General features: G+C 42.7%; 3 protein-coding genes and 1 pseudogene across 10 annotated transcripts; all 4 read right to left on the bottom strand.

Moving 5' to 3' along the window:
• Positions 1-6058: 6058 nt before the first annotated feature.
• Positions 6059-9206, bottom strand: LOC143640813 (palmitoyltransferase ZDHHC19-like). The gene is made up of 6 exons (XM_077108389.1): positions 9076-9206; positions 8606-8727; positions 7920-8059; positions 6989-7161; positions 6454-6535; positions 6059-6190 (listed from the first exon to the last, which is right to left on the bottom strand). Exons 1-6 carry the CDS (start codon positions 9204-9206, stop codon positions 6059-6061), a joined length of 780 nt encoding a protein of 259 aa, XP_076964504.1.
• A 9660-nt stretch (positions 9207-18866) lies between these two features.
• On the bottom strand, positions 18867-43470 carry LOC143408293 (serine/threonine-protein kinase PAK 2-like). Of its 8 annotated transcripts, none has more exons than XM_076867861.1 (10): positions 40355-40408; positions 37959-38124; positions 37688-37751; positions 28187-28232; positions 27853-27965; positions 26399-26516; positions 23683-23782; positions 21755-21951; positions 19379-19516; positions 18867-18957 (listed from the first exon to the last, which is right to left on the bottom strand). In XM_076867861.1, the coding sequence occupies exons 5-10, from the start codon at positions 27960-27962 to the stop codon at positions 18871-18873; spliced, it is 750 nt and encodes a 249-aa protein (XP_076723976.1). In that variant the 5' UTR covers positions 27963-27965; positions 28187-28232; positions 37688-37751; positions 37959-38124; positions 40355-40408; the 3' UTR covers positions 18867-18870. The 8 variants fall into 8 exon arrangements, with proteins under 8 accessions (XP_076723976.1, XP_076723975.1, XP_076723977.1 ...); XM_076867860.1 differs by lacking the exon at positions 40355-40408 and adding an exon at positions 39714-39775; XM_076867862.1 differs by lacking the exons at positions 28187-28232; positions 40355-40408 and adding an exon at positions 39714-39775.
• Positions 43471-48936: 5466 nt separating this feature from the next.
• On the bottom strand, positions 48937-49143 carry LOC143640811 (guanine nucleotide-binding protein G(I)/G(S)/G(O) subunit gamma-5 pseudogene; annotated as a pseudogene).
• A 14771-nt stretch (positions 49144-63914) lies between these two features.
• On the bottom strand, positions 63915-67062 carry LOC143407827 (palmitoyltransferase ZDHHC19-like). The gene is made up of 6 exons (XM_077108388.1): positions 66932-67062; positions 66462-66583; positions 65776-65915; positions 64845-65017; positions 64310-64391; positions 63915-64046 (listed from the first exon to the last, which is right to left on the bottom strand). Exons 1-6 carry the CDS (start codon positions 67060-67062, stop codon positions 63915-63917), a joined length of 780 nt encoding a protein of 259 aa, XP_076964503.1.
• Positions 67063-71163: the final 4101 nt, after the last annotated feature.

Below are 71163 nucleotides of genomic sequence, written 5' to 3'. Positions count from 1 at the left end.
TGCACACACAGGTTCACAGGCACTAAAACCTGGGCACAGGGACTCCTCCCCTCCTTCTCTGCCATGTGCCCATGAACTTGGGCTTCCCAGACAGAGGAAGTGAGCAGGAATAAGATTTGAGAAAAGCCTTAAGCCCCAAAGGGACTTGAGACCAGGGAGACAGATATTGGGCAGGGAAAGGGGATGAGAAGAGTTGGAGTTCAAGCCAGGGCAGGCGGATGGGGCTGGGCCGGGGATTCCCAGGAGAGGTGTAGGAGGAAAGGAAGAGGGAAGAGCAGCCTTGTGGTGGGACTTTGTAGTCTGGAGACTTGGAAACACATCCTGCATCATAGGTCACCCACCTCCTAAAGTTGGTCAGAAAGGATAAGGGGCTGGGCGAACAAACCCCCGAGGATGAGCTCATACCAAACATGTGCATACTCTCTCTCTCTCTCTCTCACACACACACACACACACACCCTAGGGGACATGCATCTGACCCCTTGGGTGACATCCTTTTGCCTCCACCTTTGTCACACAAGATGGTTTCACCCAGATACAAGTATGGAAAGAAGCAGTATAGTTTGTCTGTCCTGATGCTTCATGTGGCAAGATGATATGGGGTCCTTGATACAAATTCAGAGAGCCCCACAACCACTAATAGTACTCTGGAAATTCTGACATGGTCGGGTCGCCCAACTAGTGGAGAAAATAACCATAAATCATTCCAGCTGCATTCATTGCTTGCCTGCTGTGCACTAGATGAAACACCTCACCTCCTCCTCCAACAACCTACTACAAAGGTGATATTATTCCCAGTCCCAAGATCACACTCTGGAGACTAACAGACACACGGTTTGATGTGCCCCCTGCCCAACACTCTGGGGCCTGCAGACTCAAAAGACCTGAGTCTACCCCAGGGACAGGACCAGAACCAGCACCTGATGCACCCCAGGAGGAAGGGACCAGGGTGGGACACAGTTGCAGGAGAGATGCAGGATGAATGCCCCCACCCTCCCACATCTGGGGAGGAGGCGGCCAGGAGGGGGCTCCAGACTGACTCAGGCTGGCTCACCTCCAACTAGAGGGCTGGGCCAGACTTGGTTTTCAAATTCCTGGGCAGCAGGCACCCCCTGTAGTCAGACAGGGATGCTGCAGGGCAGGGCTTGTTCCATCCCTAGTGCTAGCTGGGGGTTTTCTCTCCTCTCATCTCCAGCCCTTGCCAGGAAGCCAGCCAGGTCAGTCACTGTGACTATTACTGTTGCCACATTTTAAAGATGAGAGAAATGACAAGTGACTTGCTCAAGGTCAATGAGCTAGACAATGTTGGTTCCCTAGCTTGGGTCTCCAGAGAGCAAGGATCTTTCCCTTCCAAGAGGGCTTTGTTCCAACCCCTCAGAGCCTCCCTACATCCCCAGGAAACACCGCTTCTCTAAACCAGGAACAAACAGACAGAGCAGCCATAGGAAGAAGTAAAAACTATTTACAAATGTACAACAGGAATGGAAGTCTTAGCACTCCCAATAGGGGAGTGATTGAGGGCTCAGCTACGAGAGGTCTCCACATGGAGGCTCAGAAGATGAAGTTCAGATGTCCTGGTATCCAGCAGTGTGAATGGGTGAGTGAGAGGCTCGTGGATGGGAGGCCAAGCCTTCTCTGTGGGCTTTTTGCTGCGGCATCGGGCTGATGGAAATCTAAACACATAAGTCAATACATGGGTGTTCTTTCTAGCCCCTACCCTGCAGTTCACAGTCATGGCTCTGGGCCCCAGGAGGCAGGACAAAGGAGAGGGTTGGTACCCCAAGTAATGCAAGGGCCCTTGGGGGGCACCATGGGTTATCTACCCTACTGCACTCCTAATGCTCCACTTCATATATTTCACATGGGATTTCAAGTATAAATTTCCATTAAAAAAAAAAAAAAAAAGAGCCAGGCACAGTGGCACATGACGATAATTCTAGTGGCCTGGGAGGCTGAGGCAGGAGGATCACAAGTTCAAAGCCAGCCTCAGCAAAAGTGAGGCACTAAGTAACTTAGTGAGAACCTGTCTCTAAATAAAATACAAAATAGGGCTGGGGATTTGGCTCAGGGGTCGAGTGCCCTGAGTTCAATTCCCTGTCCCCCCTCCCCCCCAAAAAGAATCTCCTTTAAAACATAAATGACTAGTCTCAGTCCTCATTAATAACTGAGGAAACTGAGGCCTAGAAAGGTAAGGGACTGGCCAAGGCCAACTAGCAAATTAGTGGTGCAGTCTTTTCTCTTTGTCTATTGAGCAACACCTGGGAGTGCTCTGAAACCTGGAACCCGCACACTCAGGTTCATATTTCCGTTCCTTAAGCTCCATGTGCTTCAGCTTCAGGGCCAGCCCAACCTCAGGAGCCTCCCCCAACACATGTGTGACCCACAGACATCCCTCTCCCAATGCAAACCCACTATTCCTCACCTCCTGTAAAGCTGCAGCCTCGCCACTCCCTGGGGGGCCCTGCCCATGTGATGGAGATGTGGGCCCAGGGAGCTCTGTGGGACGGTGTTGACGGGAATATTGTGGTGAGAACCGTGTGTGCACTGGGTCCCCTTGCTCAGGGTCCCACTCCGTGCCTTCCTCCTGCTGCATCCAAGTAGCTGTAGACATGTACCTGGGGCGTGATAGACCAAATGCAGGGAGTCATACCCACCTTGGCCTGGTCCCCCTGACCACCCTCACCCTCAGCTTGGAAAGCACAGAGCCCAGGGTTCCCAGCCAGGAGTCTCATCCCAGCTGCATTTCCCCTCTACCCCATTTCTTAGGGCAAGAACCTAGAAGGGCAATGAATGGGGACGTTCCCAGAGGCTCCCAGAGTGCCCTGGAGTAAACCCCAAAGGAAAGGACAATGGGTGACAGGGCCTGGGAGCTGTGGTCAGGGACCAAGGAAGAAGACCCAGCTTTATCTCACCCCACTCCCACCAGCCCCAGAGGTCCACCACTTGAGCCTTCAGTTTACCAACTCACTTGGGTCCCACTGGCATACAAATGGTCAAATACCAGTTGTTGGCACAGCCCTGGTCGAAGGGGTTGTTGTTCCGGAGGGATTTGCCCTGGAGGGAGATGGGGATGGGAAGAGGAGCTCAGAATCAGCAGGACTGGGCAAGGCCATCTCCCAGTGACTCTTCCTAAGTCAGTCAGCTAAGCCAGGGCTCAGCCCAGGCCTGGAGCAAGATTCTAAGGGCAGGGGAGCCCAAGAGTGACCCAGGGCCTCCTGCCTTCCTAGGCTCCTAGGAAGAGTGACCTCCCTCGACCCACTTGTGAGCAGCTCTCCCCAGACAATGCTGACACTGCACTCCTTTCTCCTGCCTTCTCAGGGCTCCTCATCATGTTGTGCCTCCCTGTGCAAGATCCTTGTTCTGTCTCCATTGGCCACACCTGTCCTCTTACCTCATCCTTCCACATACCCCCCTTTTTTAAAAAATATTTTTTAGTTGTTGATAGACCTTATTATTTTTTTAATTTGAATGGGGTGCTGAGGATCAAACTCAGTGCCTCACACATGCTAGGCAAGTTCTCTGCCACTGAGCTACAACCCCAGCCCCTTTCAGATACCTTTTAAACTCTTCCTTGTGCTGCTCAATTGCTCCAAAGACAATGTCACCACCCCACTCCCATTTCATTTCCCCACCTCTCATTTTTTCTAAAATTATGCCTTAATTGAATTTCACTATCTGGGAGGACAGGGGCAGTGGGGAGGCCCAATCATAGTTTCCTAGTCAAAAATCACATGGCCCAGGAAAATCTGGGCTGAAGGCCTTCAGTACACAAAGCAGTAAAGGTCAAGGCAAGGCAGGGCTGATGAATAAGGGCCAAGCACAGAGTCTCAGGTGGGAGGAGGACCAGATATGGCAGTGGTGGGCTGGTGACTAAAAGGATGGGAGGTGATGAGCAGGTAGGCTCCTCTGTCTGTTCACTGTCTCGGGGTCTGCAGCGTCCCCTCCCCCACTGATGCTGCCCACCAGTCTTACTGAAAGAGCCTTTAGTCAAGAGATTGCCATACTAAAGGAATGCCAGGGCAGAGATGCCCACCCCTGTCATTCCTATTCAACACTAAAAAGAAAAAGCAATAAAGATACACAGATTGGAAAGAAGGTAATGAAACTGTTCTTCACAGATGACAATTTTCTATGTAGAATGTACAACAGCCACAAAATGCTGAGGGAGAACTCAGTGGTTGAGCACCCCTGATTCAATCCCTAGTCCTAGAAAAACAACACTAAGGACTCCTGCTCTTGGGAAAATGCTATGAAGAAAATGGAATGACAAGTCACAGATTGCAAGAAGAGATTTGCAAAACCTAGATCTGAATCTGATGTAGAAAACTCTTAAAACTCAATAAGAAAACAACCGTTTTTTCAAATGGGCAAAAGATTGGAGTAAACGCTTTTTGGGGGAGTGGGTACCACGGATTGAATATAGGGGCACTCAACCACTGAGCCACATCCCCAGTCCAATTTTTTTGTATTTTATTAGAGACAGGGTCTCACAGAGTTGCTTAGTGCCTCGCTTTGCTGAGGCTGGCTTTGAACTCGGAATCCTCCTGTCTCAGCCTCCCAAGCTGCTGGGATTACAGGTGTGCGCCACCGTGCCCTGCCAGGAGTAAACATTTTACCAAAGACCCACTGATGGCCAAACAGACATGAAAATAGGCTCAACATCATTACTCATTAGGAAAACACAACCTGGAACCTTAATGAAATACTACAACTCATCTAATAAGACAGGTTTGATTAAAAGACAAAACCAAATAACAAAGGACAGTGTGAGGGGCTGGGGTTGTGGCTCAGTGGTAGAATGCTTGCCTAGTGTGTGTGAGGCACTGAATTCGATTCTTAGCACTGCATATAAATAAATGAAAGGTCAACTGATACCTAAAAGATATTTGAAAAAAAAAAAGTGTGAAATGTTGGTGAGGATGTGAAGCAACTGGAATTCCCAAACATTGCTGGTAGAATTTAGAAACCTTACAGTTGTTTTGGAAGACAAATTTGGCAATTTCCTACAAAGTTCCACACGTGTTTACCTTATGACTCAGCAATGCCACCCCTAAGAATTTATTCAACAAAAATGAAAACTTATGTTCACATGCCTGTGCATCAATGTTTGGGGCAGCTTTATTTATAACTACCCCAAACTAGCTGGGCATAGTGGCCCACACCTATAATCCCAGAGGCTTGGGAGCCTGAAGCAAGAGGATGGCAAGTTCAAAGTCAGCCTCAGCAACTTAGTGATGCGCTAAGCAACTTAGTGAGACCCTGTCTCAAAATTAAAAAAAAAAAAAAAAATGTTTTAAAGCATAATGGGAGGGGTGCTAGGAATGTGGCTCAGTGATTAAACACCCCCGGGTTCAATTTCTAGTATGAAAAAAACAAAACAAAACAAACAAAAATACTGGCAAAAACTAGATATAATGTAAAAAATCCTTCGTTTGGTGAATGTATAAACAATCTATAGGGCATCCATACGCTTCTACACAGCAATAAAAGGAAATAAAATACTGATATGAGCAACAACATGGATGAATCTCAAATACATTGTCCTAAATAAATAAAGCCAGAGAAAAGAAGGCAATGACTCCATTTACATGTGATCCTGGAAAAAAAGAAAAACCAGAAGGACATAGGGAGAGAGATTGACAACAACAGGTGAATGAAAGGATATTCTGGAGTAAAGAAACTGCCTAAACTTGATCATGCTGGAGAATGCAGGACAGTATCCATTTGTCAAAATCCCTTATCCTAGACTAAAAGGGTGAATTTTGCAGTTTTAATTTATTCCTCAATAAATGAGTTTTTGTTGTTTTTTGTTTTTAAATCCCACCATGGCTCCCAGGTTTCCACTTCATCAAAACTAAATTTCACGCTCAACTTTTAGGGGCTTTTTAATCTTGACTCCCACGGGGTCAACTTCATTGCCCATGCCACCTTGGGTTTGATTTAGAATCGTTCCTTCCTCATTTCCTTAACATCCTACTTTCGGGTTTCTGTGCCTTTTTGCAAAGGTGTGCCTTTCACAGACAACACCCTCCTGTCTTCCACCTTTGCAAAATCACACCTAGGACAGGAAGAGTGGCACGTCCTCCTCTACAATGCTGGCCTCGCCAAAGTCAGTTTCTTGCAGGCTGCTATACCACTCAGGACCGACCCCCGTTCTCAAGCGTTTTCCTAGGTGTCTGCTGGTGTTATTCTGATCGCAGAGTTCTTTTATCAACACAAGCACAGGATGTACCCATCCCTCAAATAACAGGCTCTCCATGCAATGCACCCAGGAGGAAGAATGACCACTGAGCTCCAGGGGGAGGAAAGATCTGAGCTGCATCTTAAGGGGTGGGTCTGGAAGGACTCATGAGGCACCATCAGGACCAAGGGCAGTGAAGATCAGCCGAAAGTGCCGGATTCCCAAAGATGCAAGATGCCTCCGCACCGTCTGGTATTGCAGTACTCGCTTACCTTGCTCACCGACACAGCCTGCATTATCAGGAGCAGAATGACAGGAAGCAGGAGTACCAAGACGGGTACAGCTACTAGGATGCTTTGCATACACAAGCTAAGAAGAACAGACAAACTGTTCTCTCCTGGCCCCGCCCAACGACCGACACGTCCTCATTAGCCCCGCCCCGGCTGGCCCCGCCCACCCACTTTTTCCTCCCTGGACTGGACAATTAATCCAGCACACCCAAGAGGAACCTCACCCCACCATGCTGTCCTCCCACTTGTCCCTTTTTAACCTTCATTACCCCACTTCTTGGCCTCCCTAGATTCTTAACTCCATAGTCCATCCTACCACGCCCATCTCCCTGACCCCACTCGCCTTCAACCTGACCTTCATAGGTCCTCCCAAGTAGCTTCTCCCTTTAGCCCTGCCCACACCATCAGCCCTGCCCTCGGTTAACCCCCCCCTCTTGGCTGTCCTGCCCCTTGGCTGTCCGTCCCTCCCCACAACCCATTCTCTTCCCAGTATGGGCCCTTGGGACTGTGTGGATACGCCATGGCTGAGTCCAGCGACAAGGGCATGTGTCTTGTACGAATGAGAAAAAGCACACTGGTAGCCAGAAGAACAACCAGATAAAGGCACAGGGACACCAGCAGCAGCACGAATACGCGGAAATTTCTTTGACCTACACAATTGTTTACCCACGGGCAGTGGTGGTCAAAGTCCTAGGGGAGAGAAGGCAGACCTTGAGGGTCTATTTGGCTTAGCCCAATACCCCCAAATCTTGAGGCCCCCCCTCAACCCAGCCCCTAGACCTCCTGCTCTTGGCCCTGCACGTGAGCTCCCATCTCCAGGGTGAAACCAGCACGTCCATGGATAGAGCACAGTTAGGACGCCATGGCTCATCAGGTCATTTGTCATGAGTGAGGTCTTTAGAGACAAGACCTGCCTGGTGTCACTTTGAGCAGGATACAGAAAAGCTCTGAAGCTGTATTTTTTCAGATACTGGGTAAGGATGAGAAGAATTTCTTGCCCAGTCAGCCTTCTGTACTTGGAAACCCGTGCAGGGTGTGCACATGAGAGAAGAGCACTCGGACCCCAGGAAACCCTCAATTGGACACCCAGAGGTGGACAGGCAACGATACCCAGAACAGGGCAGCAGCCGGCCTAAAGTTATGGGTATCTAGTATCAGCAAGCTAGTGGGACAGTCACTGCCTTTCCTCCCCTTGACTCCACCAGGCTCAGCACAGATGGTGCCCTTTGCATGTCAGCACCTGTGCAAGCAAGGCCAGCGTCTCAGGACAAGTGCAGAACTGGAGGCAATAACATATATAAGTGACCAAGAGTGGCTGAGAGCCACTTGTTGCAGTGTGGGAAGATGGTCTCATACCCACCCCTGGACCACATATGATGTGAGGTTCCTGGTCCTGGCCAGGTGCCCTGGGATGGGTTGGTGAGTGGACAGGAAGGAGGAGTACTTACCTCCACACAGATATTACAGAAGGGACAGTGGTGGGTCCGGGGTGGGCGATGGAAAGAACACTTCGAGCACCACTGCAGGCGAAAGGCCGTGTTGTTCACTTGTGCTATGTATTGAATGTTGGGGTCCTCTTCTAAGGAGCCTGGCAGGGGAAGAGATTTGGGCAGTGGCAGGAGGCCCTTCCACCACTCTACTGCTTGGGGCCGCCCCATAGCATCATTGGGCAACAAGAAGGGTGGGGAGGAGGAGGGCAGGGGAATCCCGGTCCCTGTTGAGCAAGCTGACCACTCAGATGGGTGGCAGTCAGAGAGAAAGGGCTGTCCAGCCACAGGAGCTCTACACAGAGCTCTCCCCTTTTGGAATAGTGATCAGTGCTTGAAGTCGTGTGTAAAATGGGAAGGAGGAGGAGTGAACTGCATGGTTTGGAAGAGCCTGCTGGCCTCTCTTGCCAGCCTGCCCAGTCCTTCCTTCTAAAGCAACTGGAACACCTCCAGGATTCTGTTTTTTCACACTTCAGTGGCTTGGGAAATGAAGTGCCAGGGCCCAAGTAATGATGACATGGAGGGAAGGGCTCCTGAGGCCACGGGGTCGGGGGGTGGGGTTGAGGGGGGTTAGCATTTTTGAAATCACCCCTATAGGCATCAGCCCTTGGGATACCACCTCCTTCTCCAGGGGTCTGAGGCCTTACCTTTGTGTAAAATGCCTGGGTCTGACCCGTTGAGGAAGATGAGGCTCCCGAAGGACACAAGAAAAAGTAGGCCCGGCACCACACTGAATTCCCAATGCCCATTCTGAGCCAGCCACCGGCACCTGAAACCAGAGCCAGACTCAGTCCTAGTCTGGGGAAACCCAGAGCTCCCCACGAGGCCTAGTTCACCTGAGGTAGGACTCACTCGCCTTAAGGACAGATCTAAATATCCAGGTTAGAGACAGACCATGGAGACTCCACAAAATGTCACCAGCATTACCAGTCTCTCATAGTTCCCTAAATGCGTCAGGCACTCCAGACCTCTGTGCTTTCACATTGGGTTCCCTCTAACTCTATATCCTCCTTCCCCTGCTGACCCTCTCTCTCCACTTCCCTCCCTGCCTCTGTACTGTCGTTGTCTATTTTCTCTTCTGTGTCTAAGACACTGACACCTTCCGTGGGAGACTCACGGGAAGGCAAAGTAGATGCCACTTATCGTAATAAGAAGCATTGCATTAAAAGCTGGAAACAGGCTTGGTTTCAGCCATGAGGATTCGATCGGAGGTTCATTTGGGGGCGTGATACTCTGTGAAGAGGCCATGGCTAGACCACCAAGTCTCACAGACTGAAGCCACCAACGAACTCTTCTGGGTTGGCACCCAGACTGCCATGACAACAGAAGTGACATCACAGAGGTTCTGGAATGGGGGCTCTGGCTGCTTCCAGTGACTTCTGAGATCAACCTTCCCCCGCCCCCACATACGCACATGTTGTAGACTGGGACATCCTGCTCTTATGATGGTAGCTTTGTTGGAGCTTGTGATGATGTGATGTGGTTTGTCCCCAAAGGTTCAAAGGCTGGAGGGTTGGTCCTCAGTGATGAGGTGGTAGAACCTGAAAGAGGTGGGCCTAGTGGGAGGTAACTCAGTCACTCTGCAAGATGCCCTCTCAAGGGAGTAATGGACTTCTCATGGGCCCCCATTTGCTCCTGTAAGAGGGAGTTGTTATAAAAAGAGCCAGATTGGTCCCTCCCTGTTTTCTGACCACGCAATCTGGTGAACACCCTCACCAGAGATCTCTTGCAGGAGCTGCCAAATCTTGGATTCTGAGTTAAATAAACCTTACCTCCTTATAAATGATCTGTTCTCGGGTATTTTGTTAGAGCAACAGAAAGCAGGCTAATACAGAGGCCATAAAATATGTGAAGATGGCATGGGGAGAAGTTTGGTGATGGTTATCCCCCTTTCAGGCCCAGTGCTAATTGGAGTCAACAGTGCTCATTGCTCATCCTAGCTCCACTTCTTCCTTTTTGTTGTAACAGAGCTCCAGTTTGGGGAAGGAGGTAGAAATCTACCAATTAAATATCTTCCCAGTTTACTCACTTCCATGGTGGGATTTATGATGTAATTCTCTCTCAAAAATAAAATGAGCTGGGGATGTGACTCAATGGTTAAACAATCCTAGGTTCAATCCCTGATGATGATGATAATAACAACAATAATAATAATAATTTGTACATATTTATGGCATATAACATAATTTGAAACATGTATACATTGAAGAATGTCTGAGTCAAGCTTTTTAACATATACATTACTTCATATTCTTATTTGTGGTGAGGACCCTTAAAATCTACTCTTTGAGTCATTTTTAGTGTAGATAACATTATCAACTGTACTCATTCTGTTGTATGTTATTATTAACTGTAGTCATTATATTGCACAATAGATCCCTTAAACTCATCTCTCTCATCTAAGTGTAATTTGTTCTCCTGGGACCAGCATCTTCCCCCTCCACAGCCCAGCCACTCCTGGGCCCCTGGCAGTCACCATTCTGCTCTCTGTTTCTATGAGTTCAACTTTTATAGATTCCACATGTAGGTGAGATCATGTGATTGTTGCCCTGTGCGTGGCTATTTCCCCCAATAACACGTCCTTTGGCCTCATTCATTTGTCATAAATGACAGAATTTCCTTATTTTTTTTAAAGACTAAAGAGTATCCCCTTATATTTCTAAACCACATTTTCTGTATCCATTCATCCACCGATTGGCTGGACCATAGGGTAGTTTTTTGTTCTTTGTTTTTGTTGTTTTTGGTGCTGGGGATTGAACCCAGGGCCTTGTCCATGCAAGGCAAGCACTCTCCCAACTGAGCACTATTTTTAATTTTTAAAGAAACTTCCCATACTGATTTCCATAATGACTGTACTAATTTACATTCCCCCAAACATAGTACAAGAATTCTAGTTTCTCCACATCCTGACCAGTACTTAAAATCTTTTGTCTTTCTTTTTCTTTTATTTATGATGGGGGTTGAACCCAGGGGGACTTTACCCCTGATAGCCATCTGGAGACCTTTTTACTTTTTATTTTGAGATCAGGTCTCACTAAGTTGCTGAGGTTTACCTTGAATTTATAATCCTCCTGCCTCAGCCTCCTGAGTTACTGAGATTAAGGCATGTGCCACTGGTTCTTTTGTCTTTTTGATAATAGCCATTCTAATAGGTGCGAGAGGGTATCCCATTATGATTTTAATTGCATTTCTCTAATGATTAGTAATGTTGAATATTTTTTTCAGATTTCTCTTGGTCAGTTGTGTTTCTACTGAGAATGAAGTGATGTTTGGGTCACAGTCTACCACCAAATTTTATGTCAATTTCTGTTGTAGCACAAGAAGAAGGGATGACATGCATTGGGTCATGGAAAAAGGTCAGGAGTGGTACTAGAATCATAACTACCAGGTCTATTGAGCTTTGGAGCAGACCATGCTAGCCTTAGGGTTTCTTTTTTTGTTTTGTATTTTTAATTAGATATATATGACAGCACCATGCATTTTAATTCATTGTACACAACTGCAGCACAAATTTACATTTCTATGGTTGTACCTGATGTAGCGTTCACACCATATGTGCATTCATACATGTACCTAGGGTAATGATGTCCATCTCATTCCACCATCTTTCCTACCCCCGTGCCCCCTCCTCACCTCTGCCTCCCCTTTGCCCCATCAAAGTTCCTCCATTTTTCCTTATCAGAGAGAACATTCAGCCTTTGGATTTTGGGGATTGGCTTACTTCATTTAGCATGATATTCTCTAACTCCATTCATTACATGTCGTAATTTTATTCTCTTTTAATGCTGAGTAATATTCCATTAGGTATATATACCACAGTTTCTCTATCCATTCATCTATTGACGGGCATCCAGGCTGTTTCCACAGTTTAGCTATTGTGAATTGAGCTGCTATAAACATTGATGTGGCTGTGTCCCTGTAATATGCTGATTTTAAGTCATTTAGGTATAGACCTAAGAGAGGGATAGCTGGGTCAAATGGTGGTTCTATTCCAAGTTTTCTAAGGAATCTCCATACTGCTTTCCAGATTGGGTTGCACCAATTTGCAGTCCCACCAGCAGTGTATGAGTGTACTTTTTCCCCTTCCACATCAACATATATCGTGGTCTGTCTTCAGCACACAGGGCACTTTGTGGTACAACCACTGTTCCATGTGGTTTACATGAATTAACCCACAATTCCTTGTTTTACAGATAGGGAAATTGAGTGACCAGGGGCTAAGTGCTACCCAAGGTCTCCCTGCTGGACAGTTGTAGAGCTGTGATTTGGACTTATGAGGTCTGGCTCCAGAGTCCTTGCCACCAACCACCAAGCAAGTGACTCCAGGAGGAGTTGCAGTCAGGGGGCTGAGTAGAAAGGGAGTGAAGTTGGAGCATGGGATCAGTGCCTGAGATGGGTGCTGCCAATAATGGAAAGGAGCCCTGATTGGTGAATCCCAGAGGGCAGACCACATTTAGGTCCCTTGAGAATAGTGATCCTGGACATGGAGGTAACCATTGTGAAAAGAGCAACCATTCTCCAGAACAGAAACCTACTCTCCAAGTACAAGGATTTCACCAGAGCCTTGTCCCTCGAGGGGGAAGGCGTTTCTCCTACTCCAGGCTCTTATCTCATGCAAGGTGCTAGTGGTGGTGGAAAAGTAGGAAACACCAGTGAAAGTCACACCCCAGCAATGCAGGCTCACTCAACACCATGATCTAATCATAGACCACAGAATCCTTCCTTCCTCTCTACTGTGCCACTATACCAAAAAGCCTCCGCATAACTCTAGAGAATTAGAGATGAAAGAGTTGAAGACACAAATTCTTTCTGGGCAAGAAATGAAAATAAACACATTATAGGAATCTGAAAGTTTCTGGCCTCTTTGGCAACAGAAAACACTAAACATGACCGAACTTCTAGACAGATGAGCACAAAATCTCACCAAATAAATGGCCTATTTACCTCAGTTCCTATTATTCAGTACACTATGTCTAGCTTTCAATCAAAAATAATTATAAGGTATAAATACTAAAAAGCAAGAAGAAAGAAAGTCTAAGGACATAAAGCAAGCATTAGAATGAGACCCTCAAATGATGAGGCTGTGGGAAATATCAGACAGGGATTTGAAACAACTATGATTGAGATCCTAAGGGTTATAGAGGGTTATAGCTGAACAAGAATATTAAAGAAAAGATAGATAATGTAAGCTGATGATGGAAATGGTAAACAAGAAAAAAAAAAAAAAAGGAAAGACTGGAGATAAAATGACTAAGATGAATGCTTAACACCTTTGATGGGCTCACTAGTACCCTGGACATGACTGGGGAGAATATTAGTGAGCTTGCAGATAGGTCAGAAGAAATTTCTCAGGCAAAATTGCAAAGAGAAAAGAAAAATTGAAACAGAAAATTTAAGAACAACGGGGCAATTGCACAAGATAAACACATGTGCAGTTGGAATAGGAGGAGGAGAAGCAAAATAGAACAGAGTTGAGGAAAGACTTCGAGTAATAATGACAGAAAACTTTTATGAAGTAATAGATACAGGGAGTTCTGAGAACATCAAACAAGGCAAGTACCCAAAATCGACACCTACCATCTTTCAAATTGCTGAAAATCAAAGCCAAAGAGATGGTATTTAAAGAAATAATCTTACTCATAGAGGAGCCAAGATAAGAATCTTAGTGGACTTCTCCTAAAATGGGCTAGAGAAAGAGAGTTGAGTGAAATTTTGAAGTGTTGAAAGGAAAACCCACCAGCCTATAATCCTCTATCCAGTGTATCATGGTTTGATATTGTGTGTCCTCCAAAAGCTCATGTGGGAGACATGCAGGAATATTCAAAGGTGGAAAATTGGATTGTGAGAGTTGTAGCCTAATCAGTAGATGAATGCACTGATATGGATTAACCCAGTGATATCTGTAGACAGGTGGGTCAACTAGGGGCATGCCTTTGGGACTTGTATTTTGTTCCTGGTGAACTGAAGCGTTCTCTCTCTCTCTTTCCTGGCTGTCATGTTCTGAGCTGCTCTCCTCTGCCACCTTCTGCCCTCATGTTCTGACTCAGCTTGAGCCCAGCACTATGGAGTCAGCTGACCATGGACTGAACCTCTGAAAATGTGAGCTAAAATAAATTTTTCCTCCTCTAAATTGTTTCTTGTTGGGTATTTTGGTCACAGTGATGCAAAAGCTGACTAAAACAGTGAAATTATTCTTCAAAAGTGAAGCAGAAATAGAGTTTTTCACATAAACAAAAACAAAGGGAAATTGTCACCAGCAACCTGCTCTGAGCAAACGTTCAAACAAGTTCTTCAAGGAGAAGAAAAATGATGTAGATCAGAAACCTGGATCTTCATAAAGAAAAGAAGAGCACTGGAGAAGAAATGAAAGTGAAATGCCATCTTTTCTTTATTTTATTCCTGATATAAAAGATAACCATGTGTTTAGAGCAGTAACAGTAACCATATATTGGTGATTATAGCATAGGAAAAAGTGAAATTAATGAGAGCAATATCATAGGGTATCTGCACTACACGTGAAAGGGTGGAGTATTATTTGAAGATGTTCTTATATTCTTATGATGTACATTGCAAACTCTGGGGCAACCACTAAACGTCTGATAAAGGAGGATAGTTGTTATTCTAAGAGAGGGGATAAAACAAAATCATAGAAAATGCTCATATAACAAGAGAAATGGGAAAATGTGTAAAGAATAAAGGCAAAAAACAGAGAAAGCAATTATAAATACAACAAATACTACTCAAACTCTACCAATAATCACTTTAAATGTGACTAGTCTAAATATATCAATTCAAAGAAAAAGTGTCAAACTGAATAAAGAAACAAGACTCCAGCACACATTGTCTATAAGAAACCCATTTTGATTATGAAGACCCAGATACAATTAGAGATGCACTATACCAACTAATCAATGGGAATCTGCAATAGCTATATTAATTTTACATAAAGTACATTTCAGAATATGGAAAATTATCAGTAATATAGAGGGACAAACTCCAAGAAGACATAGAATTCTAAATATGTAAGCATTTAGCAACAGAAATCTAAATATGTGACACCAAAACTGATATAACTCAAGTAGAAATTGACAAAATTCACTACTATATAATTGGAAACTTCCAAACACTTCTGTCAGGGCTTGATAGATGAAGCAGGCAGAAAATCAATAAGGTTATAGTTGACCAGAAAGGCGCTGTCAATCAACCTGATCTTATTGGAATTCTAAAATACTCTATCCCAAAAGAATAGAGTACACATTCTATTCAAGTTTACATAAAATTCAGAAAGGCACACCATGTCCTGTATGTCATGAAATAGTCATCAATAAATTTAAGGGATGAGAAAGCAAATAAAATATATTCTTATATCACAAAGAAATTAAGCTGAAAATCTCCAATAGAAAGAGAACTGAAAAATCCCCAGATATTTGGGAATTCAATAATACATTTGTAAATAACATATGAGTAAAAATAGTCTCAGGGGTAATTTTTGAATGTTTTGAATTGAACAAAAGAAATTACAATTTATCAAAATCACACAATTTATCCAATGAACTGTGTAAGCATTTAGTGCACTTAGGGGAATTTATAGCACTGAAGACACAGAAGAGAGGAGAGGGAGCTAAACAGTAATCTAGGTTTTAGAAGCCAAAGCAAAAGAGCAATTTAAGCCTAAAGCAAGCAAAAAGGAAAAAAAAAAAAAAAGAGAGAGAGAGAAAAATCAATAAAATTTAAAACAATAGAAAAGTTACTACAAACCACTCTATGCCCACAAATTTGATAATTCAGCTAAAATGATGGGTTCCTTGACAAACTACTCAAACTCACACAGGGAGAAATAGACAATGTGCATAGGTTTGTTTCTATGAAAGAAAATAAATTAAAAGCTAATAACCTTCTAAAAGAGAAAACATCGGGTTTCGTTGGCTTTTCTGGTGAATTCTATGAAAAATTTGAAAAGAGAAGTGACCTCAATGGTGTACTATTTCTCCATCATCTCTTCCAGAATATACTGGTTCATCAATTTGAATAAGTGTGCCATACTAACAAAAGGTGTAATAATAAGGCCATCTGGGTGTAGAGCATAGGAGAACTATGTCTTTATACCTATGCAATTTTTCTTTAAATAAAAAACTGTTCTATAAAAAAAGTTTATTTTCTTAAACAAGAGCTGAAAGGAAAAATTGTCAAACCAGAATTCTATATCAAGCCAAAAAAATCCAAATGACTACATTAACATGGATACATATAATGTGTGTATATATGGATATACTTTATATGTGTATACACTTTATATATTGAAATACATATATAAAGTATTAAGAGAAAATGGAGACAATTTCTGATAAAGGAAAGCTGGGAGAACCCATCACCAGCAGACCTGTACTCCAAGAAACACTAAATGAAGGTCTCTGGACTAAAGGAAAGTGGTACCAGTAGATGATCAGATCCTCAGAAAGATTTGAGTGTCAGAAATGGTAACTATGTAAATTATGCAGGAGCATAGTTTCAAACTATCACTTTTTCTCTTAATTCATTTAAAAATATCCTACAGTTTAAAGAAAAATGACAGCATCGTATGGTGGGATTTATCAGGTATGGAAATGGAATTCTTGTCAGAACTGCAGCATATAATAGGAGGTTAAAATTAGTATGGACTAGGCGAGTGTGGTGGCATGTGTCTGCAATCCCAGAGACTCAGGCTGACACAGGAGTATCAAAGCCAGCTTCGGCAACATACCAAGGCCCTAAAAAATGTACTGAGACCCTGTCTCTAAAAATTTTAAAAAAGGGGGGGGGGCTGGGGATGTGGCTCAGTGATTAAGTGCCCTGGGTACCCCCTTGGTACCAAAAAAATTTAAAAAAAAATAAAGTAATATTGATGGTCTTAGAAGTTTTTTACATTTTAAATAAAAACATTAACTCTAAGTTGATGGTTAAAATTTAAGCTTACAGAAAAGGAAGAACACAAGAGCAAAGGTCAGATGGTACAAACAGGAAACAAAGAGCAAAATATGAGGTCTAAGTCCAAATATATCAGTAATACATTGGACAGAATGAATTAAACACCCAGTTAAAAGGCAGAGATTATCAGAATGGGTCAAAAAAATCAAGACTTAATCATGTCTACAAGAGATGTGCTTAAAATCTAAAGATATATGATAGATTGAAAGTTAAAAAGTCAGGAAAATAATAATGTAAAAATGAAGAACGAAAAGTTGGAGCTGCTGTATTAATATCAGATAAAATAAACTGCAAAAGCATTACCATAAATAGAAATCCTGAAGAAAGATACGAGAATAATTAATGCTCCTGCACTTAATAACAGAGCTTCAAAATATATAAAGCAAAAATCAACAGAATGAAAGGGAGAAACAGTTACCAACCATCGTGGGAGATTTTGATACCTGTCTCTCAGTAAATACATTAAATGGGCAAATAGAAGGTTGGAGGAACAGTATCAACCACCGCAGCCTAACTGACGTTATAGAATACAACACCCAACAACTACAGAACTCCTTTCCTTTTAAGGGCACTTCACACTTTCATTGAAACAGATCACATTCTGGGCCATAAAACAATATTCCTTACCAATGAATGGGATGGATTCAAACTCAGAAGCTTCTTCTCAGCAAAGGGAATGATCAATAATGTGAAGAGAGAGCCCACAGAGTGGCAGAACATCTTTATTACACGCACATCAGACAGAGCACTAACTTCCAGGATATATAAAGATCTCAAAAACCTCAACACCCCAAAACCAAATAACCCAATCAATAAACGGACCAAGGAACTGAGCAGACAATTCTCAGAAGATGTACGTTCATCAACAAATATGTGAAAAAATGTTCAACATCTCTAGCAATTCAAGAAATACAAATCAAAACTACTCTCAGATTTCATCTCACTTCAGTCAGAATGGCAATTATCAAGAAGACAAGCAAAAATAAATGTTGGTGAGGATGTGGGGGAAAAGACACACTCACAGATTGCTGGTGGGACTGCAAATTGATGTAACCAGCATGGAAAGCAGTATGGAGATTCCTGAGAAAACTTGGGATGAAACCACCATTTGACCCAGTTATCCCACCTCTCAGTCTATTTCCAATGGACTTAAAATCAGCATACTACAGTGACGCAGCCACATCAATGCTATAAAGTAGCTCAACTCACAATAGCTTTACTATGGAACGAACCTAGGTGTCCTTCAACGGAGGAACGGATAAAGAAAATGTGGTCAATATGCACAATGGAATATTACTCAGTTTTAAAGAACAAAGTGGTGTTATCTGCCAGTAAATGAGTGGAAGTGGAGAATATCATACTAAGCAAAATAGGCCAATTCCAAAAACCAAAATCTAAATGTTTTCTCTGATATTTTGACACTAATTTACAATAAGGAGCGTGGCTATGGAAGAATAAAGTTACTTTGGATTAGGCAGAGGGGAGGGAAAGGAGGGGAGCCAGGTGTGGGGTAGGAAGAAGAGTAGACATTATTACCCCAGGTGCATGTGTGACCACATGACTGATGTGACTCTACATCACGTAGAAACAGAAACATGAGAAGCTATACTGCATTTGTGTATGATGTGTCAAAGTGCCTTCTACTGCCATGTATACCTAATTAGAACAAATAAAAGAAAAAAAAGAATGGTGGCAGCCAGGGGGTGGAGGAGGAGGAATGGGAGTTCTTACTTACATGGTGGCAGAGCTTCTGCTTGGAGGGACAAAACTGTTCTTTAAACACAAGGTTGTACAATATTGTGAGTGTAATGAATGCCTCTGAGTTGTCCACTTAACATGGCTAAAATGGCAAATTAAATGGTACCAGTCATTTAAAACAATGAACACTTTAATTTTTAAAGTTTTTAACATTTTCTTTTCCAGAAAATCAAAAGAGTAGGATGACATTTCAGTAGTTTTTCTGGAGAACCTCCTTGGCCGCCAAGATGTGTGGCGTTAAACTTGTGAGTGGTTTCGCCATATTCAGGAATGGGTGCTGCCAAAGGGAGGAAACAAAAAGTGCATAATTTAGAAGCAAAACATGTTCTTTCAACAAAGGCCTGAGGACTACTTATGAATACAATTGACGTAAACAACCCATATTTTAATACCTTCCCAAGCTTCTCTTAGTCACAACCATAACTTTCATAAATTGTTTTGAAAACAGTTGGTTTTAATTGTTCTAAATTCTAAAGATCGACAGTTAAACAGCCCATTAATACACTCACACCTGCATCAAATGGACACAATATTTGATAATACACAAAAACAAAGTATCTCGAAATTAAACTTTTACTCCTGGCAGATGAAACCCTAAAATGTAGCAGCTGCCTTATTGGTAGTGATCAATGAACAGTGAAATGAAAACTTTCTGTTGAGTCAATATTTCCCCCAAATCACATCATTTCCAAATTTACCTCTAGTAATTCCTTGGCTGAACCTCTCTTGTCCACCTCCACTTCAAGACATTTATTCAAGAAGTCCAGAAATGCCGGGGAAACTTTTTGCGGGTTCGCAAGTCCTGGCGCTCCATTGTTGGCAATGAGGTGTAAGGCCTAAAAACAGAACAACATCTGTGACATTCTTTAAATGGGGGGGTTGTGGAATACTGAGGGTTGAACCCACGGTGGCTTTACCACTGAGCTACATCCCTAACCCTTCTTTTTAATTTTTGAGATAGGGTCTCACCAATTTCTTGAGGCTGGCCTTAAACTTGTGTTCCTCCCTCTTAAGCCTCCCCAGTCACCGGGATTACAGGTGTGCAACCTTTGGCTATAGCATTTATGACATTTCTAAGGTAGCTCAACAAGTTATAATGTAATTTATCAAGTTTATGGAACTTTTTTTTTTTTTTTGTGTGTGTGTGTGTGTGTGTGTGTGTGGTGTTGGTGTTGGAACCAAACCCAGGGCCTTGTGCATGCTGGCAAAGCACTCTACCACTGAACAACATTGCCAGCCCCTCTGAATTCTGCAAAGACAATCACTATAAATACTACAGTGAGTAAAATGAGGTTATCATTATCTCTTCCTGCTTGAATTTTGTATCCTCCCTCCTTCCCTTCCTTTATTGTTTCTCATCCTCCTCCTCCTCCTCCTGCTTAGACTTCCCTCCTTTCCTTCCTCACTCCTTTCTTCGCCTCCTGCCCCGCCCTTTCTTTGTAGGGGGTGGTGCAGGAATTGAATCCAGGAATATGCTAGGCAAACAAGTGCTCTACTGCTGAGCTATCTACACCAGCCCTCTTGTCATTTATTTGGAGACAGGGTATCTCTAAGTTGCTCAGGCAGGCTCCAACTTGAGATCCTCCTGCCTGAGCCTCTCCAGAAGATGAGATTGCAGGTGTGTGCCCCCAGGCCTGGCAGCTTCATCTTTTCTGGGTTGAAGTACAAATGCAATATATTTACTTAAAGAAAACAAAATCAACAACAACAAAAACCCCACCTGGGGTGCATAAAAGTATATCGAAAGATGGTGACAATCCTATGACCCATGTGGACTATAGCTTGTTAAACCTTCGCAAGCTTTTTAAAAGTCACATTTCAAAACGATTTGGATCTACTGAAACTCTCTTCCTTCAAAAGCTCTATGCCAGCTTCATCATTCCTGAGAACTGACCATAAAAACATTCTAATGGCTAAATTGAATAGTGCCTTAATATGGGTATTTTCATAATTTAACCAATCCCCTTTAGAAAATCTTTGAATTCTTTAATTTTTATTATTACCTTTAAGTTTCTAGAAATGAAATTATTTCTAATAATGGATTTTTTTGTATAACAATAGAGACCCTCGCTGAGTTGCCTGTGAGACAGGAGGAACACTTCAAGGGATCTCGCTGACCTTCCTCAAAACAGAAAAGACAAATTGCAAATGCTTTTTCCAAATGATTACTGGATCTTAAAATGTGGATCCTGAAATGTTCCCATGTTGGCCCCTCATTTTCTTGTTATTGATATCTTGATTACAGTGCAATATACTTACTACAAGGATATCTATGTGTATACATATCTATACAGAAATACATTTTTGTTGTTTTTTGGCGGTGCTGGGCCTTGAACCCTGGGGACTCGTGCATGCTGGGCAAGCACTCTACCACAAATGAACAAATACAGATATACTGACACTTGATATTAGAGTTACTCTTTGTATTGTATTATATAATTCTGTGGGGTTTGAAAAATGAATAATGTCATGTGTCTACCCTTATAACATCATACTGAATACATTCCACTGTGCCTGGCCAACAATTCCAATTTTCCCACATTCTCACCAGCACTGATTATTGTCTGACATTTGGTGTAAAGGGGTGTCCTGTGGTTCTGATTTGTATTTCCTTAATTACTAATGGTATTGGGCCACATATGATAAAGCTTTCTCAGAGGAGTCATCTTGTTTTCCTCTTTTCTGGACCTTGGGGATCAGAGGCTGAAGTTCAAAGTGGATAACCTGGTTTCTATATCCAGGGTACTTAAATGGGTAAGAAAAGTACCTTCACTGTGTAGAGAGAGGCACATACCTAGGAGACTTCAACTACGTAGAAAGGTGAGTCCATGCTTACTTACACCCCAAACAGGAAACCATACAGCGACTAACAAACTCCTACACTCCTTAGCTAACATGGTCAGCTCTGTAACTCAGAAGCAGTGTGACTTGTAGATACAAAGTAAGGGCAGAGGTTAGATTTTATCAAGATTTGATCCTAAATTCTTGGCCAATGAACAACACAAGGAAGTTCCGACTACACTTTAAGGGAAAGTATTGTTCTTGCGGTGAAGCTGGTGTTACACTGGTCTTACCTGTGTGGGATCTTCTTTCATGTATGGAGGCTCTCCTTCCAGCATCTCAATGGCCATGATCCCTAGGGACCAGATGTCGATTTTAGGGCCATAAGCTTTCCCCAGCACCATTTCTGGTGCCATCCAGTAGGGTGTTCCAAGCATGCCAGTGCATGTATTCTGCTCAGGGGTGAGATGAGCACAAAACCCAAAGTTGGCTAAGAAACAAACAAAAACAAAACATCTAGAGTTAATAGCTTCCAGATATGGTTTTGTAGAAGAGTTCACCTCAGATGACATAATTGCATCTGGACTATTTTATTTAAAGAATTTAATAATAAAGTAGTCCAGACTGAGATTAGAATATTTTGGTGATGTTATATACTGCCACTTTTTGCTTCTTCTTCCTACAAAAGAGTGCAAATTATTAGGTGGGCTTTTGTTCTCAATAATACATTTTATCCTAAAAATTTTAGTAAAACTGAAGGAGGTTTATTTAAGAGATCCTTCCATATTAGTGCATTTATCTGCCTCATTTAAAAAACTAATATATTATGGTGTATTAACAAAGCAAATTACCATCTCTTTACTGTTTGATATTGAAGACAGGTTTAGTTTTTCTTTACCATGTTGCATAGAATATCCTTTTACTAATTGTGGTGCTTATATTTAGTAATTCGATAGGAGTGAATACTGAAAAGAGAAACTGTTAGGTAAAATAATATTTACAATAAAAAGGAGTGTTTATAAAAGCCAGGTACCATTCAAGCACCTTGTAAAAATATCTAATCCTCATGATAACCCTATGAAATAGGTAAGTTTAAAAGGTAAGTTTAAAAAATTTGTTCTGGGTAATTTCCTTTTTTTAAAATTTTTATTCTTTTTGATGGTGCTTAACTACTGAGCCACATCCCCACGCTTTTTAAATATTTTATTTTGAGACAGGGTCTCACACTAAGTTGCTTTAGGACCTTGCTAAATTGCTGAGGCTGGCTTTGAACTTGTGATCCTCCTGCCTCAGCCTCCAAACCACTGTAGTACAGGTGTGCTCCACTAATCCCAGGCCCAGGTATGCTTACTATTTAAATTATTCTCTTTTACAAATAGGGGAACCATGACATATATGTTTTTAGTTAATTCACCCTAAGATTATTCATCTAGTAAGTGGCAGACTCACCACAAAACATGATCCAAAAAGTCTAATTCCATTTTCATATGTCTCCACCAACAATGTATATGATTATCTATTCCCAACTTGCCCAATAAGATAATGTAAAGGTAGAGTCTTTTATTTTGATGACCTGATTGATAACTTTTACAGGATGTACTTTAATAGCTCTGCTTCACTCCTCCAGAGGGCATGGCAGAAACCCAGAAACCCATGGACACAGGGGAACGAAGTTCACTTGTTTTGCATGACTCTGCTGTGTCTCATACAGAAGAACATTGGAAAAGTCGGATGTTTTCCTTGTCATCCCTGAGGTCAGGGTCATACAGCCCTCTCCTGAAAAGGCTATCCTGAGTAAAACTCAGAGAATGCTGAAGAGTACCACGAGAAAAACTAACAGATGGCGGAAACAACTGCAAATTGATCTCTAAGGCAGCATCCACACTAGCACAGGCCGAGGCACTGCTTCTTAGTCCTTTACATGTTTAACCTCCAAAACAATCCTGAGATTGGTTCTATTATCTTCCTCAGTGAATAAATGAGAAAAGACACACAAAGAGATTAACTTGCCCAAAATTACTGCGCAAGTAGTAGCACCTCTGCTATTTAAACCCAGTTCAGTTCCCAGCTCATAGTCTTTACCACTAAATTCTAGCCCCCTCCTTCCATATTTTAATTTTCAAAAATATTAACAAACAAAGGGTTTTTTTTTTTAATTTAGAAGGGAGGAAAGCATAATAGAAAATAAACAATGAATGCTTTTCCTTCACTTGTTACTCACTAAGTTTGATGGATCCTTCCATCCCCAAAAATATGTTGTCGCTTTTTATGTCGCGGTGAATCACATAATTGGCATGTAAAAACTCCAATGCCTGTAAGCACTGAACACAAGAAAACACGTATCAATGAAACAGTCCTGGAAAGTTCCATTTACTAGCTCACACAGAGTCATTATAGCAGTAGTTGTGGCCTGAGCACTGTTTGTAGTCTTCAGCCAAAGACCCTGCAATACTTAACATTTATAATGAAAAACATCCCTCATATGCAGAGTTCTGAAGACATAAAACCTTAATTAGTAAGAAGATCCCTTCCCACACTCTGATCTCATCTAGAGGCATTATTAAATAATGTCTTACTAAGCCCTTTTTTTTCCCAGTGATTTTTTTTTTTTTTTTTTTGTAATACAAGGCCTTTCTATGTTGCCCAGGCTGGCCTCAAACAATCCTCCTGCCTCAGCTTTCCAAGCAGATACTAAGACTGCAGATACCTGTCTTGTGCCCAACTCATCCACCACTAATTATTTTCCTTTTCTTTCTTTCTTTCTTTTTTTTTTTCTATTTCAGTGCTGTGATCAAACCCAGCGCACTGTGTATGCTAGGCAAACTGAGCTACATCCCCCATCTCTACCATGGATTTTTAAAACTTATGGTCTCTTCTAAAATGAAGGATATGTCCATATAATATCTAGGCCTTTTCAGGTTTAAATGCCTAGGAGTACAAAGCACTTGGTAAACGAGCCTAAATTCTTTAGAAATTATTTCCACAGTAGAGGATAAACTTGTGGTTATTTGCATTTGAAACCTGAGGTACTCAGAAGTCTCATCATTGTGAGCCACTAAGAGAAGCAGGCAAGATGGAGGGTGGTCTGGTTGCATTGAGGGGGGTTGTCAATATAATGTTCTGTCCTCTTCATTTCTTCTCTGGTAGATTTTAGGTCAAGCTATCTTCACAGCCTGACACCAACCAGGAAAATATATGGCTAGGGGTAGAGTTCAGTGGTAGAGCCCAGCATGTTTGAGGTAGGTCTGATCCCCAGAGCTGAAACAAAGAAACAAAATAACCACCACAATTAAAAACAAATAAATAAAATAACGTTATTGTGTCCATCTACAATTAAAAATACTTTTTTAAAAGTGAAGATAAATTACCCCCCTTCCTTAAATACTAGAATAAAGTGAGATTTAAAAAATTCTTTGCCCCATAGTTTTTGAATACAAAATTCACTTGGGAAAAGTGAGTTGTATTTTTTTATTCTCATTCCCATCGGAGTAGAACAACAAAGTCTGTACATTATTTGTAACTAGTAAAAATACCATTCCAAATATTGTACTATTATACAAAGAAAAACCATATAAATGGTATTTTCATGTTATATTTTCCAGACATTTAATCAGATTCTTGAAAGAATAAAGCCAGAGAAAAATACTTATACAAAAAGTAGAAATAAACTAGTCACAAGTTAAAATTTTGGGCACATAAAAGAAACCCCAAGTGAATGCAGTTAGAACAACTCCTAAAGTAGACTTTATATCAACTATGAAAAAATTGAGAAAAACAAAGTATTAATGGATAAATTCTTAAGTTTTAATTAGTTTTTTAAGTGACCAAATATACTCTGTTAAGAAATATTATGTTCACTATGTTTTACACCATAGTCCCTCATAAACTTTAATAATTTTGTCATTTATGACAATGATCCTGTGGCATCAAGACAAAGTAGAATCAGTTTCAGTGACAATAAGCAAATATTTATCCCAAGTCCCCTCTATAGAACAAGTTATGGAGAGACAGATGGAACTTGTTTTGGGCTTATACTTAGGCAATTTGGAAAACTTTACTAGCTTAAGCAAAAAGAAATTCATTAAAAAACATAAAGAAACTACTAGTTTCTTCACCTTCCGTGAGCTCAATAAAGCCAGAGGCAGACTTACTGATATTAAAGATAAATGTGACTTGTTTGTCTGTGACAGTTCTCGTTCCCAATTTATTTTGGGAGGGGGGTGCGGGTAGGGGTGGGTGCCAGAAAAGGGACACTGGAGATTTAATCCGGAGAGACTTTACCACTGAGCGACATCTCCAGCTCTTTTTACATTTTAATTTGAGACAGGGTCTCACTAAGTTGCTTAGGGCCTCCCTATATTGCTGAGGTTGGCCTTGAACTTGCAAATCCTCCTGTCTTAGCCTCCTGAGTCAGTGGGGTTACAGACATGCACCACCACACCTGGCTGAGTGGTATATTTTTAAAAGCACCCCACTTTGTTCTCAAAAGTGCACTGTCTGGATGATAAACTATTGTGATGACTATAAGGAGATTGCAGGTGAATTTAGTTCTTCAAAGACCTTAACCAGGCATGTGTGTAACCCCAGCTACACCAGAGGTGGAAGTAGGAGGATCAAAAGTTCGAGGCCAAGCTAGGCAACTTTTGAGATTGTCTCTAAATAAATAAATAAATAAATAGGACTGGAGATGTAGCTCAGTGGTGGAGCACCCCTGGATCCAATCCCCAATTTGGCAAAGGAATAAAAAAGGGCCTAACCCCCATTCCTAAGGTATCCCTACACATGAAGGCCTGAAATGCTCATCTGAGATGAAACAGTATGGGATATTTTGCAGAGGATGTGTACAACCAAAATTCCCTGTGCAGAACAACTTTCCTTTAATTCATCTCTTGCTGACCACACACCACTCTGCTTTATCCCAAAGAAAGCAAACTCACCTCTCTGCACACAGCAGCAATCTGCGCCTCATCCAGGCAGGTTTCGGTTACAACATCAGTGAGTGGCCCACCGTCAAGGTACTCCATTACTATAAATAAGTCATCTCCAACCAGGTAACTAGAAACAGAACATACAAAACATACGTTTTATTTTTTTAAACATATGACCCTCTTTGTTCAAGAGTTCAAATATTAAGCGTCATAATAATAAAACTACAGAGCTAATAGTTTGAGAGCCAAGAAGAAAACTGGAAAGTTACTATGTAACAGCACAAAAAAGTCCAAGGGCCATTATGATATTCATTATGATTTTTAAGTCATAGTTGGCCCATAATAGTAGTCTTGGTGTATAGTTTGGAGTTTTCCAACCAAAATAACCCTATCATATAGGGATTATTGGTCTTGTTTTACAGATACAGAGACAGAGGCTTGGAGAGGTGAAGGAACTCATCTAAGATCACATAGAAAGTGACAGAATCAGCATCTGAAGTCAAGTTCTAATGATTCCAACTCCTATGGCTTATCTTAACCAGCATTCCATGCTGACTTGAAATATTATTTTAAAAAGCAGAGAAATGTACTGATAATTTATTTCCATGAATGCAGACCTCCAGACTCCATGATTAGGGCTAAAGTCTCAAAATATATTATCATCTCTCCATCCTAAACAAATTTATATGCGGATGAAAATCACCTTGTAACCATAATGCAATCAACCAGTATCATTTTTTACTAGTCATCTTTCATTCATATATTTGAAAACTTTTTAACAATATTCAATGATATACTTAATTTTCCATTCCATCTTTAAAAAAAAAAACAAACATCAATTGCTAATCTATACTACCTTTTTATTGTTTGGTGTGGGGTACCAGGGATTAAACTCAGAGGCACTCAATCACTGAGCCACATCTCCAGCCCTATTTTGTATTTTATTTAGAGACAGGGTCTCCTTCAATTGCTTAGTGCCTCACTGATGTTGTTGAACTCACAATCTTCCTGCCTCAGCCTCACTAGTCATTGAGATTACAGGTGTGCACCACAGCACTTGGCCTACATGAGCCAAAAGATAAACATATACAATTTGCCATGAAGAACAGCATTTGAAATAAAACTGATGCAAATGTTTAAGAATTGTCTGCTGGTCAGCTCTGTGGGTTAAGACATGAATCCCATTTGACCATTTCTTAATGTTTTAGCTTCTGATCATTTGCATGAATATACACATCATCAGCAATGTGCTTCATTTAGATGCCTGCTCTCACTTGCCAAGTAGTATCCTTGTGGCAAAAGCACCTTCTAACTTGGAGTAGGCTAGTTTCACCTCTCCTCTTTCTCTTTTAAGTTTACTTTTCACTATTGACACTTCAAAGTGGCTATCCTTCATGGAACCATCAGACTATAAATTTCCATATTTTTATCCTAATGTTTAAAAGAACTTCAAATGTATTTACCTGTCCAAGAAGTGAATTATGTTAGGGTTCTTTAGTTCTTTCATCACCAAAAGTTCATTAAGGATCAATTCCTTCTGTGAGTGTTTCTTTAAGTCAATCTGTTTAATCATAACCTATAATGGAAACAGAATTGAAAAAAAATGGTTTTCCTAGTTCTCTTAGAAAATAACAAACACCAACCAGTCACTAATTTATAGTAACACATGATATTACATAGTGAGATTATAGCTGACAAAAAAATTAATATTTTCACTTGCACACTGACTATGCACAGTGTTTTATACTACCCGAATCCTAAATATGTTCAGATTTATCTTGAAGTTGATTAACCAACCTAAGATCAGTCCAGTGCCAGGAATTAATCCTCTTTTCACTCCAACCTGGGAAAACATTTTAAAAAATATTTGCTTATTAATGACATAATTCCTTCTTTGTTCACCCTCATGTGAGAATGGCTATAAAATTATATAGATTAATTCTTACAACATATATCCAACTAAAATGTATATTCCTATTGATTATGCTGAGCTTTATCTAGTTTTTCTCCTAACCAAAAAGCTAATAGAACATCTAGAAGTATGAAAAAGTTGCTACCTTTTTCCCCAGAGCCACATCAATAGCAATAAAAACCGTACCAGAAAACCTAGAGGAAACAAGACACAGTCAGAATTCAGATTTTTAAATCACTGCCATTTATAATAGCCAAAGACTTTCCCTTCTCACCGTTAATTTTTAGATTTAGCACCTTAAAAACAGGAAAAGGAAAGGGAAAAGAGGAGGTAATCTTGTAGCTAAAACTTTGATTTGCAATATTCCAGACCTACAAAAATATAGTGGAAAAGATAAAGAAAAGAGTGAATAACAGACACTCATTCTGACAGCTCCCTGCTTAAGTGCTGGGAGCCATCAGCCAAGTAGGTATGACAATTTCCTTGCCAGCGTACCCCCATGTTTCTTTAGTGGAAGGACTCATGGAAATAGGATATTTTGCAGGACATTGCATGTAAGGTGACCTTGCTCAAGGACCAGGGCGGATCCGTGTTTAGGGTGTTCCCCCTTTAGAATAGGGCGGTTTAGCATAATAGGAGATTAGGGTGTTCCCCCTTTAGAATGGGGCGTATCCTGCTGCTGAGTTCCTCTTGAGTTCTTAGGGTCAGACAGTATATTTTGGAAGACAGAAGCCCAGGAGTAGTGGATTTGGGCAGAGTGTGGATTTGGGCAGAGAACCTGGATTCCCCCAGAACGTGTTTGTAGATGGCCGGTGTGAGTTCGGGAATAAAGAATTGCTGTTTGAATCTACAAGCTGTGTGGAGACTCGTGATTTGTGCCCAGCCAGAGACTGCGGCATTTGGTGGCTGGTACGCGGAACGCCTGAAGCTTGGGGGTAAGTGAAATTGCTCGCCCCTGAGGGAAGGCGAGAGAATGGGTGACCATTTCAAAAAACAATGTGTTCTTCTTTTGATTTATTTTGTTTTTCTTTCAAGCTGCCTATCCCTAGAAATTTCTCAGGCAAACTGGAAAAAATGGTTGACTAAAGGCTTGAAGTTTGTCGGCCCTGAGGAAGAGAAAATTGATACAACGATTTTTTATTCCGTTTTTGTTTCATTCAGTTTCGGTTTCGTTTTGTGTTATCTTATTGGGTTGCGTTATCTTTATAGTAGATTAAAACAAACTGAAAAGATCTTAAGTAAATTGTTAGAGGTTCAGAACATGGAGAAAGACATTTTAGATCAAGCAAAAGAGAAGGTCTCTCGAGCTAGTCAGACAGAGGAAGAAAATTTAAAGGAAAAGGGGTTGTTAGGAAAAAGGCCACAACAGGAGGCTGTTACTAACTCCGTTTTATCACAAGAGGGCGTAATTCAACCAACAGCCCCACCGATAGAGACAGCTGAGTGGCCCTCAAACCCTGTAGTTGATAATTGGGATCCTGAGACAGGACCTCGAAGATTAGCATGCCCTGTACTTGAGCAGGCAGGAGGGCAGCGAATTCACCGTGCTTTAGATTTTAAAACAGTGAAGCAGTTAAAGGAGGCTGTAACAACCTATGGTCCCCAAGCTCCCTTCACGGTGAGCATGGTCGAGTCCATTACTAACTTGGACATGACGCCAGCAGATTGGGCTAGCATGTGTAAATCTGTGCTAAATGGAGGACAATATTTGTTATGGAAGGTTGCCAATGAGGAATTTTGCGCAGAGACAGCTAGGCGAAATGCAGCAGCCGGTTACCCTCAAAGAAATCTAGAGATGTTGCTAGGGAAAGGACCTTATGAGGGTCAGCGGCAACAAATTGAATATGATCCTGCTATATATGCACAAATTGCTGCAGACGCAGTTAGGGCATGGAAGACTTTACAAGGACATGGAGATTTACAAGGTCAGCTATCTAAGGTAATACAGAGAGCTAATGAACCTTACGCTGACTTTGTAGATAGGCTAATTCAAACGGCTGCCAAAATTTTTGGGGATACGGAACAAGCAATGCCATTAATAAAACAACTGGCTTATGACCAAGCAAATCGTTGCTGCAGAGAGGTTATTAGACCATGGAGACATGAAGATTTAAACACATATATTAAATTATGCAGAGATATTAATGAACAAGGGCAAGTCTTGGCAGCTGCAGTACAACAGGCTTTAGATGCCAGGCCAAAAACATGCTATGATTGTGAACAAACAGGACATTTTAAAAGGAGTTGCCCCATAGGAGGAGGATTTAACAAAACTAGGTATCAAAGAAATAGAATACCGGGTATTTGCCCACGATGCCGTAGAGGGAGACATTGGGCTAATGAATGCCGTTCTCAAACTACCATAGAGGGTACTCCCTTATCAAAAAACGGACAAGGACCAGGTATTTACCCACGATATCGTGGAGAAAGGCATCAGGCTCCATTGCCAAAAAACGGTCAAGGGGGCCCAATGCTCCGGGGCCCACAACCACAAATATACGTGGCAGTGGAGGAACCCAGCAACACCATCAGAGTAGTGCCCAGGACACATTGTCCATTAAATCCCTCATCAGACAAACCCAAGGGAGCGCAGGGTTGGACATCTGCGCCTCTGCCAGAGCAGTACTAACTCCAGAGATGGGAGTTCAAATCATTCCCACAGGAATAAAAGGACCTCTTCCCCAAGGGACAGTAGGCTTATTATTGGGACGTAGTTCATCTACATTAAAAGGACTTATGATAAGTCCTGGGGTAATTGATCCCGATTATGTAGTTGAAATAAAAATTATAGCTAGTTCTCCAAGAGGTATATCAGTAATTTCACCTGGAGATAGAATAGCACAGTTGTTAATAATACCCAGCCTACATAATAAATTTCCTAGTCATAGTGTAAAAAGAGGTTCCAGGGGATTAGGCTCCACAGGTGTAGATTGGGCTATGTTGTCTTTAAATTTAGATTCTCGCCCAATGTTAAAACTAAATATTCAAGGACACGACTTTAATGGGCTACTGGACACAGGTGCAGACCTTAGCATCATATCTAGTCAGGAATGGCCAAAACATTGGCCATTACAACAAGCCACTCAAACGCTTCGAGGCCTAGGAGTGGCTACTAATCCCCATAGAAGTGCAATGGTATTAGATTGGAAGGATCCTGAAGGATGTGAGGGAACTATACAGCCATATGTATTGGATCATCTTCCTATAAATTTATGGGGACGAGATGTCCTAGATCAATTAGGTTTGACGTTAACAAATAACATCAATCCTAATGCGCCCACTACTAGGGCTAGACAAGGTTTTAGGAAAGAAAAAAGATTAGGAAAACAAGGACAAGATATAGCAGCACCAATTCAAATAGATCAAGGAGCAGACAGACATGGGTTGGATTTTCAGAAAGGGCCACTGAGACAATAAAAATTACTTGGAAATCAGAAAGACCAGTGTGGGTTCCTCAGTGGCCCCTGACTAAAGAAAAGATACAAGTAGCCCATGATCTGGTCAAACAACAATTAGTGGAAGGACATATACAACCTTCCATATCTCCCCATAATACTCCCATTTTTGTCATTAAAAAGAAATCTGGTAAATGGAGATTATTGCAAGATTTAAGAGCCATTAATAATGAGATGGTTATTATGGGACCTGCTCAATCAGGGATTCCTCAATTGTCTGCTTTGCCAAAAACCTGGCATGTTTTAGCCATAGATATTAAAGATTGTTTTTTCTCAATTCCAATTCATCCCGAGGATAGTCCACGTTTTGCATTTACTATCCCTGCATTAAATCATGAAGGTCCTGATCAGAGATATGAGTGGAAAGTACTCCCTCAAGGGATGGCTAACAGTCCAACTATGTGTCAAATATATGTTAATAAAGCAATCCAGCCACTTAGAAATCAAAATCCTGAACTACAAATATTTCACTATATGGATGATATATTATTGGCACATAAAGATAAAAACATATTGCTGGAATGTTATGCTACACTTACAAACTTATTAAAAAATTATAATCTAGAGATAGCAATAGATAAAGTACAATTAAATTTTCCAATTAATTATTTAGGAGTTCTATTATCCTCAACCATGGTCCGTCCACCAAAAATTCAAATACGAGTAGATCAACTCAAGTCACTTAACGACTTTCAAAAGTTATTGGGAGACATAAATTGGATAAGGCCTTATCTAGGCATACCAACAGGAGAGTTGGGACCTTTATTTGATATTCTAAAAGGTCCATCAGATCCAAACTCACCTCGCATGTTAACTCCTAAAGCAAGAAAGGCATTGAAAATTATTGAAACATATATGGAAAATATACATTTGGATAGAATTGATATAAGTCTGCCTTTATTATTTATTGTACTACCAACAAAAAATATTCCTACAGGAGTATTTTGGCAAGAAGGTCCATTATTGTGGATACATTTATCTTATTCTCCTAACACTATTCTTACTAGGTATCCTGAGGCTGTAGGACAATTAATACTCAAAGGAATAAAAGCAGCGAAGGGAGTGTTTGGAATTTCTCCCAATAAAATTATTACTCCATATACTGTGGATCAAATTGATGAGTTAGCTAATGAGTTAAATACTTGGGCAATAATCATGTGTAAATCTAATGTTTCATTTGATAATCACTTACCATCTAATCCTTTGTTGTCTTTTTGGTCTAAGCATCCTGTAGTTTTTCCAAAAATGACAAGAAAAACCCCTATCATGAATGCTCCAAATATATTCACTGATGGGTCAAATAATGGTACAGCAGCAGTAGTTACCCCTGATCAAACTTTTACATTTTTAGTACCCAAACAATCAGCTCAAAAGGTAGAGCTTAATGCAGTATTACAAGCCTTTTTAATGTTTAAAGATTCTGTATTTAATTTATTTTCTGATAGTCAGTATGTAGTTAATGCTATAGTATCTCTTGAAGATGCTGGTAGGATTTCCCCTTCTTCTACTGTTTTCTCTTTGTTTTCCACTATACAAAGTCTAATCTGGGACAGAAAAGATCCATTCTTTATAGGACATATTAGAGCACATACAGGATTACCTGGAGCCCTTAGTTTGGGCAATGATTTAGCAGATAAAACTACACATGACATACATATTTTCTCTACACTAGAAGAAGCTACGAATTTTCATAAAATATTCCATGTTAATGCTAATACTTTACAAAAGCGTTTTAAAATAACTAAGGAACAAGCCAGACATATAATAAAACAATGTCAAAATTGTGTGACCTTTTTACCACAAGTTAATCTTGGAGTCAATCCTAGAGGACTGATACCTAACCATATTTGGCAGATGGACGTCACACACTTGCCAGAATTTGGAAAATTAAAATATTTACATGTTACAGTTGATACTTCTTCCGGATTTTTGATGGGCTCCCTTCATGCCGGAGAAAAAACTAAAGATGTTATAGCTCATTGCTTACAAAATTTTGCCACTGTGGGCGTTCCTAAACAGTTAAAAACTGATAACGGTCCTGGCTATACCTCTACCTCTTTTAAACAATTTTGCTCATCATTTGGTATTACTCATATAACAGGAATTCCATACAATCCACAGGGACAAGGCATAGTTGAAAGAGCTCATCAAACTATTAAAACGTACTTATTAAAGCAAAAAGAGGGAATTGGAAAGGGGTATATATCCCCCAAAGATAAACTTAAAATAACGCTTTTTACTCTAAACTTTTTAAATTTGGATTCATCAGGACTTAGTGCTGCGGAAAGGCATATGTATCCAAAAAATGTGCATAAGCCTAAAGTTCTTTGGAAAGATATTCTAACAGGACAATGGAAAGGTCCTGACCCAGTGATTGTCTGGAGTCGGGGCTCCGTTTGTGTGTTTCCACAGGGAGAACAGCAGCCGATTTGGATTCCAGAAAGACTAACTAAAACGATTTCTACAGATCGAAAAGAAGATGATTTGACTCAAATCCATAACAGCTGATATCCAGAACTCCAGCTTGGCCATTCTTACATCTGCAACTGTGATTAACCAGGATGCTTTTTTCAATATCTATCTTATTATTGCATTTTTCCACATCATAAGGTTCTATTTTTATTTTTTGAGCTCATACAAACCTAGGTTAATGGTTTGGTTTTTTTGATCAGTTTTATTTTTTGACTGTGGAGTTTTTAAACATTGCAATGGAGATTTCACCTAGGTAAAGCTACAAGGCCTTTATTATTATCTTATGTGTTGTACGTTTGTTTGCACATTTGTGTTTTGTGTTATATGTCTGTGTGTGCGTATGTCCATATTTCATATATGAGGAGCGCTCATGAGAATATGGATCCAAATTATTTTTTTTATTCACGTGATTTAAATGGCTTAATTTAAATCAGGTAAACAGCTGTTAAGGATTGTTTTTAAAGGTGGTTAACAGATCTGCTTGTTTACTAATTTAAATCAGGTAAACGGATTGTTTTTTAAGGAGGTTAACAGATCTGTTTGTTTACTTTCACCTTTCCTTTTCATTATATTTAATAATTCTTTTCAGGATAATGTCTTTTTAGCATCATTGCCAGAATTCCTATCTTCATCCCAATGAATATAACTCAACAAGTATGCTCAATCAAGGAGTCAACTTACTTTGGGAGGAAACGGACTTTGGGAGGAGACGGACATATTGATAGATTCCTCCACTTTGAACTGCTTACAGAACTTGCCTAGACTATGTAACTATCATTTGGTACAGCGAATTGTGGTAATGCTGGCATATCTTTGCTGATGGTGTCACCAGTGATCTTTGCTGATGGTGTCACCAATGATGCAATTTTTCCAAAAAAACTGTCAATTGGCTTGGTGTCGTGGCATTTCTGTATCCTCCTCCCTTCTGCTAGTGATGGTCTAAATTTGGGGGCCAATGGCTATATGCTGGACCGGTAGTCAGTGACGGGTATGATCCAATTGCAGTGGTATCAACCTAAGACAGGAGACTGACGCCTAAAGGTCAGTTGCCTAAAGGTCAGTTTTCCGATGACGGGTAAGAACCATATGTTGAAGTGGACAACCTACCAGGCACGGTCCTTAAGCCACATTAACGCCACTCCCCCACTGGCACCAAGGCCAAATTTGGGGGCCAACAGAGGTGAGGCAAAGAACCTCACCCCCCCCACTGGTGCATAGACCTATCCACAAGTATGGCTGTATGCTGGACCGGTAGTCAGTGACGGGTATGATCCAGTTGCAGTGGTATCAACCTAAGACAGGAGGCTGACGCCTAAAGGTCAGTTTTCCAATGACGGGTAAGGACCATATGTTGAACTGGACAACCTACCAGACACCGTCCTTAAGCCACATTACTTGTTGTTTAATTAATCAGAAGGGGGGAGATGCTGGGAGCCATCAGCCAAGTAGGTATGACAATTTCCTTGCCAGCGTACCCCCATGTTTCTTTAGTGGAAGGACTCATGGAAATAGAACATTTTGCAGGACATTGCATGTAAGGTGACCTTGCTCAAGGACCAGGGCGGATCCGTGTTTAGGGTGTTCCCCCTTTAGAATAGGGCGGTTTAGCATAATAGGAGATTAGGGTATTCCCCCTTTAGAATAGGGCGTATCCTGCTGCTGAGTTCCTCTTGAGTTCTTAGGGTCAGACAGTATATTTTGGAAGACAGAAGCCCAGGAGTAGTGGATTTGGGCAGAGTGTGGATTTGGGCAGAGAACGTGGATTCCCCCAGAACGTGTTTGTAGACGGCCGGTGTGAGTTCGGGAATAAAGAATTGCTGTTTGAATCTACAAGCTGTGTGGAGACTCGTGATTTGTGCCCAGCCAGAGACTGCGGCATTATTGGAAAGGGGTATATATTCCCCAAAGATAAACTTAAAATAACACTTTTTACTCTAAACTTTTTAAATTTGGATTCATCAGGACTTAGTGCTGCGGAAGGACATATGTATCCAAAAAATGTACATAAGCCTAAGGTACTTTGGAAAGATATTCTAACAGGACAATGAAAAGGTCCTGACCCAGTGATGCAATTTTTATTTCCTTGCCAGCATTACCACAATTAACATGTGGTGCGCTGGCAAGGAAATTGTCATACCTACTTGGCTGATGGCTCCCAGCAGAATAACAGACACTCATTCTGACAGCTCCCTGCTTAAGAAACAAACAACTGCACCTGGAAGTTTCTGGTGTGCCCTTGCCTGCAGCATTCTCCCTCCACCTCAGGGAACCTGCATTGGGTGTTCATCTGTATTTGACGTGCGACTTTCTAAGCGCTTTCCTATACTTTCAATCATGAAGTTGTTTAGGTATTTCTCTGCAATTTGCTTTTAAAAATTCATCTGGCACACACCTGTAAAGAGGCTTGAAAAGTAAACTAGTTCAGTGGTGAAGCACCTCTGGATTCAATCCCCAGCACCACAAACAAACTAATAAATAATTCACCTGGATTTCTGATACCTATCCACATACATAGGCATGATTCTTATTCACTCGTTATTAATTATTCAACATTATCATGTTCAAAATATTCAGTTGATTTTCAATTTTTTGTTAGTATTAAAATCAGTGCTGAACTGAATTTAGTTGTTGAAAAAGAAATTAAGGATGTTTCAAAAAATTCTCATTCTAAATCCTACTAATTCTCTCTAAGTTCATAGAACATTTTCTAGAGATTAGTAACAATAAAAATTCAACATGTTCATTTGCTCTAAAGCAATACAGGAAAGAGCTTAGCACAGTTTAAAAACAAATTACTGAACAAAATCAGAGTGGCAGACTCAAAGATCAATACTCAATAATAGGATTCAAAAACATTTTGTGTATTTATTTATTTATTTAGTACTGGGATTGAACCCCAGGGGTACCTTAGCACTGAGCTAACTCCCCAGTCCTTTTTATCTTAGTTACTAAATTGCTGAGGCTGGCTGAAAACTTGCCATCCTCCTAACTCAGCCTCCTGAGTTGCTGGGATTATAGGTGTGCACCAGCAAGCCCAGATCAATGTGTGGGTTTTTGCTTTGCTTTGCTTTGCTTTGCTTTGGTTTTGCAATGCCAGGGATGGAAGCCAAGATCTCATGTAATTCAGACACATGCTTTACACTGAACTTCATACCCAGCCCCAAGATTTTATGGCCTATAATCCTGCAATAAAGTTGGCTTTTAAACATGTCATGGGCAACTTTTCCATTTAATAACCCCTTACCATCTATGAGAAATAACATTCAAGAAGAAACAATGATGTAAAGTCATTGTTAACATGTAGGGTTTTTGAACAATTGCATTATGTATTTACACAAATCCCCTAAGGTACCACTCATTGAATACAGTGAGTTCTTATGTTGGTGTGGGGGAGGGAGGAGAGCTCATGTTGAATACCCAGTAAGTAGTGAATATTATAATACAATCATAATCACTTACCCTTGTCCAATTTTTTCATATCTTGTATATTTTGTTTTAGGGTCACCGATGCTCACCTTAGTTCCTATTTTAAACAAAAACAACACTGAAAGTTCAGTCAAGTATTTTAAAAACAAATTAATTTTACTATCACCATTCCTTTTAATAAACTCTACTGATTTTAAAACAGTGGTTTTCAAACACATCAAGTTTCAACAATAAATGGTTCCAAACAAAACACTGAAGAAACTTAAGAAAAGCAAAAGTGTGTTCGAAACAAGAAGACACATACTCTCCATTAGGTTGGGACTCTTAATCAATCACTTTCTCAAACATCATGACATTTCAGAACAATTGAATGTTCTAGTCTGCACATGCTTGAAATCCCAAATAACCAGGAGCTGAAGGAAAAGAATCAAAAGCTGGAGACCAGTCTTGGAAACTCAGTGAGACCCTGTCTGCAAACAAAAAAAAAAAAAAAAATGAAATGGATTGGGGTATAGCTCAGTGGTAAAGCACCCCTAGGTTCAAAAACAAACAACAACTTGGCAATTCGTGGGAAATTCTGCACTCTACTTTTCTTCCTCACTGCATGTATCATACACTAATGATAAATTATGAAACAACTATCAGTAATAATAAATGAATGATAGCCAAATGAATAATCCTAACTGACTTTTCTGACTATTCCAGGATATCTTTTTTCAATATATTTAGGAAATCACCTCCTACTACAGACATTACTCTACTATGGAATAATCATATATCTGTTTTAGCAATGTTCAAAGTAATGACCAAGAAATGGTAAAATTAGGAGGTTGGATATAAAACCCTAGTGTGAATTCTGATGACCAGTAAAGTCAAAATGTAAGAAAATCACATTAAAAATTCACTTACTCAATATAAAAGAAGACAGGGCCATGTCAAGGAAACTCACATAAATAATCTTATGTAGGTAATTCAATCTCAAGTTAGCTACTAAGATTCAAACCAAGAAGCTAAGGGCATAAAGACAGGGGATGTGATAACTAAAGGTCACAAATGAATAGTCACACTAAACTAATTTAGTTTATTTTTAAAAGCAGCAGCCCTATATACAAATATCTCTAGGATGTCACAGAGTTAAAGCAGTTTTATATTGGAAAATACTGAGGAATCCAGAACAAATAAATGTTGAATACATAAGTGCTTATAACACCCATCTCTAAAGTATTTGTCCTTGAGCTTTTACATCACATTGTTCTCTATAACTATAGTTAGTGGGGGCTTATAATCAGACATTATTGTGACCTCCTTCCTGGAACTGTTTACATTATTTATAATGCTTGATTCAGGCCACTGATATTAAGTGATTTTAGAGAGACATGGAAAATGTGTTTTTCCTTTGAATATATTTTATGACTAAATGTTTCTATTTTGAAAAGCTATAGGTCTGGACAAATATATACAAACCTCCTTTGATAAGGTTTCCAACTGTGTCCATGTTCAGACCCTTTACATTTGGCTCATAGGAAATAGTATTGCTCCCGAAGGGACTGACTTCACTATCAATATATATGCATAATATGCATAATATATTTCAAATGCAATAACAAACAAAATGAATAATATTTTGCCTTCACTTTTTGGGGGTGGTACTGGCAGTAGAATCCAGGGGCACTTTACCTCTGAGCTATGTGCCCAGCCCTTTATATCTTATTTTGAGACAAGAGTCTCACTAAGTTACCCAGACTGACCTTGAACTTGAAATCTTCTGCCTCAGTCTCCTAAATTGCTGGGATTATAGTCATGTGCCACCATGCCCAGCTCACTACATTTGCACTGAAGCCATTACTTCTATAAGAAACAGTTATTCTTTCTGCCTTAGCTAAAATAAAAGGTATATATTTCAGTTCAACTGTTTTTTTTTTTTTTTTCAGTGCTGTGGAAGGCTTGAGGGTCTTGCACACACCAGGCAAGTGCTCTGCTACTGAGCTGTATCCCAGACTTGGGTCAAATGTTTTAAGAAATGTTAACTTATAAATAATATAAAAAGTAGATAACATACTTATTTTCGCCACAATCTCCTCATCGGTCCAATTTGTGTTCTTTTTCTGTTTTTTTGAAGACTTGGCAGCACTGCTGACAGTCGCGTCACCAAGACGTGCAGGAAGAGCATCAGTTATAGACTGTGTGGAAATATGCAGAGATATAGTTCATGACTGAGATTTGAAAAAAAATATTTTCAGATATTCTTATTGGAACACTATTCAGAGAATTCCTTAATTTTTAACCAAAACTAAGTTATTTTTTTGCTGTTGTTCTAAGGAATGCCATGCTTTCAGACTTAGGAAAAAACATATAGTGAAAAAAATGTGAAACATTTATCTTTGCCATAGCATGAATGTATTTAAAAGTGTAACTAGTAGCTGGATGCAGCAGTGCATGCCTGTAATCCCAGCAACTGAGAGACTGAGACAGGAGGATTCCAAGTTCAAAGCCAGCTTCAACAACTGAGCGAGACCCTGTCTCAAAATAAAAAATAATGAAGAGGGCTGGTAATGTGGCTCAGTGGTTAAGTATACCTGGATTCAATCCAAAGTGCCAAAAAAAAGGATAACTAGCAAAATAGCAGGCCTATGAATAAAATTTCGGTGTGCCCAGATCTAAAATAGTATAACAGGTGTAGCTCGGTGGTAGAGTGCTTACTTAGTATGTGTGAAGTCCTGGGTTGGAGCCTCAGCACCACAGAGAAAATAACTACATAAAACAAAGGTATTGTGTCCATCTACAACTAAAAATATTTTTTAAAGTTAAAAAAATATAATAGTAAAACAACATAGCAGCACACTTTAAAACTAATGTTTTTCATAAAAAGAGAAAATGCAAAAGACTAGAAATCTTGACGATGAAATAACTAGTTTCCACAAAACATTTTACACAAATATAACGCCTACCCTCCCTTTCACTTCAAAGAGCCAGTCGTAAGGAATATAGAAAACATAGCCATCTGTCATGAGATTGGGAATCCAATGGCAGTCCTCCGAGCCACCACATCACAGTCCAGCCCCCTTAGTACTTCTCTCCCTGGCTCCATCTGAGCTCTTTACTGTTGAAATTCTCCTCAGCTGGGGAGGAATTTCACTTTCAACTGTCTTTAGAATGCCATCAAGGCTTTGAGAGAAATGTCAAAATGAGAAATAAAATACATAATCTGGGGAAGAGGAAAGAGATCTAAGTTTTAGGTAGAAGAGTTACCCACATTATGAAACAGAGAATAAACAGAGCAATAGATGACCTTTCTGGAAAAGGGGGCAAAACATGGAAAGAAAAAACCCAGTGAGTTAAGTATTCTAACTTTTAAAGAAGCCATAGATTTTTATTTTTCAAAAAAGTGGTTTTTGATGAGTGCTCTTTAGGTTAAAAACTTTAATTTAATCTTAAATTAATTTTCTCATAGTAAAATATTTTAATCCTGAAGGCTTATTGAAATTATCTCTGAAAGTCAAACACAAACAGCTGTTTCTTGAAACACACATGCACAGATGTGCACACCAGGTCATTAGTCACTCACTGGTCTTGTATGGCCATGTCGTGGGGCAGTGACAGGCCGAACCTCTCCATCACCATCATCTTCCTCCATTATTGTTACTGATGTTTCCGGCCCCTTGGTGTTCAGCTGTGTTCAGGAGCAAAGGAAGACAAGCCAGGAAAAGTCAAAGATTAAAATGTGACCAGTTCTCTTTTTTTTAAACAAACTTTAAGAAGTTATTTTTTTCTTTTCTTTTTTTTTTTTTTTTTGGATAAAGAATTGTTTATTGAAACACACTTCCACAAATACAACACATAAGTTAAACAGCCTCATAAACTGGTTCACAAATGTATATTTAAAGGGAATTCTAGTTACTTTCAAGGGTCTTAAAAATTTCAAGCACTTTTCATTTTGGTTGTTTATGCTCTCCTTTTCCTTTATGCATAAATGATACTACATCACTCAGCTTTTTATATATGATTGGTTTTGACTCTGAAACAAATCATGAAGAGCTTTTCACACTAACTGAAAGAGCAAATAACTTACATTATCAAATATTACAAAAACACATAAATGTAAGAAAACATCTATCTGAGTGGAAGATCATAGCATTAAAAATTAGGCTGGCCACCTTGTAATTTTATGATCCTAAAACAAGTACATTAATATGGGGAATGAAGAGAGAACCTGAGAACATAAGAGCCTAGGGCAGGAATCAGCAATATTTTCCAGCAAGGGAGGTCAGATATGCATGGTCTCTGTTTCAATTACTCAACTCTGACTTTATATAGAGTAAAAAAAGTCACAAATAAACATAAATGAACAATTTCAGTCATAGTTAATAAACTTTCATTTATGGACAAGGAAACCTGAATTTCACATAACTTTTATGTGTCACAAAATTATGATTCTTCTTTGATTTTTATGAACCATTTAAAAATATAAAACCACTGTTAGCTAATAGTTCATATTTTAAAAATGTGGTAGGCCTGAACTACCATTTGCTAATGTCTGGTACAGGAAATAGTGGAGAGAAGGGAAGCACTATGTAAATGGTTTAATAAGGGGGGGGGGTGCTATTCATTAATGTTCTTGCACTAAGCTTAAACAGAAAAGCAGCACACACATCCAATGTGTATGTCAGATCCAGTTCTGAAAACTGTCATATTTCACTGTCTTTAACAGAAAAATAGCTCCAGGAACACAATCAGAGTCACAAGAAAAAATTATTCTTGTAAGTAATACACTAATCATAAATTTAAATAGATAATCCATTTTGTAGACCATATCCTAAACTTATAGTGATAGATACACTATTCATTACCATTTTGTCCCTGAGTCGCTCTCCAGGGATAAAAAAGTCAGCACAGCCATTCTCTTCCTGATGAGGGACTTTGAAGACAGTGACGCTGCTTAGTCCACTCCCTCCAAGGGGTAACCATCCACCACTTGAGTCATCTCGGGTCATCACCACAGCTCGCACTCGTGCATAACTATTATCGTTGTCAGAAGTCGCCTTCTCCTGGCTCGTCTTTCCCTCACCGTGATCCGATCCGGAGATGGAGGAGCAACAGCAGGCGGGGTAGTAGCAGCAGCACCGAGGGGCAGCAGGCAGCGGCTCAGGGGCCTCACCGTGGTGGATGCCTCACCCAGAACGGTGCCCCCCCAGCCGGGAACCCCGGCCACCCCCGCAGGGGGGTGGCAGCAGGAATCTTTGCCGTGGCGACCCCAGCCTCTTCCCTCGCCTCAGCGCCCGGCCAGCGAGATCCTGAGAGGCCGGGTGGAAAAGGGAAAATGGAAGAGGGGCTGCAAAGGCTGGCTGGAGAGCTGCTCCTCCAGCCACCGGAGTGGAGCGCTGCGGGGTCCGTCCGGCCAGGAAGAAGCGGGCGGGCGGAGAAGCCGGGAGTAGAGGCGGCGCTTCCCACAGGGATGCGGCGAGGAGGAAGCAGAGCTCCGCTCGGTGGGGGCCGGCGGGGGGGTGCCAAGCCCAGGTTCCGGGCGGCGGCGGCGCGGTCCTGCCGGAGCCCACCCCACCATCTCCCGCCCCGCCGCCGGCTGCTCGCTCAGCCACCGGCGGCGCCGGAGTCCGCCCTCAGGCACGAGCGGAACCGGACGAGGGGGCCGGCGGCGGCGGATTCCTCCAGACACGCTCCAGCCCGGACTCCTCCTGAATCCTCAAGGGCCACAGCCTCCAGCCCAGCGTCGGGACGACCCAGCGGCTCCAGGAGCGCAGGCTTCAGCTGCCTCTCGGGGTCCGGCGGTGCCTGCTCCATAGCTGCAGTTCAGCGCGGCGAGCCCAGTGCCGCTGCGCCTGCGCCGCCGCCCCGCCCGAAGCCGCCCCGCCCCTCCGCTCAGCTCCTGTGCCTGAGACCGCGAGGGCTGGGGAAGGCGGGGCTGCGGCTGCGGCTGGGGCGTGGGGAAAAGGCTGGCCTGGGGAGCACCTGGTCAGCTACTAACTCTGGTTCCTGAAAACTGGAGAACCTGGTAGAGCGAAAGAAGGAGGGAAAGGGCGAGCACAAGGAGTAGGTATGAGGACCATTTAGATTGATGATCATCTAAAGAAAATGTGAAACTCAGAAGAAATTGGAGACCGCAGCCGGACCCACTAGGCCTCTGCTTTGCCTGCCATTATTGGTTCTCTTTTCTCTCGCCGAGATCCGGGCGGCATAAATTATTAGCTCTCCACAGGTTGAGTAATCGGTTCAGCAAAAGGCAACACTTGCAGTGTTGTGAGGAAAGTGAGGCTTTTGGCTGAAACAGGATTTCAGTTCCATTGTTGTTTAAGGCTTAAACACAAAAGTATTAGAGATCTCTGATAATTTTCGACAAATGTCTCTTGTTTGAGTCCCTCATCTTGCTTCTTGGACAAGCATTCACTATGGTAACCTGTGGAAATGTTCACTAGCTGTAGCTGACAGTGGTTCTTTGAGGTACTTTCTGTACAAGGTCTGGTCTCCGTTTTTTAAGGCCGGGAACTGATCTTCCTGCCCAGTGAGTTCAAGTTGTGACACACAATTTTTTTCTTCTGGAATGCTCCCCTGTCTCTGGGCTGGTGACAAATTTCCATGCATCCCTAAAACATGTCAGTTTGTGAGTAAACCTATTATGATCTTTCTCTTGTTATTTTACACTTTTTATTTATATTTCCATCTCTCCCGGCTAGACTTTGGCTTTTTTTTTTTTTTTTTTTTTAATGGTGCTGGGGATTAAACCCAGGGCCTGATGCATGCTAGGGAAGAACTCTACCAACTGAGTTATGTCCCCAACCCTAGACTTTGGACGCTTTTAAGGAAAGACCCTCTCCTCTCTTTCTCAAACCTAGGATATTTACAAAGATAGTTAAAGGATTTTTATCCACTTATTACAGATTAGTCATGCCAGGTAAATGTTCAGAAAATTATGTGTGTTACTGAGGATTAAACCCCAGTGGTGCTCTACCACTGAACTATATCCCCAGCCCTTTTTATTTTTCATTTTGAGTCTGGGTCTTGCTGAGGTGCCTCCAACTTGTCATCTTGTTGCTGGGATTACAGGCCTGTACCACCCATCATACCCGACCAAGAAAACAGGAGACTATTAGTTTATCACAGAAGGATATCTTTTCAGGAACATATTAGTATTCATTATCGTGTGCCCTTTGCTCAATTTTGAGATATCCAGAAAACTCGATCCTAAAGCTATCAGGATAATTGCTGTGAGCTGGTGAGGTATGTATCTCACCCTTCAGTGAGTGAGAACAAAGGAAAAGGCTCCAGACTCTGCAAAGAAGTCAGTGAGGGGAGATCATCATATTGCTTTAAAAAAAGAAGAAAAGAAAAAAGTAAAACCAATCAGGTACATTGGTTTCTCTTTCATACCTCCTTTTTTTTTTGTTATGTGTATGAAAAAAAAATTATTTTCAAGTCTGCCTTCAATATACATTGTAAATTGTTTTTCTGGACACAGTTTTGTTCCTGTATCTTCTTAAGAGATATCCTTGAGAAAAAATTTTTTGAAAAATCTAGTCTCAGCCAATCACTGCAGGACATGTCTCCTCATCCCCACTACTCAAGAGGCTGAGGCAGGAAGATGGCAAATTTGATGCCAGCTTAGGCAACTCAGGGGGACCCTGTCTAAAAACAAGGGGGATTGGCTGGGTATGGTGCTCATTAGTAGAGCACTTGCCTAAAATGTGAAAGTCCCTATTTCAATCCCCTGTACCAAAAAATGGGGTCCTTGAAGAGGCTAATATCAAGGCAAAAAGGATGCAATGATCATTTCCCCCTGATTTATGTACATATAATTGTGGGAGAATTAGGTAAGCACTGATAATATTTATTATATATCCCCTTAAATATCATACATTTGGGGCTGAAGTTGTAGCTCAGTGGTTGAGCACTTGCCTGCCATGTGTGAGGCACTGGGTTTGACTCTCGACACTACAGTAAAATAAAATAAATAAATGAGCACAATAGTGCATGCCTATAATCCCAGAGGATTAAATTATATTAAAAAATCATACATATACATGATAAAACTGGGATCACAGCTGGGCATGGTAATACACAACTGTAATCCCAGCGACTCAAGAGGCTGAGGCAGGAGGATCCCAAGTTCCAGGCCAGGCTCAGGAATTGATTGAGACCCAGTCTCAAAACAAAAAGGGCTGGGGATGTAGCTCACTGATAGAGCACTCCTGAGTTCAATCTCCAATACTGCGAAGAAAAAAGATTGCATATAATGTTATTTAATTTTTTAAATTTTGTTGTTGTTGTTGTTGTAGATGGACACAATACCTTTATTTTTATTTTTTTATGTGGTGCTGAGGATCAAACCCAGTGCCTCACATGTGCAAGGCGTACCCTCTACTACTTAGCCACAACCCCAGCCACCTCCCCGATATAATTTTATAATTTATTTATATAGAATACCTTTCTATGTAACTAAATATAAACCTGTGTGTGTGTGTGTGTGTGTGTGTGTATGCATGTGCGCGCGTGCAGTGCTAGAGATCAAAACCAAGGCCTCACACATGCTAAGTAAGCACTCTATTCCTGAGCTATATCCCCAGCCTTTATATGTATATGTGTGTGGTACTGGGGATTGAACCCCAGACCTATTGTATCCTAGGCAAGGGACACATCACTGAGCTACATCCCAGACTCTTTCTACTTTTTATTAAGTCAGGGTCTTGCTAAGTTGCTAAGGCTAGCCTTCAACTTGTGATAGTCTTGTCTCAGCCTCCTGAGTTTAGGCATGTGCCACTGTCCTGGCCCAGAACTTTTCAAAATAAAATCAACCCCACAGCATTGTCATCTGATAATAACAAAAAGGTAACAAAAACAATATGAAAAAAATGTTTCCCCCGAATATATATATATATATATATATATATATATATATATATATATATATATATATTTAGTTGTAGTTGGACACAATATCTTTAATTATTTTTATGTGGTACTGAGGATCAAACCCGGTGCCTCACATGTGTGATACGGGTGCTCTACCACTGAGCTACAGTCCCAGCCTTTCAGTTATCATTTCTAGTTGGAGACACTTTGTGACAGAATAATATTATCTCTTTTTCTGGCGCGGCGGGGGGGTACTGGGGATTGAACTCATGACACTTGACCACTGAGCCATATCCCCAGACCTATTTGGTATTTTATTTTAGAGACAGGATCTCACTGAGTTGCTTAGCACCTTGCTTTTACTGAGGCTGGCTTTGAATCTGAGATCCTCCTGTCTTAGCCTCCCAAGCTGCAGGGATTACAGGCAGGCGCCACTGTACCTAGCCCAATATTATCTTCTTTTAGCATGATCCAACCCAGTTGTTTTCTTGACTGTTTTAAAATAAATCTGTTCTCATCATCTGATACAAAGCTCATGTACTCATCAAAACCAATGATACAGCCCTTATCATTATATTCATTTGCTCATAGAACCACCCCTGAAATTGGCACCTATTTTGCAAGCATCTGAAGAAGAGGTTGATGGGCTACACCATTGCCTTCTGTGCTTTTGGCCCGACCATACCCGTGGTGGAATCTCTGACAGACCACTCTCACTGCATGCTACTACCTCAGAAAGCCACTTGTGAGTAAATATATTTCTGCAGGATCTCTTAACGACGGCTACATAAAAATCTATAACAAAATTATTATAATTTATATTATAATTTATTTAATTCTCTGTAGTAATTTCAAACTTTACACTTTACTTTTACACTGTGGTGACCTTCCTTCTATCTAACAAACATCTTTGTGTTCCGAACCACTTGTTTCTTTAAAGGATTTGGGAGATCCCTGTGCTCTGGATCAAACCCAGAGCCTCACATGAGCTAGGCAATTGCTCCATCACTCAATGACACCGTTGGACCAGAATGGAGAGATTTTACTGGGAAATTTTATTCAAGCTCTGATAGTACCTAATGAAATGTTGCTGTATGACAAAATAATGGGTTTCTAGAAAATGATTATTTGTACCCACCAGATACGCTTATGATGCCAGCCATCGGATTTATAGATTTACTCTGGGGTTGTTGATAAGCTAATACATTGCTTTTTTTCCCCCAAGTAAAAAATTGGAATCTATTTATTTATTTTTATTAGTAAAATTATACATAATACTGGGATTCATTATACCATATTCTTGCATGCACATAATTTGATCAGTCTCATGTTCCAACTAACATATTCTTTTTTTTTTTGGTACTGGGAATTGAACCCAGGCGTGCTTAGCCACTGAGCAACATCCCCAGCATGTTTTTGTATTTTATTTAGAGACAGAGTCTCACTGAGTTTCTTAAGGCCTCACTAAGTTGCTAAGGCTGGCTTTGAACCCACAGTTCTCCTGCCTCATCCTCCAAAGCCACTGGGACCACAGGTGCCACCACACCTGTCTAACATATTCTTTTTGGGTGAGGGGAGGTGGTATCTTGAACTTTTCTTTTTGTTTTCAATGCTGGGAATTGAACCCAGGGCCTCATGCAAGCAACCAATTTATCACTGAGGTACATCCCCAGCCCTTGAGCATTATTTTTAATAGGTCTATCTTTTGGACACGACCTAATGGCTGGGTATCATGAGAAATACAGTATTTTATGTGTCTGGAACTTTAAGTATATTTTCACTCAAAATTCCTGTAGGACAGGAGTTTCGCAGAGTAATGAACTGGCACTGGTCATATTCAACAAGATGAGACAACCAGCAAATATGGGAAAGACCTAAGATTGAAATCCAGATTTATAGTACACCAGGATTCAATATCTGGGTTATGTGGCTTCTCTGCAAGAGGAAGAAGAAAGTTTTTTCTTTTTTGTTTTTTTTCATACCAAGTATTTTGAGCCAGGTGCAGTGGCACGTGCCTGTAATCCTAGCAGCCTGGGAGACTGAGACAAGAGAATCGAGAGTTCAAAGCCAGCCTCAGCAAAAGCAAGGCACTAAACAACTCAGTGAGATCCTGTCTCTAAATAAAACACAAAATAGGGCTGGGGATGTGGCTCAGTGGTTGAATGCCCTTGAGTTCAATCCCCGGTACTAAAAATTAATAAATATTTTATTGTATGTTGCTGCCCGTGTATATAAAATAATTACCCTTGTGAAATAGAAATTCATGAAAATTCAGAGAGGTAGATGTTAAGGATTGACAAAAGTAGAAGATTATATTATGGTACATGTGTTACAGGGAAATTTTTTGTACAGGCTTCAAATTAAGCTCTCTTGAATATTCACTGGTTCTTGAGCAGTGGGTTTGGGAAACCTCAGAAAGATGACTACAAAAAGGAATAGACTTTCTGGGGTCTGAAGGAACTTGTACATGAAGATACTCCAGTCAGTAGGGGATCATGGTGAGCATTCTGCAGACAAAATTTTTTCAAGTCTGCAACTGCCTGGGAAACCTTCATGTGGTTGAGTCCGGCCTCCAGCCAGAGCTGCTGAACCACCTCCTTCATAGTGTCAACGCTGGAGGAACCAGACATGGTGCATTCGAGGGCCAGGTGACTCTTCTGTCAGAGGGTCCACAGGTCACCATCAGCTGGGCCAGATGACTGGGCAGCATGCAGCAGAGAAGATTCTTTTTTTGAGGGGGGGGCTGTGGATTGAACTCAGGGCACTTGACCACAGAGTCACATCCCCAGCCCTTTTTTGTATTTTCTTTAGAGACAGGGTCTCACGAGTTGCTTAGCACCTCGCCATTGCTGAGGCTGGCTTTGAACTCACAATCCTCCTGTCTCAGACTCCCGAGCCACTGGGCTTACTGGCTGTGCACCACTGCGATTGGCTAGAAAAGAGATTCTTATAGAAAAAGAGATAAATAATTGCTAGGAATTAAGGGCTGATTCTTTTTTTTTTTTTAATTTGTTCTATTCAACATGACAGTAGAATGCATTTTGACACAACATGCATAAATGGAGTATTACTTCTCATTCACCTGGTTAAGGGCTGATTCTTTATCTGAAATCCCAGAAAGAGAAGCATGTCTCTTGGGAGCATGAAAGCAGTCATTCCAGTGTAGCTGAAGTCTGGGAAAGCCCAAGGCTAACTTCATGGAGACCCCATGCTTCTGACACAGAAGGCAGAAGATAACCCAGTATCTTTGATAAGGCCCTAAGAGTAAATGGGAAGTCTCAACTGGTTCTAAGGATGAGTCACTGTCTATGGGGACACATTCCCCACTGAGCTAACAGAAGGAAACTCAGTTCCTTGTATCTAAATAGCATGTTTTAGGTTTCCATTTTGTTGTGAATTCAATGAACAAATATTTGTTCAGCTCCTATGTTAGCCTGGCAACTCCATGAAATACCTATTTTCTGTTCCCCATTGTCCAGGTTCTTATAGCTGTCTGGCCAGTTACATGAGGACTGTGATGGTCACTTTCTCCTTCTTCTGAAACTACACCCTTGTATTTCCTCCTTTACCAGTAACCACCCCCCCACCCAGCCCATCTCTCTTTTAGTATCAATGTGAATGACTATTGTTTTTCTTCACAGTGCAATATCTAATTCCCCTCTTCTATTACCACCATATTCTTTTTTGAAATTTTTCTTATTGTGTGAAGGCTTTATTGGAACAATTCTTAGTATGTGTCTTCCATTGCAGCCTCCCATCTTGGGAGTTGAAGACCCTTCTTTTATCTCCTTTGGGTTAATTATTTCAAACAGGTAATTTAGACCATTAAAGTCCCAGGAATTTGAATCTTGGATCAGAAGGGATGCTGGAGGTGGGGCTAATGGCAATTCTAGGGCCAGATTATTCATGAACCTGTGGATTTGTGCCAGCTCCCTGGAACTGCCTTGATTCTGCAATTTGCCGCACGCCAGATAACTGCCTTAATTCTATGAACTCCTGATACCCTTCCAGGAATTTCTCTATTTGCTTTGTATAACTAGAGTTGGTCCCTGTTCTATGCAAATCACAGCTGGAACTGATGCAGTAAAGCTTCTATTCATTCAACTGAATATGCAATAAATTTTATTGAACACCTATCCTGCCCCAGTCAGTCTCAGTGTCTGCCAAAGTGATTATCCAAACTGATTTGTGGCAATATGTCCAAGGAAAAGATTGGAATTCAGTTTTTTGATCAGCTTTGTGTCACTGACAAAATACTTAAGATATACAACTAGTAAGGAGAAAAGATTTATATTTGGGTTATAGTTTCAGAGGTTTCATTCCATGATTAGCTGATTCTGTTGCTTTTAGGCCTATAGTGAGGCAGAACATCACCGAGGGAGCATGTGGTAGACCAAAGCTATTGACTTCGTGGTGCCTAGGAAGCAAAGGAGAATTTGCTTTTATAACAAAGCCTCTCACTCAAAACCCAGTAAACTCTGAACCATAAATGAATGAATGCATTGTTGAAGTCAGAGCCCTGGTGATTTAATCAGTTCTCAAAGACCCCCATCTTTGAACACTGCTGCATTGGGGACCAACTCTTCAACACTTGAGCTTTAGGGGTCATCTAAGAATACCCAGAATTAGCAGAATTAAACCCTAAGCTGATATTTCTTTTTTAAAAAAAAATGTTTATTTCTTAGTTTTAGGTGGACACAATATCTTCATTTTACACTTATGTAGTGCTGAAGATGGAACCCAGTGCCTTCTGCATGCTAGGTGAGCGCTTTACCACTGAGCCACAACCCCAGCCCTCTAAGCTGATATTTCTTGAGAAACATCCCCAAATTTCTATGACAAGCTAGTTACTAGAAATCTCCAACAGCTGCAAATCATCAAAGAGAGACATTTCTCCCCTGCCAGATAACTTAAATTACCCTTTGATCGAGGCTATTACTAGGCATTTTATACCAAATAGAGTGGGAGGAAACCCAGGTTATTGGCCAAGGTATTTCAAGCCAAGTGAGTCTTATAGCATCTCTCAACTATTATCAGTAATGTGAGTAATGACAGATTAACTGTAAAGATACTTTGCAAACACAGAGGAGCCTGGCAATTGAAGTTCTAGAAATGGATAGTTTTCTTTGATATTCAGAAGTTGTCAGACTACCTGGTTTTTGTTTGAAACTTACTAAGAATTCGTTACATATAGGATATTCCTAATTCCTCAAACTTCCCCAGCAACCGCCTCCAAATCCCACCCAGTTTCTTTCTTTCTTTTTTTAAAGAGAGAGAGAGAGAGAGAGAATTTTTTGATATCTATTTTATAGTTTTTTTTCCGTCGGACACAACATCTTTATTTGTATGTGGTGCTGAGGATCGAACCCAGGGGAGCGCGCATGCCAGGTGAGCACGCTACCACTTGAGCCACATCCCCAGCCCCTCTTTCTTTCTTTCTTTCTTTTTTTTTTTTTTTTCAGTTGTAGATGGACACAATATTTTTGTTTATGAATTTATTTTTTAATGTGGTGCTGAGGATCAAATCCAGTGCCTCACACGTGTGAGGCAAGTGCTCTACCACTGAGCTACAGCCCCAGGCCCCCACCCAGTTTCTTAAACAAAAATTCTTACTATGGTCTGAATATTTGTATTCCTACTCCCAACCCCCAAATTCATATGTTGAATTTCTAAGCCTCCAAGGTGATGGCATCAGGAAGTGGGACCTATGGGAGATGAAGAAGTCATGAGGGCAGAGCCCTATATTCCTGTATACAGTGCATGCCTATTGCCAGCGATTACTATCTTTAAAAATGGGATAGTGTTCTTCAAAACAAGCCAAGGGGGCTTATCTGCCCCTTTCAGCAAGTGAGGACACAGCAGGAAGTTATTTATGAATCAGGAAAGCTGGTACCATGACCTTACATTTTCCAGTCCCCAGAACTGTGAGGAATAAATTTGTTATTTATTATTTTAGCATCCCAGGAATACTAAGATAGTTCATAAACAAATAAGTAGACTCTTTGCTCTGAGAATGATAAAACAGAACCCATGTGGGGAACAAACTCTTATCTAGTTGTGTTTGTTTATACTAAACAAAATAGTAGGGGAGATATAGGTATTCACTGTTTTAAGTGTAACCAGAAATGGTGGTGGTTGTTTTTTTTTTTTTTTTTTTCCTTGTTTGTTTTGACACCATGGATTGAGCCCAAGGGCACTTAATCATTGAGTACATCATACATCCCCAGCCTTTTTTTTAATTTTTCATTTTGAGACAGGGCCTTGCTAAATTGCTGAGGTGGCTTTGAACTTGTTATCTTCCTGTCTCAGCCTACTGAACTGCTGGGATTACTGGTATGCAACATCATACCCAACCCCAGGATTGTTTGAAATGTGTGTTAAATCACATAGACAAAGAAAGTACTGTCATGAAGGAAGAAGGGACTTATGCCACTGATCCCTACAAACAGAAGGCACTGCAGGCTGTGAATGGGGAGCACACAGGGAAATACCAGGTCAGTCAGAAAACAAGGTCAGAGCCTTTATTGTGGTTTCCAAGTGAAGGACTGGGTAAAGGGGCATAAATTTTGAATTGTTTGGTTTGGCTAACTCCAACAGGCTGCAGCATTTAGGAATGTCTCTTGCAATCTGGTACCTGGCCCTGGGACAATTAGGTAAAGGGAACACTAAGAGCTTGCTAAAAGAAGAGGTTAGAAGTGTAGGCCCCCTGGAGTGGTTGGTATGCATATAAGAGGTGTGACTTGGGCAGTTTTTTACTATCTTTAGGAATTGGCTAACCCCAAAGAAGCAGTCCCTTATTTAAAAACTACAACAATAACAACAAAAAGCAGAATATAAAGGTATGATTAATACATTCACAGACAGTCCTACTTGTTTTGGCACTTTTCATCTTTTTTACTAACTCTTTAAGTGTCCATCTCCCTTTCTAGGTCTGTGAACAATGAGCACAGGGTCATATCTTACTCTTGTCACTGGTGGGTATTCAGCATATGCCTGCTAAATTAATAAGCCAGTGTGTGTGTTTAGGCAAAATTGAGGGTAGGTATAGTCAGACAAAAGAAAACAAGCAATCAAATAATAAAAACTGTGAGTCAGCTAGGCAAGAGAGTCAGCTTCTGGCCTGCTGCCCACTTTGGCTCTTCAGATACCACTGGGGCGAAAAGAAAGCCTCCCCCCACCCCTTTTGCAGCCTTCCCCCCATACCTGTATTCTCTCCAAAACTGCAAGAAAGGGAGTAGGTACAGCCATGAATAGGGAGACAGCCAGAGCTATCTCCTCAGTATTCCCTCCCCAAACCCCAAACCTGCATCCTTTCTCAGCCCTTTCCCCATGGGCTTGGTCCTATGAAATTCTAGCTTGGTCTCTGTGTTTTCTTTAGACAAAAGAGACAGGCTTGAGAACGGGCAAGCAGTGGGAGTCACTGTGTTAAAATCTTGACAGGCTCTTGGCTCGTGTCCTTGTAAAATGAGGGAAATACTAAACTCAGGGAAAACTGAGCTTACAATTGTGCAGCTCCACCCTGTTTCCACCTCCAGTCCTGTCCCTGACTATGGCCCTTCTACAAATGTTGGACCTCCAACTCAAGGAGGGGCTTCTCACTCTCGAGACAGATGGCATTCTCCCTTAAATGTGTATCTACTTTCTAAATAAACCTTTGTCTCTGCCTTTGCCAGACTCATGCTGAAATTCTTTGCTGCCCTGAGTTCCCTCTGGGAACTCTTTGGACCCTTCTTGGGAGAGATCTCTTCTCCATGACAGTCAGTTACTGAATCAGGCATGGTCCTGGCCACCCGCCTCCCATAGATGGCATGCCAATCACTGAACTGGTCACAGGAGAAGATATTTCTCTAAAGAATGGTCTGAGGAGTTTCCAGAGAAAGGGAGAACTTGACTCAGGGCCAGCAGGGTTCTTGCAGACATGACCGAAAAGAATTTTACCATGCACCAGTCAAAGGCAGAGACAGAGGTTTATTTGTGAAGTAGATACATATTCAAGGAAGAATGGGGGCTTATCTTAAGAGAGAGACCCCTTTGGGGTAAAGCAGGCTATCTCCAGAGAGACAGACAGCAACCTGTTGGTATGGGGTGTTAGTATTTGCAGAGGGAGGATAGCTAGGGGCTGGTCTAGAGGTGGAGGCAGGGTAGAGCTACACAATTTCACACCCTCGCTTGCACATTGCCCTCAAAGTTGCAACTGTTGGAGGGAGCCTTTCACATTTAGTGGTTTATGGTGCTTCTTTTGACACTTAGTGTGTCTCTCTGTCTTCCCAAATTACTATCTCAAAATGACCAGTTTTGCAAAAGAGAAAAGGTTTATTTAGGAGGCAGCCAAGCCAGAAGACAGATCAAGTCTCAGATCTCTCCCCCATAAGGTTTAGGGATATTTATGATAAAGAAGCAGGGAGGTCGAAGGTACGGGGAGAGGTGATTGGAAGTAAGGAAAATTGAAGTAATCAGTGGTCTGTACACGTGGAATCAAATTTCATTGTCTTCATAGGACACATGTTCAGAAAGTGTTGTTGGTGGGGACAAAAGGACAGTGCAAGTAATAAGTAAGGGGTCAGATCAGAAAGATGGGGGCTGGGCTGGGGATGTGGCTCAAGCGGTAGCACGCTCGCCTGGCATGTGTGCGGCCCGGGTTCGATCCTCAGCACCACGTACAAACAAAGATGCTGTGTCTGCCGAAAACTAAAGAATAAATATTAAAATTCTCTCTCTCTCTCTCTCTTTAAAAAAAAAAAAAAAAAAAAAAGAAAGATGGGGGCTGGTTTGAAAGGAAAAGTAATAAAATGTTAATACCTCTAGAGCACTTCCCCTTTTCCACCTGTTGCCAAGGTTACCAGCCTCCAGGGATTATTCCTCCCTGCAGGGAGTTGTAGGGGCTGTTAATGAATGCCTCCTAGGCTGCTCCCTTCTTGCCAGCACCCCTGGTTGACTTCCTTCTGGCCCTTGGATCACTCCATCTTTTAGGTCAAGTAAGCAGGTTGTGGGGAAGAGAAGGCATGAGAACAAAGGAATTCTAAAGTGTGTAAAAGAGGCAGGACACCCCCACTTCCTCAGACAACCAGCTCCTCTGCCCCAGGGGTCCTAGCCTTGCCTCACCCTCAGCCACTTGCAGGGCCTTCTTGGGTGGGGCCGTCAGGCAGAGCAGGACAGGGCTGAGCCAGAGGCAGCAGGAGCACTATGGGCACAGTGCAGGGTTGGAGAGGGGTTCAAACTGGCCGCCTTGTCAGCAGACAGCCCTGTGCTGAACTTCACTGCCAGCTCTAAGTTTGCCTAGAGAGTGGGGCCCTGTGGTCACTGCCCAAGCCCTTCCCCTGCTGGAACGGCCCTGGAAGCAGGAATGAGAGTGGTCCCCTGGGAACCAGAGAAAGCCATCAGGCTGATGCCATCAGGTTATCTTGGGCAAACTCTTCCCTCTGCAGGTCCCAGAGCCCCATCTGCGAAACTGGGGTTGGCAGACAGCTGGATGAGGTAGCCCTGAGTCCCTTCCCTCCCTAAAGACTTAAGAGTCTGTGACCCTCAGTGTGGTATCTATGATTATCTTGAGGACTTCAAGTCTGAGCAAAGGGAAGACAGATTCTCCTGTGGCACATTAGTTGGCGGCAGAGCTGGGTGACTAGGTTGAGTCTCATCCTATATGCCCTGACTTCCCAAGAGGCCCATGAGGAAAGGTCTGGAGATGCTAGGCTCTCCATCCCAGGTTCTGAGAAACTGATGTCACTCCATTTTTGAGAAACCAGCTTCTACCTCAAGGCCTGTCCAGAGGGAGGGAGCATGACTCTTGTCCTTGGAAAAACCCACAGAAGGCTCTTAGGCACATACCCACCCTGCTGAGTTGTTTAACAAAAGGGATCTGCGGTGCTAGGTGCCCCTGACTCAGTTACCCTAGGTGAGGACCCATAGCAACCCGCTAGCAACCACCAATCAGCATGAGACAGGAAAAATATCTGAAATGTCAGGTGACCTCCCAGTAGTTTCCGTGATGTATAACATGATTAGGCAACCCTGCAGTTTGGCATATAGACTCTTGCAACCCTTCCGGGCCTAAACCAATCAGTTCAAATATATCCACCATTTGAATTCACCAACTACCCTTACCCAACTTGTTCCCGCCAGTGAATGTGCTCATCAATGTTAAGAATTGTTGTTTGATTTTCCCGCGGTATAAAATGATTTGCTGTGTGATGTTGTGATGCATAGCGTATCCCCCCAAAACCTATAAATCCTCACTGAGCTAAGGGTTGGGACTCACTACTCAGGACCGCTGCGTTGTAAACGGTTAAGAGTCCAGGCTCGAGCCTGCAATAAAGACTCTTGTGCAATTGCATCAGATTCGGCTCCTGGAGGTCTATTGGGGTCCCACGAATCTGGCATTACGGTTCTAGGAGCTTGTGGGCACCTGGTAGCCCTGCAGGCGTGGGGGCCATTTCTTGGCACTGGCCCAGGGATGGCAGAGTTTCCTGGGTATGTGGACAGTGGGCCCCATAACTGGGCCCTTATAACACCCCTTGCCTTATCCATGAACCAAGGATTGGGTGGGGCATGTCTGAGAATCAAGGGCACATTCAGCAGAAATGAGAAGGGGGCAAAAAGGGAAGGGGGTGCAGCCCAGTTGGGGCCTCTCAACTTGGCAAGGAGTCACAAGACTGGCCCAAGGCTTAGGGTAGAGGGTATGGTGGAGGACGTCAAAGGAAGGGATGTTCTATGTCCCACTTAACGCTCAAGAAGCAGTGAGCCTGATCCAAGGATCTTTCTTAAGGAAATCCTAGGAATCCTAGGCTGGGGGCAGGGGGCGGACACACCTAAAATCTTCATCCCAGAGCAGGAAGTCTTTGCCTTTGGATAGGCCATGTCCTCTTTTGAGAATCTGAGGGAAATTACATCCTTCCCTAGTGGGGAAACTGAGGACCAGATTGTCAAGGAGATGTCTCACATCTAGCTTAGGACTTAAAAGGCCCTTGCTTGAGAGTGAGTGAGGCCCTGTATACCTGAAGGCAGGGAGCCAATGAGTGCAGATCTGAACCAGGCAGGATGGCAGGGGGATAGGCAGGATGGCAGGGGGACAGCCAGCGGGGCTGGAGGAGGCAGCATGAACTCCTCAGAGACTGGGGCCTGGCCTTCTCGGCCCCCCATGGAGCTGGACTCCCTCCAGCACTCCCCCTCCCAGGCAGTTCCATGATGCACATCCAGGCCTTGGCCCAGGCTCCTGGACCACCTCTCTCCTCCCTCACTCAGATCCAGTTTATTGGGGGGGCTGTCCTTTGGGAATGAGCTTGGGAGCCTCTGGCTTCCCCACTTGGCCTTTCCCCCTGATGGTCAGCAGGGTTGAGCCATCCCTCCTGCACACACAGGTTCACAGGCACTAAAACCTGGGCACAGGGACTCCTCCCCTCCTTCTCTGCCATGTGCCCATGAACTTGGGCTTCCCAGACAGAGGAAGTGAGCAGGAATAAGATTTGAGAAAAGCCTTAAGCCCCAAAGGGACTTGAGACCAGGGAGACAGATATTGGGCAGGGAAAGGGGATGAGAAGAGTTGGAGTTCAAGCCAGGGCAGGCGGATGGGGCTGGGCCGGGGATTCCCAGGAGAGGTGTAGGAGGAAAGGAAGAGGGAAGAGCAGCCTTGTGGTGGGACTTTGTAGTCTGGAGACTTGGAAACACATCCTGCATCATAGGTCACCCACCTCCTAAAGTTGGTCAGAAAGGATAAGGGGCTGGGCGAACAAACCCCCGAGGATGAGCTCATACCAAACATGTGCATACTCTCTCTCTCTCTCTCTCACACACACACACACACACACCCTAGGGGACATGCATCTGACCCCTTGGGTGACATCCTTTTGCCTCCACCTTTGTCACACAAGATGGTTTCACCCAGATACAAGTATGGAAAGAAGCAGTATAGTTTGTCTGTCCTGATGCTTCATGTGGCAAGATGATATGGGGTCCTTGATACAAATTCAGAGAGCCCCACAACCACTAATAGTACTCTGGAAATTCTGACATGGTCGGGTCGCCCAACTAGTGGAGAAAATCACCATAAATCATTCCAGCTGCATTCATTGCTTGCCTGCTGTGCACTAGATGAAACACCTCACCTCCTCCTCCAACAACCTACTACAAAGGTGATATTATTCCCAGTCCCAAGATCACACTCTGGAGACTAACAGACACACGGTTTGATGTGCCCCCTGCCCAACACTCTGGGGCCTGCAGACTCAAAAGACCTGAGTCTACCCCAGGGACAGGACCAGAACCAGCACCTGATGCACCCCAGGAGGAAGGGACCAGGGTGGGACACAGTTGCAGGAGAGATGCAGGATGAATGCCCCCACCCTCCCACATCTGGGGAGGAGGCGGCCAGGAGGGGGCTCCAGACTGACTCAGGCTGGCTCACCTCCAACTAGAGGGCTGGGCCAGACTTGGTTTTCAAATTCCTGGGCAGCAGGCACCCCCTGTAGTCAGACAGGGATGCTGCAGGGCAGGGCTTGTTCCATCCCTAGTGCTAGCTGGGGGTTTTCTCTCCTCTCATCTCCAGCCCTTGCCAGGAAGCCAGCCAGGTCAGTCACTGTGACTATTACTGTTGCCACATTTTAAAGATGAGAGAAATGACAAGTGACTTGCTCAAGGTCAATGAGCTAGACAATGTTGGTTCCCTAGCTTGGGTCTCCAGAGAGCAAGGATCTTTCCCTTCCAAGAGGGCTTTGTTCCAACCCCTCAGAGCCTCCCTACATCCCCAGGAAACACCGCTTCTCTAAACCAGGAACAAACAGACAGAGCAGCCATAGGAAGAAGTAAAAACTATTTACAAATGTACAACAGGAATGGAAGTCTTAGCACTCCCAATAGGGGAGTGATTGAGGGCTCAGCTACGAGAGGTCTCCACATGGAGGCTCAGAAGATGAAGTTCAGATGTCCTGGTATCCAGCAGTGTGAATGGGTGAGTGAGAGGCTCGTGGATGGGAGGCCAAGCCTTCTCTGTGGGCTTTTTGCTGCGGCATCGGGCTGATGGAAATCTAAACACATAAGTCAATACATGGGTGTTCTTTCTAGCCCCTACCCTGCAGTTCACAGTCATGGCTCTGGGCCCCAGGAGGCAGGACAAAGGAGAGGGTTGGTACCCCAAGTAATGCAAGGGCCCTTGGGGGGCACCATGGGTTATCTACCCTACTGCACTCCTAATGCTCCACTTCATATATTTCACATGGGATTTCAAGTATAAATTTCCATTAAAAAAAAAAAAAAAAAAGAGCCAGGCACAGTGGCACATGACGATAATTCTAGTGGCCTGGGAGGCTGAGGCAGGAGGATCACAAGTTCAAAGCCAGCCTCAGCAAAAGTGAGGCACTAAGTAACTTAGTGAGAACCTGTCTCTAAATAAAATACAAAATAGGGCTGGGGATTTGGCTCAGGGGTCGAGTGCCCTGAGTTCAATTCCCTGTCCCCCCTCCCCCCCAAAAAGAATCTCCTTTAAAACATAAATGACTAGTCTCAGTCCTCATTAATAACTGAGGAAACTGAGGCCTAGAAAGGTAAGGGACTGGCCAAGGCCAACTAGCAAATTAGTGGTGCAGTCTTTTCTCTTTGTCTATTGAGCAACACCTGGGAGTGCTCTGAAACCTGGAACCCGCACACTCAGGTTCATATTTCCGTTCCTTAAGCTCCATGTGCTTCAGCTTCAGGGCCAGCCCAACCTCAGGAGCCTCCCCCAACACATGTGTGACCCACAGACATCCCTCTCCCAATGCAAACCCACTATTCCTCACCTCCTGTAAAGCTGCAGCCTCGCCACTCCCTGGGGGGCCCTGCCCATGTGATGGAGATGTGGGCCCAGGGAGCTCTGTGGGACGGTGTTGACGGGAATATTGTGGTGAGAACCGTGTGTGCACTGGGTCCCCTTGCTCAGGGTCCCACTCCGTGCCTTCCTCCTGCTGCATCCAAGTAGCTGTAGACATGTACCTGGGGCGTGATAGACCAAATGCAGGGAGTCATACCCACCTTGGCCTGGTCCCCCTGACCACCCTCACCCTCAGCTTGGAAAGCACAGAGCCCAGGGTTCCCAGCCAGGAGTCTCATCCCAGCTGCATTTCCCCTCTACCCCATTTCTTAGGGCAAGAACCTAGAAGGGCAATGAATGGGGACGTTCCCAGAGGCTCCCAGAGTGCCCTGGAGTAAACCCCAAAGGAAAGGACAATGGGTGACAGGGCCTGGGAGCTGTGGTCAGGGACCAAGGAAGAAGACCCAGCTTTATCTCACCCCACTCCCACCAGCCCCAGAGGTCCACCACTTGAGCCTTCAGTTTACCAACTCACTTGGGTCCCACTGGCATACAAATGGTCAAATACCAGTTGTTGGCACAGCCCTGGTCGAAGGGGTTGTTGTTCCGGAGGGATTTGCCCTGGAGGGAGATGGGGATGGGAAGAGGAGCTCAGAATCAGCAGGACTGGGCAAGGCCATCTCCCAGTGACTCTTCCTAAGTCAGTCAGCTAAGCCAGGGCTCAGCCCAGGCCTGGAGCAAGATTCTAAGGGCAGGGGAGCCCAAGAGTGACCCAGGGCCTCCTGCCTTCCTAGGCTCCTAGGAAGAGTGACCTCCCTCGACCCACTTGTGAGCAGCTCTCCCCAGACAATGCTGACACTGCACTCCTTTCTCCTGCCTTCTCAGGGCTCCTCATCATGTTGTGCCTCCCTGTGCAAGATCCTTGTTCTGTCTCCATTGGCCACACCTGTCCTCTTACCTCATCCTTCCACATACCCCCCTTTTTTAAAAAATATTTTTTAGTTGTTGATAGACCTTATTATTTTTTTAATTTGAATGGGGTGCTGAGGATCAAACTCAGTGCCTCACACATGCTAGGCAAGTTCTCTGCCACTGAGCTACAACCCCAGCCCCTTTCAGATACCTTTTAAACTCTTCCTTGTGCTGCTCAATTGCTCCAAAGACAATGTCACCACCCCACTCCCATTTCATTTCCCCACCTCTCATTTTTTCTAAAATTATGCCTTAATTGAATTTCACTATCTGGGAGGACAGGGGCAGTGGGGAGGCCCAATCATAGTTTCCTAGTCAAAAATCACATGGCCCAGGAAAATCTGGGCTGAAGGCCTTCAGTACACAAAGCAGTAAAGGTCAAGGCAAGGCAGGGCTGATGAATAAGGGCCAAGCACAGAGTCTCAGGTGGGAGGAGGACCAGATATGGCAGTGGTGGGCTGGTGACTAAAAGGATGGGAGGTGATGAGCAGGTAGGCTCCTCTGTCTGTTCACTGTCTCGGGGTCTGCAGCGTCCCCTCCCCCACTGATGCTGCCCACCAGTCTTACTGAAAGAGCCTTTAGTCAAGAGATTGCCATACTAAAGGAATGCCAGGGCAGAGATGCCCACCCCTGTCATTCCTATTCAACACTAAAAAGAAAAAGCAATAAAGATACACAGATTGGAAAGAAGGTAATGAAACTGTTCTTCACAGATGACAATTTTCTATGTAGAATGTACAACAGCCACAAAATGCTGAGGGAGAACTCAGTGGTTGAGCACCCCTGATTCAATCCCTAGTCCTAGAAAAACAACACTAAGGACTCCTGCTCTTGGGAAAATGCTATGAAGAAAATGGAATGACAAGTCACAGATTGCAAGAAGAGATTTGCAAAACCTAGATCTGAATCTGATGTAGAAAACTCTTAAAACTCAATAAGAAAACAACCGTTTTTTCAAATGGGCAAAAGATTGGAGTAAACGCTTTTTGGGGGAGTGGGTACCACGGATTGAATATAGGGGCACTCAACCACTGAGCCACATCCCCAGTCCAATTTTTTTGTATTTTATTAGAGACAGGGTCTCACAGAGTTGCTTAGTGCCTCGCTTTGCTGAGGCTGGCTTTGAACTCGGAATCCTCCTGTCTCAGCCTCCCAAGCTGCTGGGATTACAGGTGTGCGCCACCGTGCCCTGCCAGGAGTAAACATTTTACCAAAGACCCACTGATGGCCAAACAGACATGAAAATAGGCTCAACATCATTACTCATTAGGAAAACACAACCTGGAACCTTAATGAAATACTACAACTCATCTAATAAGACAGGTTTGATTAAAAGACAAAACCAAATAACAAAGGACAGTGTGAGGGGCTGGGGTTGTGGCTCAGTGGTAGAATGCTTGCCTAGTGTGTGTGAGGCACTGAATTCGATTCTTAGCACTGCATATAAATAAATGAAAGGTCAACTGATACCTAAAAGATATTTGAAAAAAAAAAGTGTGAAATGTTGGTGAGGATGTGAAGCAACTGGAATTCCCAAACATTGCTGGTAGAATTTAGAAACCTTACAGTTGTTTTGGAAGACAAATTTGGCAATTTCCTACAAAGTTCCACACGTGTTTACCTTATGACTCAGCAATGCCACCCCTAAGAATTTATTCAACAAAAATGAAAACTTATGTTCACATGCCTGTGCATCAATGTTTGGGGCAGCTTTATTTATAACTACCCCAAACTAGCTGGGCATAGTGGCCCACACCTATAATCCCAGAGGCTTGGGAGCCTGAAGCAAGAGGATGGCAAGTTCAAAGTCAGCCTCAGCAACTTAGTGATGCGCTAAGCAACTTAGTGAGACCCTGTCTCAAAATTAAAAAAAAAAAAAAAAATGTTTTAAAGCATAATGGGAGGGGTGCTAGGAATGTGGCTCAGTGATTAAACACCCCCGGGTTCAATTTCTAGTATGAAAAAAACAAAACAAAACAAACAAAAATACTGGCAAAAACTAGATATAATGTAAAAAATCCTTCGTTTGGTGAATGTATAAACAATCTATAGGGCATCCATACGCTTCTACACAGCAATAAAAGGAAATAAAATACTGATATGAGCAACAACATGGATGAATCTCAAATACATTGTCCTAAATAAATAAAGCCAGAGAAAAGAAGGCAATGACTCCATTTACATGTGATCCTGGAAAAAAAGAAAAACCAGAAGGACATAGGGAGAGAGATTGACAACAACAGGTGAATGAAAGGATATTCTGGAGTAAAGAAACTGCCTAAACTTGATCATGCTGGAGAATGCAGGACAGTATCCATTTGTCAAAATCCCTTATCCTAGACTAAAAGGGTGAATTTTGCAGTTTTAATTTATTCCTCAATAAATGAGTTTTTGTTGTTTTTTGTTTTTAAATCCCACCATGGCTCCCAGGTTTCCACTTCATCAAAACTAAATTTCACGCTCAACTTTTAGGGGCTTTTTAATCTTGACTCCCACGGGGTCAACTTCATTGCTCATGCCACCTTGGGTTTGATTTAGAATCGTTCCTTCCTCATTTCCTTAACATCCTACTTTCGGGTTTCTGTGCCTTTTTGCAAAGGTGTGCCTTTCACAGACAACACCCTCCTGTCTTCCACCTTTGCAAAATCACACCTAGGACAGGAAGAGTGGCACGTCCTCCTCTACAATGCTGGCCTCGCCAAAGTCAGTTTCTTGCAGGCTGCTATACCACTCAGGACCGACCCCCGTTCTCAAGCGTTTTCCTAGGTGTCTGCTGGTGTTATTCTGATCGCAGAGTTCTTTTATCAACACAAGCACAGGATGTACCCATCCCTCAAATAACAGGCTCTCCATGCAATGCACCCAGGAGGAAGAATGACCACTGAGCTCCAGGGGGAGGAAAGATCTGAGCTGCATCTTAAGGGGTGGGTCTGGAAGGACTCATGAGGCACCATCAGGACCAAGGGCAGTGAAGATCAGCCGAAAGTGCCGGATTCCCAAAGATGCAAGATGCCTCCGCACCGTCTGGTATTGCAGTACTCGCTTACCTTGCTCACCGACACAGCCTGCATTATCAGGAGCAGAATGACAGGAAGCAGGAGTACCAAGACGGGTACAGCTACTAGGATGCTTTGCATACACAAGCTAAGAAGAACAGACAAACTGTTCTCTCCTGGCCCCGCCCAACGACCGACACGTCCTCATTAGCCCCGCCCCGGCTGGCCCCGCCCACCCACTTTTTCCTCCCTGGACTGGACAATTAATCCAGCACACCCAAGAGGAACCTCACCCCACCATGCTGTCCTCCCACTTGTCCCTTTTTAACCTTCATTACCCCACTTCTTGGCCTCCCTAGATTCTTAACTCCATAGTCCATCCTACCACGCCCATCTCCCTGACCCCACTCGCCTTCAACCTGACCTTCATAGGTCCTCCCAAGTAGCTTCTCCCTTTAGCCCTGCCCACACCATCAGCCCTGCCCTCGGTTAACCCCCCCCTCTTGGCTGTCCTGCCCCTTGGCTGTCCGTCCCTCCCCACAACCCATTCTCTTCCCAGTATGGGCCCTTGGGACTGTGTGGATACGCCATGGCTGAGTCCAGCGACAAGGGCATGTGTCTTGTACGAATGAGAAAAAGCACACTGGTAGCCAGAAGAACAACCAGATAAAGGCACAGGGACACCAGCAGCAGCACGAATACGCGGAAATTTCTTTGACCTACACAATTGTTTACCCACGGGCAGTGGTGGTCAAAGTCCTAGGGGAGAGAAGGCAGACCTTGAGGGTCTATTTGGCTTAGCCCAATACCCCCAAATCTTGAGGCCCCCCCTCAACCCAGCCCCTAGACCTCCTGCTCTTGGCCCTGCACGTGAGCTCCCATCTCCAGGGTGAAACCAGCACGTCCATGGATAGAGCACAGTTAGGACGCCATGGCTCATCAGGTCATTTGTCATGAGTGAGGTCTTTAGAGACAAGACCTGCCTGGTGTCACTTTGAGCAGGATACAGAAAAGCTCTGAAGCTGTATTTTTTCAGATACTGGGTAAGGATGAGAAGAATTTCTTGCCCAGTCAGCCTTCTGTACTTGGAAACCCGTGCAGGGTGTGCACATGAGAGAAGAGCACTCGGACCCCAGGAAACCCTCAATTGGACACCCAGAGGTGGACAGGCAACGATACCCAGAACAGGGCAGCAGCCGGCCTAAAGTTATGGGTATCTAGTATCAGCAAGCTAGTGGGACAGTCACTGCCTTTCCTCCCCTTGACTCCACCAGGCTCAGCACAGATGGTGCCCTTTGCATGTCAGCACCTGTGCAAGCAAGGCCAGCGTCTCAGGACAAGTGCAGAACTGGAGGCAATAACATATATAAGTGACCAAGAGTGGCTGAGAGCCACTTGTTGCAGTGTGGGAAGATGGTCTCATACCCACCCCTGGACCACATATGATGTGAGGTTCCTGGTCCTGGCCAGGTGCCCTGGGATGGGTTGGTGAGTGGACAGGAAGGAGGAGTACTTACCTCCACACAGATATTACAGAAGGGACAGTGGTGGGTCCGGGGTGGGCGATGGAAAGAACACTTCGAGCACCACTGCAGGCGAAAGGCCGTGTTGTTCACTTGTGCTATGTATTGAATGTTGGGGTCCTCTTCTAAGGAGCCTGGCAGGGGAAGAGATTTGGGCAGTGGCAGGAGGCCCTTCCACCACTCTACTGCTTGGGGCCGCCCCATAGCATCATTGGGCAACAAGAAGGGTGGGGAGGAGGAGGGCAGGGGAATCCCGGTCCCTGTTGAGCAAGCTGACCACTCAGATGGGTGGCAGTCAGAGAGAAAGGGCTGTCCAGCCACAGGAGCTCTACACAGAGCTCTCCCCTTTTGGAATAGTGATCAGTGCTTGAAGTCGTGTGTAAAATGGGAAGGAGGAGGAGTGAACTGCATGGTTTGGAAGAGCCTGCTGGCCTCTCTTGCCAGCCTGCCCAGTCCTTCCTTCTAAAGCAACTGGAACACCTCCAGGATTCTGTTTTTTCACACTTCAGTGGCTTGGGAAATGAAGTGCCAGGGCCCAAGTAATGATGACATGGAGGGAAGGGCTCCTGAGGCCACGGGGTCGGGGGGTGGGGTTGAGGGGGGTTAGCATTTTTGAAATCACCCCTATAGGCATCAGCCCTTGGGATACCACCTCCTTCTCCAGGGGTCTGAGGCCTTACCTTTGTGTAAAATGCCTGGGTCTGACCCGTTGAGGAAGATGAGGCTCCCGAAGGACACAAGAAAAAGTAGGCCCGGCACCACACTGAATTCCCAATGCCCATTCTGAGCCAGCCACCGGCACCTGAAACCAGAGCCAGACTCAGTCCTAGTCTGGGGAAACCCAGAGCTCCCCACGAGGCCTAGTTCACCTGAGGTAGGACTCACTCGCCTTAAGGACAGATCTAAATATCCAGGTTAGAGACAGACCATGGAGACTCCACAAAATGTCACCAGCATTACCAGTCTCTCATAGTTCCCTAAATGCGTCAGGCACTCCAGACCTCTGTGCTTTCACATTGGGTTCCCTCTAACTCTATATCCTCCTTCCCCTGCTGACCCTCTCTCTCCACTTCCCTCCCTGCCTCTGTACTGTCGTTGTCTATTTTCTCTTCTGTGTCTAAGACACTGACACCTTCCGTGGGAGACTCACGGGAAGGCAAAGTAGATGCCACTTATCGTAATAAGAAGCATTGCATTAAAAGCTGGAAACAGGCTTGGTTTCAGCCATGAGGATTCGATCGGAGGTTCATTTGGGGGCGTGATACTCTGTGAAGAGGCCATGGCTAGACCACCAAGTCTCACAGACTGAAGCCACCAACGAACTCTTCTGGGTTGGCACCCAGACTGCCATGACAACAGAAGTGACATCACAGAGGTTCTGGAATGGGGGCTCTGGCTGCTTCCAGTGACTTCTGAGATCAACCTTCCCCCGCCCCCACATACGCACATGTTGTAGACTGGGACATCCTGCTCTTATGATGGTAGCTTTGTTGGAGCTTGTGATGATGTGATGTGGTTTGTCCCCAAAGGTTCAAAGGCTGGAGGGTTGGTCCTCAGTGATGAGGTGGTAGAACCTGAAAGAGGTGGGCCTAGTGGGAGGTAACTCAGTCACTCTGCAAGATGCCCTCTCAAGGGAGTAATGGACTTCTCATGGGCCCCCATTTGCTCCTGTAAGAGGGAGTTGTTATAAAAAGAGCCAGATTGGTCCCTCCCTGTTTTCTGACCACGCAATCTGGTGAACACCCTCACCAGAGATCTCTTGCAGGAGCTGCCAAATCTTGGATTCTGAGTTAAATAAACCTTACCTCCTTATAAATGATCTGTTCTCGGGTATTTTGTTAGAGCAACAGAAAGCAGGCTAATACAGAGGCCATAAAATATGTGAAGATGGCATGGGGAGAAGTTTGGTGATGGTTATCCCCCTTTCAGGCCCAGTGCTAATTGGAGTCAACAGTGCTCATTGCTCATCCTAGCTCCACTTCTTCCTTTTTGTTGTAACAGAGCTCCAGTTTGGGGAAGGAGGTAGAAATCTACCAATTAAATATCTTCCCAGTTTACTCACTTCCATGGTGGGATTTATGATGTAATTCTCTCTCAAAAATAAAATGAGCTGGGGATGTGACTCAATGGTTAAACAATCCTAGGTTCAATCCCTGATGATGATGATAATAACAACAATAATAATAATAATTTGTACATATTTATGGCATATAACATAATTTGAAACATGTATACATTGAAGAATGTCTGAGTCAAGCTTTTTAACATATACATTACTTCATATTCTTATTTGTGGTGAGGACCCTTAAAATCTACTCTTTGAGTCATTTTTAGTGTAGATAACATTATCAACTGTACTCATTCTGTTGTATGTTATTATTAACTGTAGTCATTATATTGCACAATAGATCCCTTAAACTCATCTCTCTCATCTAAGTGTAATTTGTTCTCCTGGGACCAGCATCTTCCCCCTCCACAGCCCAGCCACTCCTGGGCCCCTGGCAGTCACCATTCTGCTCTCTGTTTCTATGAGTTCAACTTTTATAGATTCCACATGTAGGTGAGATCATGTGATTGTTGCCCTGTGCGTGGCTATTTCCCCCAATAACACGTCCTTTGGCCTCATTCATTTGTCATAAATGACAGAATTTCCTTATTTTTTTTAAAGACTAAAGAGTATCCCCTTATATTTCTAAACCACATTTTCTGTATCCATTCATCCACCGATTGGCTGGACCATAGGGTAGTTTTTTGTTCTTTGTTTTTGTTGTTTTTGGTGCTGGGGATTGAACCCAGGGCCTTGTCCATGCAAGGCAAGCACTCTCCCAACTGAGCACTATTTTTAATTTTTAAAGAAACTTCCCATACTGATTTCCATAATGACTGTACTAATTTACATTCCCCCAAACATAGTACAAGAATTCTAGTTTCTCCACATCCTGACCAGTACTTAAAATCTTTTGTCTTTCTTTTTCTTTTATTTATGATGGGGGTTGAACCCAGGGGGACTTTACCCCTGATAGCCATCTGGAGACCTTTTTACTTTTTATTTTGAGATCAGGTCTCACTAAGTTGCTGAGGTTTACCTTGAATTTATAATCCTCCTGCCTCAGCCTCCTGAGTTACTGAGATTAAGGCATGTGCCACTGGTTCTTTTGTCTTTTTGATAATAGCCATTCTAATAGGTGCGAGAGGGTATCCCATTATGATTTTAATTGCATTTCTCTAATGATTAGTAATGTTGAATATTTTTTTCAGATTTCTCTTGGTCAGTTGTGTTTCTACTGAGAATGAAGTGATGTTTGGGTCACAGTCTACCACCAAATTTTATGTCAATTTCTGTTGTAGCACAAGAAGAAGGGATGACATGCATTGGGTCATGGAAAAAGGTCAGGAGTGGTACTAGAATCATAACTACCAGGTCTATTGAGCTTTGGAGCAGACCATGCTAGCCTTAGGGTTTCTTTTTTTGTTTTGTATTTTTAATTAGATATATATGACAGCACCATGCATTTTAATTCATTGTACACAACTGCAGCACAAATTTACATTTCTATGGTTGTACCTGATGTAGCGTTCACACCATATGTGCATTCATACATGTACCTAGGGTAATGATGTCCATCTCATTCCACCATCTTTCCTACCCCCGTGCCCCCTCCTCACCTCTGCCTCCCCTTTGCCCCATCAAAGTTCCTCCATTTTTCCTTATCAGAGAGAACATTCAGCCTTTGGATTTTGGGGATTGGCTTACTTCATTTAGCATGATATTCTCTAACTCCATTCATTACATGTCGTAATTTTATTCTCTTTTAATGCTGAGTAATATTCCATTAGGTATATATACCACAGTTTCTCTATCCATTCATCTATTGACGGGCATCCAGGCTGTTTCCACAGTTTAGCTATTGTGAATTGAGCTGCTATAAACATTGATGTGGCTGTGTCCCTGTAATATGCTGATTTTAAGTCATTTAGGTATAGACCTAAGAGAGGGATAGCTGGGTCAAATGGTGGTTCTATTCCAAGTTTTCTAAGGAATCTCCATACTGCTTTCCAGATTGGGTTGCACCAATTTGCAGTCCCACCAGCAGTGTATGAGTGTACTTTTTCCCCTTCCACATCAACATATATCGTGGTCTGTCTTCAGCACACAGGGCACTTTGTGGTACAACCACTGTTCCATGTGGTTTACATGAATTAACCCACAATTCCTTGTTTTACAGATAGGGAAATTGAGTGACCAGGGGCTAAGTGCTACCCAAGGTCTCCCTGCTGGACAGTTGTAGAGCTGTGATTTGGACTTATGAGGTCTGGCTCCAGAGTCCTTGCCACCAACCACCAAGCAAGTGACTCCAGGAGGAGTTGCAGTCAGGGGGCTGAGTAGAAAGGGAGTGAAGTTGGAGCATGGGATCAGTGCCTGAGATGGGTGCTGCCAATAATGGAAAGGAGCCCTGATTGGTGAATCCCAGAGGGCAGACCACATTTAGGTCCCTTGAGAATAGTGATCCTGGACATGGAGGTAACCATTGTGAAAAGAGCAACCATTCTCCAGAACAGAAACCTACTCTCCAAGTACAAGGATTTCACCAGAGCCTTGTCCCTCGAGGGGGAAGGCGTTTCTCCTACTCCAGGCTCTTATCTCATGCAAGGTGCTAGTGGTGGTGGAAAAGTAGGAAACACCAGTGAAAGTCACACCCCAGCAATGCAGGCTCACTCAACACCATGATCTAATCATAGACCACAGAATCCTTCCTTCCTCTCTACTGTGCCACTATACCAAAAAGCCTCCGCATAACTCTAGAGAATTAGAGATGAAAGAGTTGAAGACACAAATTCTTTCTGGGCAAGAAATGAAAATAAACACATTATAGGAATCTGAAAGTTTCTGGCCTCTTTGGCAACAGAAAACACTAAACATGACCGAACTTCTAGACAGATGAGCACAAAATCTCACCAAATAAATGGCCTATTTACCTCAGTTCCTATTATTCAGTACACTATGTCTAGCTTTCAATCAAAAATAATTATAAGGTATAAATACTAAAAAGCAAGAAGAAAGAAAGTCTAAGGACATAAAGCAAGCATTAGAATGAGACCCTCAAATGATGAGGCTGTGGGAAATATCAGACAGGGATTTGAAACAACTATGATTGAGATCCTAAGGGTTATAGAGGGTTATAGCTGAACAAGAATATTAAAGAAAAGATAGATAATGTAAGCTGATGATGGAAATGGTAAACAAGAAAAAAAAAAAAAAAGGAAAGACTGGAGATAAAATGACTAAGATGAATGCTTAACACCTTTGATGGGCTCACTAGTACCCTGGACATGACTGGGGAGAATATTAGTGAGCTTGCAGATAGGTCAGAAGAAATTTCT

Source organism: Callospermophilus lateralis, unplaced genomic scaffold (assembly GCF_048772815.1).
Source record: "Callospermophilus lateralis isolate mCalLat2 unplaced genomic scaffold, mCalLat2.hap1 Scaffold_6373, whole genome shotgun sequence".
Taxonomy (NCBI): domain Eukaryota; kingdom Metazoa; phylum Chordata; class Mammalia; order Rodentia; family Sciuridae; genus Callospermophilus; species Callospermophilus lateralis.
The sequence above is the reverse complement of the archived record's forward strand: the minus strand, read 5'-3'. Positions and strand labels throughout refer to the sequence as shown.

Bases quoted from the DNA above. Each gene is read 5' to 3' on its own strand.
- LOC143640813 (XM_077108389.1), bottom strand. From the start codon at position 9,206: ATGGCCTCTTCACAGAGTATCACGCCCCCAAATGAACCTCCGATCGAA. The intron at 8,728-9,075 runs GTGAGTCTCCCA...CTCTGGTTTCAG, and splicing joins GGCATCTACTTTGCCTTCCC to GTGCCGGTGGCTGGCTCAGA. The intron at 6,536-6,988 runs GTATCCACACAG...GTGTATGCAAAG, and splicing joins TCGCTGGACTCAGCCATGGC to CATCCTAGTAGCTGTACCCG.
- LOC143408293 (XM_076867861.1), bottom strand. From the start codon at position 27,962: ATGATTAAACAGATTGACTTAAAGAAACACTCACAGAAGGAATTGATC. The intron at 23,783-26,398 runs GTGAGTTTGCTT...TCTTGTGTTCAG, and splicing joins TTGCTGCTGTGTGCAGAGAG to TGCTTACAGGCATTGGAGTT. The intron at 19,517-21,754 runs GTAAGACCAGTG...TTCTGTTTTTAG, and splicing joins TGAAAGAAGATCCCACACAG to GCCTTACACCTCATTGCCAA.
- LOC143407827 (XM_077108388.1), bottom strand. From the start codon at position 67,062: ATGGCCTCTTCACAGAGTATCACGCCCCCAAATGAACCTCCGATCGAA. The intron at 66,584-66,931 runs GTGAGTCTCCCA...CTCTGGTTTCAG, and splicing joins GGCATCTACTTTGCCTTCCC to GTGCCGGTGGCTGGCTCAGA. The intron at 64,047-64,309 runs GTAAGCGAGTAC...CTCTGCGATCAG, and splicing joins AGGCTGTGTCGGTGAGCAAG to AATAACACCAGCAGACACCT.